General features: G+C 41.2%; 1 protein-coding gene and 1 long non-coding RNA gene across 3 annotated transcripts; one reads left to right on the top strand and one right to left on the bottom strand.

Moving 5' to 3' along the window:
- The first annotated feature begins 11975 nt into the window (after window positions 1-11975).
- Window positions 11976-25142, top strand: LOC145861826 (uncharacterized). Its single transcript, XR_014381531.1, has 2 exons — window positions 11976-13000; window positions 24381-25142. It is a non-coding gene; the product is annotated as an uncharacterized LOC145861826 (long non-coding RNA).
- Window positions 25143-52591: 27449 nt separating this feature from the next.
- On the bottom strand, window positions 52592-68133 carry LOC106583402 (low affinity immunoglobulin gamma Fc region receptor III-A). 2 transcript variants are annotated; one of them, XM_082965430.1, is made up of 7 exons: window positions 68000-68133; window positions 62051-62095; window positions 60062-60337; window positions 59158-59400; window positions 54138-54272; window positions 53648-53680; window positions 52592-53228 (listed from the first exon to the last, which is right to left on the bottom strand). In XM_082965430.1, exons 1-7 carry the CDS (start codon window positions 68022-68024, stop codon window positions 53206-53208), a joined length of 780 nt encoding a protein of 259 aa, XP_082821556.1. In that variant the 5' UTR covers window positions 68025-68133; the 3' UTR covers window positions 52592-53205. The 2 variants fall into 2 exon arrangements, with proteins under 2 accessions (XP_082821556.1, XP_082821557.1); XM_082965431.1 differs by having other exon boundaries at window positions 54138-54251.
- Between the last annotated feature and the right edge of the window lie 3956 nt (window positions 68134-72089).

Genomic DNA, 72089 nt, shown 5'->3' with positions numbered 1-72089 from the left:
ATAACATGATGCTCTGGTCTGGTGGCTGACATTTAAACAGTATAACATGATGCTCTGGTCTGGTGGCTGACATTTAAACAGTATAACATGATGCTCAAAACACCCAATGCCATCAAGCCAAATGTCCTTCCAACTGAAAGCATTAGTAAAAATAGAGGCTGTCTCCACCCCACCACATATAGATACTTATCAGAGCAGGAGGTCTGTGTCTGTTTGAGGTTATAGCTGTATGTGAACAACATCACCCATTGTTTAACACCTCTGTCCCTCTGTCACACATTTCACATGTATGTTTAGGTCATTTAGCTCTTGTCCAGAGAGACTTACAGTAGTGAGTTGATACATTATTGTACTTTTTCCTGTACTGGTCCTCCGTGGGAATCAAACCCACAACCCTGGCATTGCAAATGCCATTCTCTACCAACTGAGCCACACCGGAAAGAGACGCACACAGACACACACAGAGACAGATTGGGGTGTGTAACTGTATCTAACTACACATTAAACACTGAGACCTGTTGGGGTGTATAAATGTTCTAGTGGTGTTGATGGTCTTCGCTGTAGTAGACTGGATCAGCTCCTCTGTCCCTCACTCATCTCTCTCTCCTCTCTCTTTACCTAGTGACCCTGTTCATCAGAACGTCATGGTGGATGGAAAAAGATGCTCTCTTCAGCAGCGGTGAATAACCACAACCCTGTCAGTCCATCTCTTACTTCCCCTTTCTCTTATATTCTCTCTCCCCCCTTCCGTTTTCGTAACCAACTGCGGCCTTGACCTCCAACAGTATCAGCAACAGAGAGGTGTGAAATTTCCACAACAGACTTAGAGTCAGTTTATCATACACTTCTCTTTAGACGCTGCAGCCTTGACCTCCATCAACAGACTTAGAGTCAGTTTATCATGAGAACATACAGACACCACTGACTGGAACCAGCTGACAGTATCAGTTGTAAAGGTTTCATTACTACTAACAGAAGGAAAGTTGTAGTGTTATGTCCATGATGAATGATGTAAAGGCTTCATTACTACTAACAGAAGGAAAGTTGTAGTGTTATGTCCATGATGAATGATGTAAAGGCTTCATTACTACTAACAGAAGGAAAGTTGTAGTGTCCATGATGAATGATGTAAAGGCTTCATTACTACTAACAGAAGGAACGTTGTAGTGTTATGTCCATGATGAATGATGTAAAGGCTTCATTACTACTAACAGAAGGAAAGTTGTAGTGTTATGCCCATGATGAATGATGTAAAGGCTTCATTACTACTAACAGAAGGAACGTTGTAGTGTTATGTCCATGATGAATGATGTAAAGGTTTCAATGTGTTTTATATTGAGCTGCTCTGTTAAATTCTGTTTGTTCATGTGAAATTGGAAATTGTATTTTTCTATAATGTCATTGTGTGTGTTTAGCTTGAGCAACACCATTGTATGGTTGCTAACTTGTCAAATAAAGCTTCCTAAAATGTGTTAGAAAATGTGTCAGTTTGTCACTTTCATGTTCCACTACTGAAGACATTGGCTCTAATCTAGTGGAGTAATAACATGTTCCACTACTGAAGACATTGTCTCTAATCTAGTGGAGTAATAACATGTTCCACTACTGAAGACATTGTCTCTAATCTAGGTTGTGCCTTTATATTTCTAGAAAATGAACAACTAAAGAAGAATGTTTCACTTCTCTTTTTGACTTCTCCAACCCCAAAACCCGGCCTGGTCTCATTGGTCTGTTTCACAACCATTACCCAAAGTCTGGCGATATTGTGCCTCTGGGTTTAGAAATTTCTGGTGGTGTTAGCACCAACAGAAAAGGTTTGAATCCTAAGCAACCTGCCTCCACATTGTTTGAAGTACAATAGACCAAACATAGCTACCATAGTAGGTGAAATCTGTGTGCTGGAAAACCTTGGTAGAGCATGGGTGTAGAAGGCATTTTGGTTGTCACGGCTGTCGGAAGGAGCGGACCAAAATGCAGCGTGTTTGTAGTTCCACATATTTATTTAGACTGTGAAACTTAATGCAATACATAAATAACTGAATAGACAAAACAACAAACCGTGATGCAGAGGAGAAACAAACACTACTCACAAAATATAATCACTCACAAAAACAGGTGGGACAAACATCAGCTTAAATATGACCTCCAATTAGAGACAACGACGACCAGCTGCCTCTAATTGGAGATCATACCAAACAAAACCAACATAGAAATACAAAACTAGAAACTGAACATAGAAATACAAAACATAGACAAACACCCCCTGTCACACTATGACCTACTATACCATAGAAAATAACAACTTACTATGGTCAGGACGTGACAGTGGTGCTCATGTGAATTTCCTTTCTTTTTCGGCTAAAGACCAATGCCTACTTCTCACCTAAAATATATATTTTTTTCAGTATAAGACAGACAGACAGACAGACAGGTCAGAAGGTCATTCCAGATGCTGTCTACTTAGACCTGCTTTAAAGTAGAATAACAGATCTATAACTTTCACTTCTATGTGATTTTGGTCGGGTCACCCAAAAAGTTACATGTTGACACTTTAACAAATTAAATCTGTATGTACTTTAGGTAGAGCTGTATCTGGACCCAGGGAAGTAATGTACAGACTGAGGTAGGCCCAGATCACTGTATCACTAACCCTAATGTACAGATTGAGGTAGGTCCAGATCACTGTATCACTAACCCTAATGTACAGACTGAGGTAGGTCCATATCACTGTATCACTAACCCTAATGTACAGACTGAGGTAGGTCCAGATCACTGTATCACTAACCCTGATGTACAGACTGAGGTAGGTCCAGATCACTGTATCACTAACCCTAATGTACAGACTGAGGTCAAACAAATCAAATTATGTATGTCACATTCGCTGAATACAACCTTACAGTGAAATGCTTACGACCCCCTAACCAAAAGTGCAGTTTCAAGAAAATACGGAAAGAATAAGATTTAAAAGTAACAAGTTATTAAAGAGCAGCAGTAAAAAATAACAATATATACAGGGGGTGCCGGTACAGAGTCAATGTGCGGGGACACCGGTTAGTTGAGGTAGTATGTACATGAAGGTAGAGTTAATTAAAGTGACTATGCATAGATGACAACAGAGAGTGGCAGTGGTGTGGAGAGGGGGGGGGGCAATGTGAATAGTCTGGGTGGCCGTTTGACTAGATGTTCAGGAGTCTTATGGCTTTGGGGTAGAAGCTGTTTTTTGAACTTGAAGCTCTCAACCTGCTTCACTGCAGCCCCTTCTATGAGAATGGGGGCATGCTCTGTCTTCTTTTTCCTGTAGTCCACAATCATCTCCTTTGTCTTGATCACATTGAGGGAGAGGTTGGTGTCCTGGCACCACACGGTCAGGTCTCTGACCTCCTCCCTATCGGCTGTCTCATTGTTGTCGGTGATCAGGCCTACCACTGTTGTGTCATCAGCAAATTTAATGATGGTGTTGGAGTCGTGCCTGGCAATGCAGTCATGAGTGAACAGGGAGTACAGGAGGGGACTGAGCACGCACCGCTGAGGGGCCCCCGTGTTGAGGAACAACGTGGCGGATGTGTTGTTACTACCCTTAACACCTGGGGGTGACACGTCAGGAAGTCCAGGATCCAGTTGCAGAGGGAGGTGTTTAGTCCCAGTGTCATTAGCTTATTGATGAGCTTTGAGGGCACTATGGTGTTGAATGCTGAGCTGTAGTCAATGAACAGCATTCTCACATAGGTGTTCCTTTTGTCCAGGTGGGAAAGGGCAGTGTGGAGTGCAATAGAGACTGCATCATCTGTGGATCTGTTGGTGCTGTATGCAAACTCGAGTGGGTCTAGGGTTTCTGGGATGATGGTGTTGATGTGAGCCATGACCAGCCTTTCAAAGCACTTCATGGCTACAGACGTGAGTGCTGGCAGGAATGGAGTCATTTAGGCAGGTTTGTTTAGTGTTCTTGGCCACAGTCACTATGGTGGTCTGCTTAAGTCTGGGCTAGGGGGCAGTATTTTCACGTCCGGATGAAAAACGTACCCAATTTAAACAGGTTACTACTCTGGCCCAGAAACTAGAATATGCATATTATTAGTAGATTTGGATAGAAAACACTTTGAAGTTTCTAAAACTGTTTGAATGGTGTCTGTGAGTATAACAGAACTCATATGGCAGGCAAAAACCTGAGAAAAATACAACCAGGAAATGAAAATCTGGTGCCTGTAGTTTTTTCAAGTCATTGCCAATCGAACACACAGTGAGTTAGGTTTCATTTTGCACTTCCTAAGGCTTCCACTAGATGTCAACAGTCTTTAGAAAGTTGTTTGAGGATTCTATGGTGAACAGAGAGCCAACAAGAAGGCTGGGAAGTTGGTGACCCAGGGAAGGACATCAGTTAATTGGCGCGCATTCATGCGAGAGTTAGCTGTGTTCCAAAACGTTTTTCAAGACGATGGAATCGTCCGGTTGGAACATTACTGAATTTTCACGTTCTAAAGGCCCTAAAGATTGATGCTTTACAACGTTTGACATGTTTGAACGAACGTAAACAGAACTTTTTTTGACTTTTCGTTGTGACATTTTCCTCACGCTTCCTACACTTGGAGTAGCTTACTGAACGCGCTAACAACAAGGAGTTATTTGGACATAAATTATGATCTTTATCGAACAAAACAACATTTATTGTGGACCTGGGATTCCTGGAAGTGCCTTCTGATGAAGATTATTAAAGGTAAGTGAATATTTCTAATGCTATTTATGCATTTAGATGACTCCAAAATGGCGGGTATCTGTAATTGCCTGATGTATTTTTCTGAGCCCCGTACACAGATTATTGCAAAGTGTGCTTTCCCAGTAAAGTTATTTTGAAATCTGTCAACGCGGTTGCATTCAGGAGATGTTAATCTATAATTCTTTGAATAACAGTTTAATATTTTATCAACGTTTATAATGAGTATTTTTGTAAATTGTTGTGCTAATTCACCGAAAGTTTTGGGGGAAATACATTTTCTGAACGTCACGCGTCAATGTAAAATTGGGTTTTTGGATATAAATATGAACTTGATAGAACAAAAAATGCATGTTTTGTCTAACATAATGTCCTAGGAGTGTCATCTGATGAAGATCGTCAAAGGTTAGTACATAATTTTAGCTGGTTTTCTGCTTTTGGTGACGCTTGTCCTTGCATTGAAAATGGCTGTGTGTAATTTTTTGTCTATGTACTGTCCTAACATAATGCGGTCACTCTCCATCACCACCCCCGCTCTGATTTTTCACTGGCTGCACGGTGAGTGGGACGATAGCGTCCCAAACATGATGGTATTACAGACTCAGAGGTTGAAAATGTCAGTAAAGACACTTGCTAGTTGGTCAGCGCATGCTCGCAGTACACATCCTGGTAATCCATCTGGCCCTGTGGCCTTGTGAATGTTGACCTGTTTGAAGGTCTTACTCACATCGGCTGTGGAAAGCGTGATCACACAGTCTTCCGGTACAGCTGGTGCTCTTATGCATGTTTTAGTGTTTTTTGCCTCGAAGCGAGCATAGAAGTAGTTTCGGTCGTCCAGTAGGCTGGTGTCACTGGGCAGCTTTCAGCTGTGCTTCCCTTTGTAGTCTGTAATGGTTTGCAGGCCCTGCCACATCCAACAAGCGTCAGAGCTGGTGTTTATACAACTCGATCTTAGTCCTGTATTGCCTCTTTGCCTTTTTGATGGTTCGTCGGAGGGCATAGCGGGATTTCTTGTAAGCTTCCAGGTTAGAGTCCCGCTTCTTGAAAGCGGCCACTCTAGCCTTTAGCTCAGTGTGGATGCTGCCTGTAATCCGTGGCTTCTGGTTGGGGTATGTACATACAGTCACTGTGGGAAGGACATCATCGATGCCATTGGAGGAATCCCGGAACATATTCTAGTCTGTGCTATCAAAACCGTCCTGTAGCTTCATCTGACCACTTTTTGATTGATCTAGTCGCTGGTGCTTCCTGCTTTAATTTTTGCTTGAAGGTCACACCTTCATTCAGCCTCTGTTACATCAGGCAATCTGACAGTCTATGAACAATGGAGCATGTTATGAATTTTTTATATATGTTTTAATTTACCTTTATTTACCTAGGCAAGTCAGTTAAGAACAAATTCTTATATTCAATGATGCCCCAATCATGAATGATGTTGTACGTTGTGTTTGTTATGAACGATGTAGCATGTTGTGTTATGAATGATGTAGCATGTTATATGATGAATGACATAGTATGTTGTGTTATGAATGATGTAGCATGTTGTGTTTGTTATGAATTATGTAGCATGTTGTGTTATGAAGGATGTAGCATGTTGTGTTATGAATGATGTAGCATATTACATGATGAATGACATAGCATGTTGTGTTATGAATGATGTAGCATGTTGTGTTTGTTATGAATGATGTAGCATGTTGTGTTATGAAGGATGTAGCATGTTGTGTTGTGAATTATGTAGCATGTTGTGTTTGTTAATAATGATGTATCATGTTGTGTTATGAATGATGTAGCATGTTGTGTTATGAATGACGTAGCTTGTTGAGTTTGTTATGAATTAAGTAGCATGTTGTGTAATGAATGATGTAGCATGTTGTGTTTGTTATGAATGATGTAGCATGTTGTGTTTGTTATGAATGATGTAGCATGTTGTGTTATGAATGATGTAGCATGTTGTGTTATGAATGATGTAGCATGTTGTGTTTGTTATGAATGATGTAGCATGTTGTGTTTGTTATGAATGATGTAGCATGTTGTGTTTGTTATGAATGATGTAGCATGTTGTGTTGTGAATGATGTAGCATGTTGTGTTTGTTATGAATGATGTAGCATGTTGTGTTTGTTATGAATGATGTAGCATGTTGTGTTATGAATGATGTAGGATGTTGTGTTATGAATGATGTAGCATGTTATATGATGAATGACATAGCATGTTGTGTTATGAATGATGTAGCATGTTGTGTTTGTTATGAATGATGTAGCATGTTGTGTTATGAAGGATGTAGCATGTTGTGTTGTGAATGATGTAGCATGTTGTGTTTGTTAATAATGATGTAGCGTGTTGTGTTATGAATGATGTAGCATGTTGTGTTATGAATGATGTATCATGTTGTGTTATGAATGATGTAGCATATTACATGATGAATGACATAGCATGTTGTGTTATGAATGATGTAGCATGTTGTGTTTGTTATGAATGATGTAGCATGTTGTGTTATGAAGGATGTAGCATGTTGTGTTGTGAATGATGTAGCATGTTGTGTTTGTTAATAATGATGTATCATGTTGTGTTATGAATGATGTAGCATGTTGTGTTATGAATGACGTAGCTTGTTGAGTTTGTTATGAATTAAGTAGCATGTTGTGTAATGAATGATGTAGCATGTTGTGTTTGTTATGAATGATGTAGCATGTTGTGTTTGTTATGAATGATGTAGCATGTTGTGTTTGTTATGAATGATGTAGTATGTTGTGTTATGAATGATGTAGCATGTTGTGTTTGTTATGAATGATGTAGCATGTTGTGTTTGTTATGAATGATGTAGCATGTTGTGTTTGTTATGAATGATGTAGCATGTTGTGTTATGAATGATGTAGCATGTTGTGTTATGAATGATGTAGCATGTTGTGTTTGTTATGAATGATGTAGCATGTTGTGTTTGTTATGAATGATGTAGCATGTTGTGTTTGTTATGAATGATGTAGCATGTTGTGTTGTGAATGATGTAGCATGTTGTTTTGTTATGAATGATGTAGCATGTTGTGTTTGTTATGAATGATGTAGCATGTTGTGTTATGAATGATGTAGGATGTTGTGTTATGAATGATGTAGCATGTTGTGTTTGTTATGAATGATGTAGCATGTTGTGTTTGTTATGAATGATGTAGCATGTTGTGTTTGTTATGAATGATGTGGCATGTTGTGTTATTAATGATGTAGCGTGTTGTGTTTGTTATGAATGATGTAGCATGTTGTGTTTGTTGTGAATGATGTAGCATGTTGTGTTTGTTATGAATGATGTAGCATGTTGTGTTATGAATGATGTAGCATGTTGTGTTTGTTGTGAATGATGTAGCATGTTGTGTTTGTTGTGAATGATGTAGCATGTTGTGTTTGTTATGAATGATGTAGCATGTTGTGTTTGATATGAATGATGTAGCATGTTGTGTTTGTTGTGAATGATGTAGCATGTTGTGTTTGTCTGTCTTCCTTGTACCCAACCCACTGCACCCAGAGGTCTTGTATCTGTCAGTATAACACCCAACCCGCTCTACCCAGAGGCCTTGTATCTGTCAGTATAACACCCAACCCGCTCTACCCAGAGGCCTTGTATCTGTCAGTATAACACCCAACCCACTCTACCCAGAGGCCTTGTATCTGACAGTATAACACCCAACCCACTATACCCAGAGGCCTTGTATCTGTCAGTATAACACCCAACCCGCTCTACCCAGAGGCCTTGTATCTGTCAGTATAACACCCAACCCACTCTACCCAGAGGTCTTGTATCTGTCAGTATAACACCCAACCCACTCTACCCAGAGGCCTTATATCTGTCAGTATAACACCCAACCCGCTCTACCCAGAGGCCTTGTATCTGTCAGTATAACACCCAACCCACTCTACCCAGAGGCCTTATATCTGTCAGTATAACACCCAACCCACTCTACCCAGAGGCCTTGTATCTGTCAGTAAGTAGCTTGCAGCATGTAGCATTGTGAGGTTGTGTTGTGTGTTACAGTGTGAGAGAGAGACATGGAATGCAACACAATGTGCTTCACAGGAAAAAATATAGAAAACTATGAAAATGTAAACTAAAATTGTCACGGCTGTCGTAGAGATTAGACCAAGGCGCAGCGGGTACGTGAATACTCATACTTTTTTTATTATTTAAAGTGAGTAACGGGAAAAACAAGAAACAGAACGACAGCTAACAGATTTGCTAAACAAACAGCAGTGCAAATACAACTACCCACAATCAACCAGGTGAAAAACAAGCTCCCTAAATATGACTCTCAATCAGGAACAACGATGTACAGCTGTTCCTGATCGAGAGCCACACAGACCAACACAGAAATACACAAACTAGAAAACCCCTAGAAAACCAAAAACCAGAACATACACCCAAACCCCGGAACACATAAATACAACACCCCTCTAACCTACACATAACCCCCAGACCACATACAACAAATACCCTCTGCCACGTCCTGACCAAACTACAATAACAAATAATCCGTAATACTGGTCAGGACGTGACAAAAATATTTACTACACAACAAACATAAGAGGATAAGAAACTAAATAAAAACAATTAAAACTGAATGACTAAAAAGAACCTGAGGAAAAGCAAAGCTACATATCGTTTTTAAATATGTCCACAGTTTCAGCCCCCCTCAGGTTCTCTGGCAGGTTATTCCAGAGGCTGGGACCATAGTAACTAAAGGCTGGGGGCATAGTAACTAAAGGCTGGGGACATAGTAACTAAAGGCTGGGGGCATAGCAACTAAAGGTTGGGGGCATAGCAACTAAAGGCTGGGGCCATAGTAACTAAAGGCTGGGGGCATAGCAACTAAAGGCTGGGGGCATAGCAACTAAAGGCTGGGGGCATAGCAACTAAAGGCTGGGGCCATAGTAACTAAAGGCTGGGGACATAGTAACTAAAGGCTGGGGGCCCATAGTAACTAAAGGCTGGGGGCATAGTAACTAAAGACTGGGGACATAGTAACTAAAGGCTGGGGACATAGTAACTAGAGGCTGGGGCCATAGTAACTAAAGGCTGGGGGCATAGTAACTAAAGGCTGGGGGCATAGTAACTAAAGGCTGGGGGCATAGTAACTAAAGGCTGGGGGCATAGTAACTAAAGGCTGGGGACATAGTAACTAAAGGCTGGGGCCATAGTAACTAGAGGCTGGGGACATAGTAACTAGAGGCTGGGGGCATAGTAACTAAAGGCTGGGGGCATAGTAACTGAAGGCTGGGGGCATAGTAACTAAAGGCTGGGGACATAGTAACTAAAGGCTGGGGGCATAGTAACTAAAGGCTGGGGGCATAGTAACTAAAGGCTGGGGGCATAGTAACTAAAGGCTGGGGGCCCATAGTAACTGAAGGCTGGGGGCATAGTAACTAAAGGCTGGGGACATAGTAACTAAAGTCTGGGGACATAGTAACTAGAGGCTGGGGACATAGTAACTAAAGGCTGGGGGCCCATAGTAACTAAAGGCTGGGGCCATAGTAACTAAAGGCTGGGGGCATAGTAACTAAAGTCTGGGGGCATAGTAACTAAAGGCTGGGGACATAGTAACTAAAGGCTGGGGCAATAGTAACTTAAGGCTGGGGACATAGTAACTAAAGGCTGGGGCCATAGTAACTAGAGGATGCCTCTCCATGGCTCTTGGTCCCCCTCAGGTTCTCTGGCAGGCTATTCTAGAGTCTGTTACACTTCTCAAAGATTTGGAAGGTTGGATAATTGAAATGCAATTGATAAACTGTTTTGAAGAGGGTTATGGCCAGCACTGCTGACTGACATTTAAACAGTATAACATGATGCTCTGGTCTGGTGGCTGACATTTAAACAGTATAACATGATGCTCTGGTCTGGTGGCTGACATTTAAACAGTATAACATGATGCTCTGGTCTGGTGGCTGACATTTAAACAGTATAACATGATGCTCAAAATACCCAAAGTCATCAAGCCAAATGTCCTTCCAACTGAAAGCATTAGTAAAAATAGAGGCTGTCTCCACCCCACCACATATAGATACTTATCAGAGCAGGAGATCTGTGTCTGTTTGAGGTTATAGCTGTATGTGAACAACATCACCCATTGTTAAACACCTCTGTCCCTCTGTCACACATTTCACATGTATGTTTAGGTCATTTAGCTCTTGTCCAGAGAGACTTACAGTAGTGAGTTGATACATTATTGTACTTTTTCCTGTACTGGTCCTCCGTGGGAATCAAACCCACAACCCTGGCATTGCAAATGCCATTCTCTACCAACTGAGCCACACCGGAAAGAGACGCACACAGACACACACAGAGACAGATTGGGGTGTGTAACTGTATCTAACTACACATTAAACACTGAGACCTTTTGGGGTGTATAAATGTTCTAGTGGTGTTGATGGTCTTCGCTGTAGTAGACTGGATCAGCTCCTCTGTCCCTCACTCATCTCTCTCTCCTCTCTCTTTACCTAGTGACCCTGTTCATCAGAACGTCATGCTGGGTGGAAAAATATCCTCTCTTCAGCAGCGGTGAATAACCTCAACCCTGTCAGTCCATCTCTTTACTTCTCATTTCTCTTATATTCTCTCTCCCCCCTTCCGTTTTCACACCAACACACTTATCTTTAGACGCTGCAGCCTTGACCTCCAACAGTATCAGCAACAGAGAGGTGTGAAGTTTCCACAACAGAGTTAGAGTCAGTTTATCATGTACTTCTCTTTAGACGCTGCAGCCTTGACCTCCATCAACAGAGTTAGAGTTAGTTTATCATGAGAACATACAGACACCACTGACTGGAACCAGCTGACAGTATCAGTTGTAAAGGCTTCATTACTACTAACAGAAGGAAAGTTGTAGTGTTATGTCCATGATGAATGATGTAAAGGTTTCAATGTGTTTTATATTGAGCTGCTCTGTTAAATTCTGTTTGTTCATGTGAAATTGGAAATTGTATTTTTCTATAATGTCATTGTGTGTGTTTAGCTTGAGCAACACCATTGTATGGTTGCTAACTTGTCAAATAAAGCTTCCTAAAATGTGTTAGAAAATGTGTCAGTTTGTCACTTTCATGTTCCACTACTGAAGACATTGGCTCTAATCTAGTGGAGTAATAACATGTTCCACTACTGAAGACATTGTCTCTAATCTAGTGGAGTAATAACATGTTCCACTACTGAAGACATTGTCTCTAATCTAGTGGAGTAATAACATGTTCCACTACTGAAGACATTGTCTCTAATCTAGTGGAGTAATAACATGTTCCACTACTGAAGACATTGTCTCTAATCTAGGTTGTGCCTTTATATTTCTAGAAAATGAACAACTAAAGAAGAATGTTTCACTTCTCTTTTTGACTTCTCTAACCCCAAAACCCGGCCTGGTCTCATTGGTCTGTTTCACAACCATTACCCAAAGTCTGGCGATATTGTGCCTCTGGGTTTAGAAATTTCTGGTGGTGTTAGCACCAACAGAAAAGGTTTGAATCCTAAGCAACCTGCCTCCACATTGTTTGAAGTACAATAGACCAAACATAGCTACCATAGTAGGTGAAATCTGTGTGCTGGAAAACCTTGGTAGAGCATGGGTGTAGAAGGCATTTTGGTTGTCACGGCTGTCGGAAGGAGCGGACCAAAATGCAGCGTGTTTGTAGTTCCACATATTTATTTAGACTGTGAAACTTAATGCAATACATAAATAACTGAATAGACAAAACAACAAACCGTGATGCAGAGGAGAAACAAACACTACTCACAAAATATAATCACTCACAAAAACAGGTGGGACAAACATCAGCTTAAATATGACCTCCAATTAGAGACAACGACGACCAGCTGCCTCTAATTGGAGATCATACCAAACAAAACCAACATAGAAATACAAAACTAGAAACTGAACATAGAAATACAAAACATAGACAAACACCCCCTGTCACACTATGACCTACTATACCATAGAAAATAACAACTTACTATGGTCAGGACGTGACAGTGGTGCTCATGTGAATTTCCTTTCTTTTTCGGCTAAAGACCAATGCCTACTTCTCACCTAAAATATATATTTTTTTCAGTATAAGACAGACAGACAGACAGACAGGTCAGAAGGTCATTCCAGATGCTGTCTACTTAGACCTGCTTTAAAGTAGAATAACAGATCTATAACTTTCACTTCTATGTGATTTTGGTCGGGTCACCCAAAAAGTTACATGTTGACACTTTAACAAATTAAATCTGTATGTACTTTAGGTAGAGCTGTATCTGGACCCAGGGAAGTAATGTACAGACTGAGGTAGGCCCAGATCACTGTATCACTAACCCTAATGTACAGATTGAGGTAGGTCCAGATCACTGTATCACTAACCCTAATGTACAGACTGAGGTAGGTCCATATCACTGTATCACTAACCCTAATGTACAGACTGAGGTAGGTCCAGATCACTGTATCACTAACCCTGATGTACAGACTGAGGTAGGTCCAGATCACTGTATCACTAACCCTAATGTACAGACTGAGGTCAAACAAATCAAATTATGTATGTCACATTCGCTGAATACAACCTTACAGTGAAATGCTTACGACCCCCTAACCAAAAGTGCAGTTTCAAGAAAATACGGAAAGAATAAGATTTAAAAGTAACAAGTTATTAAAGAGCAGCAGTAAAAAATAACAATATATACAGGGGGTGCCGGTACAGAGTCAATGTGCGGGGGCACCGGTTAGTTGAGGTAGTATGTACATGAAGGTAGAGTTAATTAAAGTGACTATGCATAGATGACAACAGAGAGTGGCAGTGGTGTGGAGAGGGGGGGGGGCAATGTGAATAGTCTGGGTGGCCGTTTGACTAGATGTTCAGGAGTCTTATGGCTTTGGGGTAGAAGCTGTTTTTTGAACTTGAAGCTCTCAACCTGCTTCACTGCAGCCCCTTCTATGAGAATGGGGGCATGCTCTGTCTTCTTTTTCCTGTAGTCCACAATCATCTCCTTTGTCTTGATCACATTGAGGGAGAGGTTGGTGTCCTGGCACCACACGGTCAGGTCTCTGACCTCCTCCCTATCGGCTGTCTCATTGTTGTCGGTGATCAGGCCTACCACTGTTGTGTCATCAGCAAATTTAATGATGGTGTTGGAGTCGTGCCTGGCAATGCAGTCATGAGTGAACAGGGAGTACAGGAGGGGACTGAGCACGCACCGCTGAGGGGCCCCCGTGTTGAGGAACAACGTGGCGGATGTGTTGTTACTACCCTTAACACCTGGGGGTGACACGTCAGGAAGTCCAGGATCCAGTTGCAGAGGGAGGTGTTTAGTCCCAGTGTCATTAGCTTATTGATGAGCTTTGAGGGCACTATGGTGTTGAATGCTGAGCTGTAGTCAATGAACAGCATTCTCACATAGGTGTTCCTTTTGTCCAGGTGGGAAAGGGCAGTGTGGAGTGCAATAGAGACTGCATCATCTGTGGATCTGTTGGTGCTGTATGCAAACTCGAGTGGGTCTAGGGTTTCTGGGATGATGGTGTTGATGTGAGCCATGACCAGCCTTTCAAAGCACTTCATGGCTACAGACGTGAGTGCTGGCAGGAATGGAGTCATTTAGGCAGGTTTGTTTAGTGTTCTTGGCCACAGTCACTATGGTGGTCTGCTTAAGTCTGGGCTAGGGGGCAGTATTTTCACGTCCGGATGAAAAACGTACCCAATTTAAACAGGTTACTACTCTGGCCCAGAAACTAGAATATGCATATTATTAGTAGATTTGGATAGAAAACACTTTGAAGTTTCTAAAACTGTTTGAATGGTGTCTGTGAGTATAACAGAACTCATATGGCAGGCAAAAACCTGAGAAAAATACAACCAGGAAATGAAAATCTGGTGCCTGTAGTTTTTTCAAGTCATTGCCAATCGAACACACAGTGAGTTAGGTTTCATTTTGCACTTCCTAAGGCTTCCACTAGATGTCAACAGTCTTTAGAAAGTTGTTTGAGGATTCTATGGTGAACAGAGAGCCAACAAGAAGGCTGGGAAGTTGGTGACCCAGGGAAGGACATCAGTTAATTGGCGCGCATTCATGCGAGAGTTAGCTGTGTTCCAAAACGTTTTTCAAGACGATGGAATCGTCCGGTTGGAACATTACTGAATTTTCACGTTCTAAAGGCCCTAAAGATTGATGCTTTACAACGTTTGACATGTTTGAACGAACGTAAACAGAACTTTTTTTGACTTTTCGTTGTGACATTTTCCTCACGCTTCCTACACTTGGAGTAGCTTACTGAACGCGCTAACAACAAGGAGTTATTTGGACATAAATTATGATCTTTATCGAACAAAACAACATTTATTGTGGACCTGGGATTCCTGGAAGTGCCTTCTGATGAAGATTATTAAAGGTAAGTGAATATTTCTAATGCTATTTATGCATTTAGATGACTCCAAAATGGCGGGTATCTGTAATTGCCTGATGTATTTTTCTGAGCCCCGTACACAGATTATTGCAAAGTGTGCTTTCCCAGTAAAGTTATTTTGAAATCTGTCAACGCGGTTGCATTCAAGAGATGTTAATCTATAATTCTTTGAATAACAGTTTAATATTTTATCAACGTTTATAATGAGTATTTTTGTAAATTGTTGTGCTAATTCACCGAAAGTTTTGGGGGAAATACATTTTCTGAACGTCACGCGTCAATGTAAAATTGGGTTTTTGGATATAAATATGAACTTGATAGAACAAAAAATGCATGTTTTGTCTAACATAATGTCCTAGGAGTGTCATCTGATGAAGATCGTCAAAGGTTAGTACATAATTTTAGCTGGTTTTCTGCTTTTGGTGACGCTTGTCCTTGCATTGAAAATGGCTGTGTGTAATTTTTTGTCTATGTACTGTCCTAACATAACGCGGTCACTCTCCATCACCACCCCCGCTCTGATTTTTCACTGGCTGCACGGTGAGTGGGACGATAGCGTCCCAAACATGATGGTATTACAGACTCAGAGGTTGAAAATGTCAGTAAAGACACTTGCTAGTTGGTCAGCGCATGCTCGCAGTACACATCCTGGTAATCCATCTGGCCCTGTGGCCTTGTGAATGTTGACCTGTTTGAAGGTCTTACTCACATCGGCTGTGGAAAGCGTGATCACACAGTCTTCCGGTACAGCTGGTGCTCTTATGCATGTTTTAGTGTTTTTTGCCTCGAAGCGAGCATAGAAGTAGTTTCGGTCGTCCAGTAGGCTGGTGTCACTGGGCAGCTTTCAGCTGTGCTTCCCTTTGTAGTCTGTAATGGTTTGCAGGCCCTGCCACATCCAACAAGCGTCAGAGCTGGTGTAGTACAACTCGATCTTAGTCCTGTATTGCCTCTTTGCCTTTTTGATGGTTCGTCGGAGGGCATAGCGGGATTTCTTGTAAGCTTCCAGGTTAGAGTCCCGCTTCTTGAAAGCGGCCACTCTAGCCTTTAGCTCAGTGTGGATGCTGCCTGTAATCCGTGGCTTCTGGTTGGGGTATGTACATACAGTCACTGTGGGAAGGACATCATCGATGCCATTGGAGGAATCCCGGAACATATTCTAGTCTGTGCTATCAAAACCGTCCTGTAGCATAGCTTCATCTGACCACTTTTTGATTGATCTAGTCGCTGGTGCTTCCTGCTTTAATTTTTGCTTGAAGGTCACACCTTCATTCAGCCTCTGTTACATCAGGCAATCTGACAGTCTATGAACAATGGAGCATGTTATGAATTTTTTATATATGTTTTAATTTACCTTTATTTACCTAGGCAAGTCAGTTAAGAACAAATTCTTATATTCAATGATGCCCCAATCATGAATGATGTTGTACGTTGTGTTTGTTATGAACGGTGTAGCATGTTGTGTTATGAATGATGTAGCATGTTATATGATGAATGACATAGTATGTTGTGTTATGAATGATGTAGCATGTTGTGTTTGTTATGAATGATGTAGCATGTTGTGTTATGAAGGATGTAGCATGTTGTGTTGTGAATGATGTAGCATGTTGTGTTTGTTAATAATGATGTAGCGTGTTGTGTTATGAATGATGTAGCATGTTGTGTTATGAATGATGTATCATGTTGTGTTATGAATGATGTAGTATATTACATGATGAATGACATAGCATGTTGTGTTATGAATGATGTAGCATGTTGTGTTTGTTATGAATGATGTAGCATGTTGTGTTATGAAGGATGTAGCATGTTGTGTTGTGAATTATGTAGCATGTTGTGTTTGTTAATAATGATGTATCATGTTGTGTTATGAATGATGTAGCATGTTGTGTTATGAATGACGTAGCTTGTTGAGTTTGTTATGAATTAAGTAGCATGTTGTGTAATGAATGATGTAGCATGTTGTGTTTGTTATGAATGATGTAGCATGTTGTGTTTGTTATGAATGATGTAGCATGTTGTGTTATGAATGATGTAGCATGTTGTGTTATGAATGATGTAGCATGTTGTGTTTGTTATGAATGATGTAGCATGTTGTGTTTGTTATGAATGATGTAGCATGTTGTGTTTGTTATGAATGATGTAGCATGTTGTGTTGTGAATGATGTAGCATGTTGTGTTTGTTATGAATGATGTAGCATGTTGTGTTTGTTATGAATGATGTAGCATGTTGTGTTATGAATGATGTAGGATGTTGTGTTATGAATGATGTAGCATGTTGTGTTTGTTATGAATGATGTAGCATGTTGTGTTTGTTATGAATGATGTAGCATGTTGTGTTTGTTATGAATGATGTGGCATGTTGTGTTATTAATGATGTAGCGTGTTGTGTTTGTTATGAATGATGTAGCATGTTGTGTTTGTTGTGAATGATGTAGCATGTTGTGTTTGTTATGAATGATGTAGCATGCTCTACCAGCTCTTCTGAACTACTCTGTCTGTCTTCCTTGTACCCAACCCACTGCACCCAGAGGTCTTGTATCTGTCAGTATAACACCCAACCCGCTCTACCCAGAGGCCTTGTATCTGTCAGTATAACACCCAACCCGCTCTACCCAGAGGCCTTGTATCTGTCAGTATAACACCCAACCCACTCTACCCAGAGGCCTTGTATCTGACAGTATAACACCCAACCCACTATACCCAGAGGCCTTGTATCTGTCAGTATAACACCCAACCCACTCTACCCAGAGGCCTTATATCTGTCAGTATAACACCCAACCCGCTCTACCCAGAGGCCTTGTATCTGTCAGTATAACACCCAACCCACTCTACCCAGAGGCCTTATATCTGTCAGTATAACACCCAACCCACTCTACCCAGAGGCCTTGTATCTGTCAGTAAGTAGCTTGCAGCATGTAGCATTGTGAGGTTGTGTTGTGTGTTACAGTGTGAGAGAGAGACATGGAATGCAACACAATGTGCTTCACAGGAAAAAATATAGAAAACTATGAAAATGTAAACTAAAATTGTCACGGCTGTCGTAGAGATTAGACCAAGGCGCAGCGGGTACGTGAATACTCATACTTTTTTTATTATTTAAAGTGAGTAACGGGAAAAACAAGAAACAGAACGACAGCTAACAGATTTTCTAAACAAACAGCAGTGCAAATACAATTACCCACAATCAACCAGGTGAAAACAAGCTCCCTAAGAATGACTCCCAATCAGGAACAACGATGTACAGCTGTTCCTGATCGAGAGCCACACAGACCAACACAGAAATACACAAACTAGAAAACCCCTAGAAAACCAAAAACCAGAACATACACCCAAACCCCGGAACACATAAATACAACACCCCTCTAACCTACACATAACCCCCAGACCACATACAACAAATACCCTCTGCAACGTCCTGACCAAACTACAATTACAAATAATCCCTAATACTGGTCAGGACGTGACAAAAATATTTACTACACAACAAACATAAGAGGATAAGAAACTAAATAAAAACAATTAAAACTGAATGACTAAAAAGAACCTGAGGAAAAGCAAAGCTACATATCGTTTTTAAATATGTCCACAGTTTCAGCCCCCCTCAGGTTCTCTGGCAGGTTATTCCAGAGGCTGGGGACATAGTAACTAAAGGCTGGGGGCATAGTAACTAAAGGCTGGGGGCATAGTAACTAAAGGCTGGGGGCATAGTAACTAAAGGCTGGGGACATAGTAACTAAAGGCTGGGGGCATAGTAACTAAAGGCTGGGGGCATAGTAACTAAAGGCTGGGGGCATAGTAACTAAAGGCTGGGGACATAGTAACTAAAGGCTGGGGGCATAGTAACTAAAGGCTGGGGACATAGTAACTAAAGGCTGGGGACATAGTAACTAAAGGCTGGGGGCATAGTAACTAAAGGCTGGGGACATAGTAACTAAAGGCTGGTGGCATAGTAACTAAAGGCTGGGGGCATAGTAACTAAAGGCTGGGGACATAGTAACTAAAGGCTGGGGGCATAGTAACTAAAGGCTGGGGGCCCATAGTAACTAAAGGCTGGGGGCATAGTAACTAAAGGCTGGGGGCCCATAGTAACTAAAGGCTGGGGGCATAGTAACTAAAGGCTGGGGGCATAGTAACTAAAGCCTGGGGACATAGTAACTAAAGGCTGGGGGCATAGTAACTAAAGGCTGGGGGCATAGTAACTGAAGGCTGGGGGCATAGTAACTAAAGGCTGGGGGCATAGTAACTAAAGGATGGGGGCATAGTAACTAAAGGCTGGGGCCATAGTAACTAGAGGCTGGGGACATAGTAACTAAAGGCTGAAGACATAGTAACTAAAGGCTGGGGACATAGTAACTAAAGGCTGGGGACATAGTAACTAAAGGCTGGGGGCATAGTAACTAAAGGCTGGGGGCATAGTAACTAAAGGCTGGGGCCATAGTAACTAAAGGCTGGGGCATAGTAACTAAAGGCTGGGGCATAGTAACTAAAGGCTGGGGGCATAGTAACTAAAGGCTGGGGCCATAGTAACTAAAGGCTGGGGCCATAGTAACTAAAGGCTGGGGGCCCATAGTAACTAAAGGCTGGGGCCATAGTAACTAAAGGCTGGGGGCCCATAGTAACTAAAGGCTGGGGACATAGTAACTAAAGGCTGGGGACATAGTAACTAGAGGCTGGGGGCATAGTAACTAAAGGCTGGGGGCATAGTAACTAGAGGCTGGGGGCATAGTAACTAAAGGCTGGGGGCATAGTAACTGAAGGCTGGGGGCATAGTAACTAAAGGCTGGGAGCATAGTAACTAGAGGCTGGGGGCATAGTAACTAAAGGCTGGGGGCATAGTAACTAAAGGCTGGGGGCATAGTAACTAAAGGCTGGGGGCCCATAGTAACTAAAGGCTGGGGCCATAGTAACTAAAGGCTGGGGACATAGTAACTAAAGGCTGGGGACATAGTAACTAAAGGCTGGGGACCCATAGTAACTAAAGGCTGGGTCCATAGTAACTAAAGGCTGGGGGCATAGTAACTAAAGGCTGGGGCCATAGTAACTAAAGGAAGGGGGCCCATAGTAACTAAAGGCTGGGGCCATAGTAACTAAAGGCTGGGGGCCCATAGTAACTAAAGGCTGGGGACATAGTAACTAAAGGCTGGGGGCATAGTAACTAAAGGCTGGGGGCATAGTAACTAAAGGCTGGGGGCCCATAGTAACTAAAGGCTGGGGGCATAGTAACTAAAGGCTGGGGCCATAGTAACTAAAGGCTGGGGGCCCATAGTAACTAAAGGCTGGGGCCATAGTAACTAAAGGCTGGGGGCCCATAGTAACTAAAGGCTGGGGACATAGTAACTAAAGGCTGGGGACATAGTAACTAGAGGCTGGGGGCATAGTAACTAAAGGCTGGGGGCATAGTAACTAGAGGCTGGGGGCATAGTAACTAAAGGCTGGGGGCATAGTAACTGAAGGCTGGGGGCATAGTAACTAAAGGCTGGGGGCATAATAACTAGAGGCTGGGGGCATAGTAACTAAAGGCTGGGGGCATAGTAACTAAAGGCTGGGGGCATAGTAACTAAAGGCTGGGGGCCCATAGTAACTAAAGGCTGGGGCCATAGTAACTAAAAGCCGGGGACATAGTAACTAAAGGCTGGGGACATAGTAACTAAAGGCTGGGGACCCATAGTAACTAAAGGCTGGGGCCATAGTAACTAAAGGCTGGGGGCATAGTAACTAAAGGCTGGGGCCATAGTAACTAAAGGCTGGGGGCCCATAGTAACTAAAGGCTGGGGACATAGTAACTAAAGGCTGGGGGCATAGTAACTAAAGGCTGGGGGCATAGTAACTAAAGGCCGGGGGCCCATAGTAACTAAAGGCTGGGGACATAGTAACTAAAGGCTGGGAACATAGTAACTAAAGGCTGGGGGCATAGTAACTAAAGGCTGGGGGCATAGTAACTAAAGGCTGGGGGCATAGTAACTAAAGGCTGGGGGCATAGTAACTAAAGGCTGGGGACATAGTAACTAAAGGCTGGGGCCATAGTAACTAGAGGCTGGGGACATAGTAACTAAAGGCTGGGGCATAGTAACTAAAGGCTGGGGGCATAGTAACTAAAGGCTGGGGGCATAGTAACTAAAGGCTGGGGGCATAGTAACTAAAGGCTGGGGGCATAGTAACTAAAGGCTGGGGGCATAGTAACTAAAGGCTGGGGGCATAGTAACTAAAGGCTGGGGGCCCATAGTAACTAAAGGCTGGGGCCATAGTAACTAAAGGCTGGGGGCATAGTAACTAAAGGCTGGGGACATAGTAACTAAAGGCTGGGGCCATAGTAACTAGAGGCTGGGGACATAGTAACTAGAGGCTGGGGGCATAGTAACTAAAGGCTGGGGACATAGTAACTAAAGGCTGGGGCCATAGTAACTAAAGGCTGGGGGCATAGTAACTAAAGGCTCGGGGCATAGTAACTAAAGGCTGGGGGCATAGTAACTAGAGGCTGGGGGCATAGTAACTAAAGGCTGGGGGCATAGTAACTAAAGGCTGGGGGCATAGTAACTAAAGGCTGGGGGCCCATAGTAACTAAAGGCTGGGGCCATAGTAACTAAAGGCTGGGGACATAGTAACTAAAGGCTTTGGACATAGTAACTAAAGGCTGGGGACCCATAGTAACTAAAGGCTGGGGCCATAGTAACTAAAGGCTGGGGGCATAGTAACTAAAGGCTGGGGCCATAGTAACTAAAGGCTGGGGGCCCATAGTAACTAAAGGCTGGGGCCATAGTAACTAAAGGCTGGGGGCCCATAGTAACTAAAGGCTGGGGACATAGTAACTAAAGGCTGGGGGCATAGTAACTAAAGGCTGTGGGCATAGTAACTAAAGGCTGGGGGCCCATAGTAACTAAAGGCTGGGGGCATAGTAACTAAAGGCTGGGGCCATAGTAACTAAAGGCTGGGGGCCCATAGTAACTAAAGGCTGGGGCCATAGTAACTAAAGGCTGGGGGCCCATAGTAACTAAAGGCTGGGGACATAGTAACTAAAGGCTGGGGCCATAGTAACTAAAGGCTGGGGGCATAGTAACTAAAGGCTCGGGGCATAGTAACTAAAGGCTGGGGGCATAGTAACTAGAGGCTGGGGGCATAGTAACTAAAGGCTGGGGGCATAGTAACTAAAGGCTGGGGGCATAGTAACTAAAGGCTGGGGGCCCATAGTAACTAAAGGCTGGGGCCATAGTAACTAAAGGCTGGGGACATAGTAACTAAAGGCTTTGGACATAGTAACTAAAGGCTGGGGACCCATAGTAACTAAAGGCTGGGGCCATAGTAACTAAAGGCTGGGGGCATAGTAACTAAAGGCTGGGGCCATAGTAACTAAAGGCTGGGGGCCCATAGTAACTAAAGGCTGGGGCCATAGTAACTAAAGGCTGGGGGCCCATAGTAACTAAAGGCTGGGGACATAGTAACTAAAGGCTGGGGGCATAGTAACTAAAGGCTGTGGGCATAGTAACTAAAGGCTGGGGGCCCATAGTAACTAAAGGCTGGGGGCATAGTAACTAAAGGCTGGGGCCATAGTAACTAAAGGCTGGGGGCCCATAGTAACTAAAGGCTGGGGCCATAGTAACTAAAGGCTGGGGGCCCATAGTAACTAAAGGCTGGGGACATAGTAACTAAAGGCTGGGGACATAGTAACTAGAGGCTGGGGGCATAGTAACTAAAGGCTGGGGGCATAGTAACTAGAGGCTGGGGGCATAGTAACTAAAGGCTGGGGGCATAGTAACTGAAGGCTGGGGGCATAATAACTAAAGGCTGGGGGCATAGTAACTAGAGGCTGGGGGCATAGTAACTAAAGGCTGGGGGCATAGTAACTAAAAGCTGGGGGCATAGTAACTAAAGGCTGGGGGCCCATAGTAACTAAAGGCTGGGGCCATAGTAACTAAAAGCTGGGGACATAGTAACTAAAGGCTGGGGACATAGTAACTAAAGGCTGGGGACCCATAGTAACTAAAGGCTGGGGCCATAGTAACTAAAGGCTGGGGGCATAGTAACTAAAGGCTGGGGCCATAGTAACTAAAGGCTGGGGGCCCATAGTAACTAAAGGCTGGGGCCATAGTAACTAAAGGCTGGGGGCCCATAGTAACTAAAGGCTGGGGACATAGTAACTAAAGGCTGGGGGCATAGTAACTAAAGGCTGGGGGCATAGTAACTAAAGGCTGGGGGCCCATAGTAACTAAAGGCTGGGGACATAGTAACTAAAGGCTGGGAACATAGTAACTAAAGGCTGGGGGCATAGTAACTAAAGGCTGGGGGCATAGTAACTAAAGGCTGGGGGCATAGTAACTAAAGGCTCGGGGCATAGTAACTAAAGGCTGGGGGCATAGTCACTAAAGGCTGGGGGCATAGTAACTAAAGGCTGGGGGCATAGTAACTAAAGGCTGGGGGGCATAGTAACTAAAGGCTGGGGGCATAGTAACTAAAGGCTGGGGGCATAGTAACTAAAGGCTGGGGGCATAGTAACTAAAGGCTGGGGACATAGTAACTAAAGGCTGGGGCCATAGTAACTAGAGGATGCCTCTCCATGGCTCTTGGTCCCCCTCAGGTTCTCTGGCAGGCTATTCTAGAGTCTGTTACACTTCTCAAAGAATTGGAAGGTTGGATAATTGAAATGCAATTGATAAACTGTTTTGAAGAGGGTTATGGCCAGCACTGCTGACTGACATTTAAACAGTATAACATGATTGTCTGGTCTGGTGGCTGACATTTAAACAGTATAACATGATGCTCAAAATACCCAAAGTCATCAAGCCAAATGTCCTTCCAACTGAAAGCATTAGTAAAAATAGAGGCTGTCTCCACCCCACCACATATAGATACTTATCAGAGCAGGAGATCTGTGTCTGTTTGAGGTTATAGCTGTATGTGAACAACATCACCCATTGTTTAACACCTCTGTCCCTCTGTCACACATTTCACATGTATGTTTAGGTCATTTAGCTCTTGTCCAGAGAGACTTACAGTAGTGAGTTGATACATTATTGTACTTTTTCCTGTACTGGTCCTCCGTGGGAATCAAACCCACAACCCTGGCATTGCAAATGCCATTCTCTACCAACTGAGCCACACCGGAAAGAGACGCACACAGACACACACAGAGACAGATTGGGGTGTGTAACTGTATCTAACTACACATTAAACACTGAGACCTGTTGGGGTGTATAAATGTTCTAGTGGTGTTGATGGTCTTCGCTGTAGTAGACTGGATCAGCTCCTCTGTCCCTCACTCATCTCTCTCTCCTCTCTCTTTACCTAGTGACCCTGTTCATCAGAACGTCATGGTGGGTGGAAAAAGATGCTCTCTTCAGCAGCGGTGAATAACCACAACCCTGTCGGTCCATCTCTTTACTTCTCATTTCTCTTATCTTCTCTCTCCCCCCTTCCGTTTTCACACCAACACACTTATCTTTAGACGCTGCAGCCTTGACCTCTGTCAACAGCATCGGCAACAGAGAGGTGTGAAGTTTCCACAACAGAGTTAGAGTCAGTTTATCATGTACTTCTCTTTAGACGCTGCAGCCTTGACCTCCATCAACAGAGTTAGAGTCAGTTTATCATGAGAACAAACAGACACCACTGACTGGAACCAGCTGACAGTATCAGTTGTAAAGGTTTCATTACTACTAACAGAAGGAAAGTTGTAGTGTTATGTCCATGATGAATGATGTAAAGGCTTCATTACTACTAACAGAAGGAAAGTTGTAGTGTTATGTCCATGATGAATGATGTAAAGGCTTCATTACTACTAACAGAAGGAAAGTTGTAGTGTTATGTCCATGATGAATGATGTAAAGGCTTCATTACTACTAACAGAAGGAACGTTGTAGTGTTATGTCCATGATGAATGATGTAAAGGTTTCAATGTGTTTTATATTGAGCTGCTCTGTTAAATTCTGTTTGTTCATGTGAAATTGGAAATTGTATTTTTCTATAATGTCATTGTGTGTGTTTAGCTTGAGCAACACCATTGTATGGTTGCTAACTTGTCAAATAAAGCTTCCTAAAATGTGTTAGAAAATGTGTCAGTTTGTCACTTTCATGTTCCACTACTGAAGACATTGGCTCTAATCTAGTGGAGTAATAACATGTTCCACTACTGAAGACATTGTCTCTAATCTAGGTTGGAGTAATAACATGTTCCACTACTGAAGACATTGTCTCTAATCTAGGTTGGAGTAGTAACATGTTCCACTACTGAAGACATTGTCTCTAATCTAGTGGAGTAATAACATGTTCCACTACTGAAGACATTGTCTCTAATCTAGTGGAGTAATAACATGTTCCACTACTGAAGACATTGTCTCTAATCTAGTGGAGTAATAACATGTTCCACTACTGAAGACATTGTCTCTAATCTAGGTTGGAGTAGTAACATGTTCCACTACTGAAGACATTGGCTCTAATCTAGTGGAGTAATAACATGTTCCACTACTGAAGACATTGTCTCTAATCTAGTGGAGTAATAACATGTTCCACTACTGAAGACATTGGCTCTAATCTAGGTTGGAGTAGTAACATGTTCCACTACTGAAGACATTGTCTCTAATCTAGTGGAGTAGTAACATGTTCCACTACTGAAGACATTGTCTCTAATCTAGTGGAGTAATAACATGTTCCACTACTGAAGACATTGTCTCTAATCTAGGTTGTGCCTTTATATTTCTAGAAAATGAACAACTAAAGAAGAATGTTTCACTTCTCTTTTTGACTTCTCCAACCCCAAAACCCGGCCTGGTCTCATTGGTCTGTTTCACAACCATTACCCAAAGTCTGGCGATATTGTGCCTCTGGGTTTAGAAATTTCTGGTGGTGTTAGCACCAACAGAAAAGGTTTGAACCCTAAGCAACCTGCCTCCACATTGTTTGAAGTACAATAGACCAAACATAGCTACCATAGTAGGTGAAATCTGTGTGCTGGAAAACCTTGGTAGAGCATGGGTGTAGAAGGCATTTTGGTTGTCACGGCTGTCGGAAGGAGCGGACCAAAATGCAGCGTGTTTGTAGTTCCACATATTTATTTAGACTGTGAAACTTAATGCAATACATAAATAACTGAATAGACAAAACAACAAACCGTGATGCAGAGGAGAAACAAACACTACTCACAAAATATAATCACTCACAAAAACAGGTGGGACAAACATCAGCTTAAATATGACCTCCAATTAGAGACAACGACGACCAGCTGCCTCTAATTGGAGATCATACCAAACAAAACCAACATAGAAATACAAAACTAGAAACTGAACATAGAAATACAAAACATAGACAAACACCCCCTGTCACACTATGACCTACTATACCATAGAAAATAACAACTTACTATGGTCAGGACGTGACAGTGGTGCTCATGTGAATTTCCTTTCTTTTTCGGCTAAAGACCAATGCCTACTTCTCACCTAAAATATATATTTTTTTCAGTATAAGACAGACAGACAGACAGACAGGTCAGAAGGTCATTCCAGATGCTGTCTACTTAGACCTGCTTTAAAGTAGAATAACAGATCTATAACTTTCACTTCTATGTGATTTTGGTCGGGTCACCCAAAAAGTTACATGTTGACACTTTAACAAATTAAATCTGTATGTACTTTAGGTAGAGCTGTATCTGGACCCAGGGAAGTAATGTACAGACTGAGGTAGGCCCAGATCACTGTATCACTAACCCTAATGTACAGATTGAGGTAGGTCCAGATCACTGTATCACTAACCCTAATGTACAGACTGAGGTAGGTCCATATCACTGTATCACTAACCCTAATGTACAGACTGAGGTAGGTCCAGATCACTGTATCACTAACCCTGATGTACAGACTGAGGTAGGTCCAGATCACTGTATCACTAACCCTAATGTACAGACTGAGGTCAAACAAATCAAATTATGTATGTCACATTCGCTGAATACAACCTTACAGTGAAATGCTTACGACCCCCTAACCAAAAGTGCAGTTTCAAGAAAATACGGAAAGAATAAGATTTAAAAGTAACAAGTTATTAAAGAGCAGCAGTAAAAAATAACAATATATACAGGGGGTGCCGGTACAGAGTCAATGTGCGGGGGCACCGGTTAGTTGAGGTAGTATGTACATGAAGGTAGAGTTAATTAAAGTGACTATGCATAGATGACAACAGAGAGTGGCAGTGGTGTGGAGAGGGGGGGGGGGCAATGTGAATAGTCTGGGTGGCCGTTTGACTAGATGTTCAGGAGTCTTATGGCTTTGGGGTAGAAGCTGTTTTTTGAACTTGAAGCTCTCAACCTGCTTCACTGCAGCCCCTTCTATGAGAATGGGGGCATGCTCTGTCTTCTTTTTCCTGTAGTCCACAATCATCTCCTTTGTCTTGATCACATTGAGGGAGAGGTTGGTGTCCTGGCACCACACGGTCAGGTCTCTGACCTCCTCCCTATCGGCTGTCTCATTGTTGTCGGTGATCAGGCCTACCACTGTTGTGTCATCAGCAAATTTAATGATGGTGTTGGAGTCGTGCCTGGCAATGCAGTCATGAGTGAACAGGGAGTACAGGAGGGGACTGAGCACGCACCGCTGAGGGGCCCCCGTGTTGAGGAACAACGTGGCGGATGTGTTGTTACTACCCTTAACACCTGGGGGTGACACGTCAGGAAGTCCAGGATCCAGTTGCAGAGGGAGGTGTTTAGTCCCAGTGTCATTAGCTTATTGATGAGCTTTGAGGGCACTATGGTGTTGAATGCTGAGCTGTAGTCAATGAACAGCATTCTCACATAGGTGTTCCTTTTGTCCAGGTGGGAAAGGGCAGTGTGGAGTGCAATAGAGACTGCATCATCTGTGGATCTGTTGGTGCTGTATGCAAACTCGAGTGGGTCTAGGGTTTCTGGGATGATGGTGTTGATGTGAGCCATGACCAGCCTTTCAAAGCACTTCATGGCTACAGACGTGAGTGCTGGCAGGAATGGAGTCATTTAGGCAGGTTTGTTTAGTGTTCTTGGCCACAGTCACTATGGTGGTCTGCTTAAGTCTGGGCTAGGGGGCAGTATTTTCACGTCCGGATGAAAAACGTACCCAATTTAAACAGGTTACTACTCTGGCCCAGAAACTAGAATATGCATATTATTAGTAGATTTGGATAGAAAACACTTTGAAGTTTCTAAAACTGTTTGAATGGTGTCTGTGAGTATAACAGAACTCATATGGCAGGCAAAAACCTGAGAAAAATACAACCAGGAAATGAAAATCTGGTGCCTGTAGTTTTTTCAAGTCATTGCCAATCGAACACACAGTGAGTTAGGTTTCATTTTGCACTTCCTAAGGCTTCCACTAGATGTCAACAGTCTTTAGAAAGTTGTTTGAGGATTCTATGGTGAACAGAGAGCCAACAAGAAGGCTGGGAAGTTGGTGACCCAGGGAAGGACATCAGTTAATTGGCGCGCATTCATGCGAGAGTTAGCTGTGTTCCAAAACGTTTTTCAAGACGATGGAATCGTCCGGTTGGAACATTACTGAATTTTCACGTTCTAAAGGCCCTAAAGATTGATGCTTTACAACGTTTGACATGTTTGAACGAACGTAAACAGAACTTTTTTTGACTTTTCGTTGTGACATTTTCCTCACGCTTCCTACACTTGGAGTAGCTTACTGAACGCGCTAACAACAAGGAGTTATTTGGACATAAATTATGATCTTTATCGAACAAAACAACATTTATTGTGGACCTGGGATTCCTGGAAGTGCCTTCTGATGAAGATTATTAAAGGTAAGTGAATATTTCTAATGCTATTTATGCATTTAGATGACTCCAAAATGGCGGGTATCTGTAATTGCCTGATGTATTTTTCTGAGCCCCGTACACAGATTATTGCAAAGTGTGCTTTCCCAGTAAAGTTATTTTGAAATCTGTCAACGCGGTTGCATTCAGGAGATGTTAATCTATAATTCTTTGAATAACAGTTTAATATTTTATCAACGTTTATAATGAGTATTTTTGTAAATTGTTGTGCTAATTCACCGAAAGTTTTGGGGGAAATACATTTTCTGAACGTCACGCGTCAATGTAAAATTGGGTTTTTGGATATAAATATGAACTTGATAGAACAAAAAATGCATGTTTTGTCTAACATAATGTCCTAGGAGTGTCATCTGATGAAGATCGTCAAAGGTTAGTACATAATTTTAGCTGGTTTTCTGCTTTTGGTGACGCTTGTCCTTGCATTGAAAATGGCTGTGTGTAATTTTTTGTCTATGTACTGTCCTAACATAATGCGGTCACTCTCCATCACCACCCCCGCTCTGATTTTTCACTGGCTGCACGGTGAGTGGGACGATAGCGTCCCAAACATGATGGTATTACAGACTCAGAGGTTGAAAATGTCAGTAAAGACACTTGCTAGTTGGTCAGCGCATGCTCGCAGTACACATCCTGGTAATCCATCTGGCCCTGTGGCCTTGTGAATGTTGACCTGTTTGAAGGTCTTACTCACATCGGCTGTGGAAAGCGTGATCACACAGTCTTCCGGTACAGCTGGTGCTCTTATGCATGTTTTAGTGTTTTTTGCCTCGAAGCGAGCATAGAAGTAGTTTCGGTCGTCCAGTAGGCTGGTGTCACTGGGCAGCTTTCAGCTGTGCTTCCCTTTGTAGTCTGTAATGGTTTGCAGGCCCTGCCACATCCAACAAGCGTCAGAGCTGGTGTTTATACAACTCGATCTTAGTCCTGTATTGCCTCTTTGCCTTTTTGATGGTTCGTCGGAGGGCATAGCGGGATTTCTTGTAAGCTTCCAGGTTAGAGTCCCGCTTCTTGAAAGCGGCCACTCTAGCCTTTAGCTCAGTGTGGATGCTGCCTGTAATCCGTGGCTTCTGGTTGGGGTATGTACATACAGTCACTGTGGGAAGGACATCATCGATGCCATTGGAGGAATCCCGGAACATATTCTAGTCTGTGCTATCAAAACCGTCCTGTAGCTTCATCTGACCACTTTTTGATTGATCTAGTCGCTGGTGCTTCCTGCTTTAATTTTTGCTTGAAGGTCACACCTTCATTCAGCCTCTGTTACATCAGGCAATCTGACAGTCTATGAACAATGGAGCATGTTAAGAATTTTTTATATATGTTTTAATTTACCTTTATTTACCTAGGCAAGTCAGTTAAGAACAAATTCTTATATTCAATGATGCCCCAATCATGAATGATGTTGTACGTTGTGTTTGTTATGAACGATGTAGCATGTTGTGTTATGAATGATGTAGCATGTTATATGATGAATGACATAGTATGTTGTGTTATGAATGATGTAGCATGTTGTGTTTGTTATGAATTATGTAGCATGTTGTGTTATGAAGGATGTAGCATGTTGTGTTATGAATGATGTAGCATATTACATGATGAATGACATAGCATGTTGTGTTATGAATGATGTAGCATGTTGTGTTTGTTATGAATGATGTAGCATGTTGTGTTATGAAGGATGTAGCATGTTGTGTTGTGAATTATGTAGCATGTTGTGTTTGTTAATAATGATGTATCATGTTGTGTTATGAATGATGTAGCATGTTGTGTTATGAATGACGTAGCTTGTTGAGTTTGTTATGAATTAAGTAGCATGTTGTGTAATGAATGATGTAGCATGTTGTGTTTGTTATGAATGATGTAGCATGTTGTGTTTGTTATGAATGATGTAGCATGTTGTGTTATGAATGATGTAGCATGTTGTGTTATGAATGATGTAGCATGTTGTGTTTGTTATGAATGATGTAGCATGTTGTGTTTGTTATGAATGATGTAGCATGTTGTGTTTGTTATGAATGATGTAGCATGTTGTGTTGTGAATGATGTAGCATGTTGTGTTTGTTATGAATGATGTAGCATGTTGTGTTTGTTATGAATGATGTAGCATGTTGTGTTATGAATGATGTAGGATGTTGTGTTATGAATGATGTAGCATGTTATATGATGAATGACATAGCATGTTGTGTTATGAATGATGTAGCATGTTGTGTTTGTTATGAATGATGTAGCATGTTGTGTTATGAAGGATGTAGCATGTTGTGTTGTGAATGATGTAGCATGTTGTGTTTGTTAATAATGATGTAGCGTGTTGTGTTATGAATGATGTAGCATGTTGTGTTATGAATGATGTATCATGTTGTGTTATGAATGATGTAGCATATTACATGATGAATGACATAGCATGTTGTGTTATGAATGATGTAGCATGTTGTGTTTGTTATGAATGATGTAGCATGTTGTGTTATGAAGGATGTAGCATGTTGTGTTGTGAATGATGTAGCATGTTGTGTTTGTTAATAATGATGTATCATGTTGTGTTATGAATGATGTAGCATGTTGTGTTATGAATGACGTAGCTTGTTGAGTTTGTTATGAATTAAGTAGCATGTTGTGTAATGAATGATGTAGCATGTTGTGTTTGTTATGAATGATGTAGCATGTTGTGTTTGTTATGAATGATGTAGCATGTTGTGTTATGAATGATGTAGTATGTTGTGTTATGAATGATGTAGCATGTTGTGTTTGTTATGAATGATGTAGCATGTTGTGTTTGTTATGAATGATGTAGCATGTTGTGTTTGTTATGAATGATGTAGCATGTTGTGTTATGAATGATGTAGCATGTTGTGTTATGAATGATGTAGCATGTTGTGTTTGTTATGAATGATGTAGCATGTTGTGTTTGTTATGAATGATGTAGCATGTTGTGTTTGTTATGAATGATGTAGCATGTTGTGTTGTGAATGATGTAGCATGTTGTTTTGTTATGAATGATGTAGCATGTTGTGTTTGTTATGAATGATGTAGCATGTTGTGTTATGAATGATGTAGGATGTTGTGTTATGAATGATGTAGCATGTTGTGTTTGTTATGAATGATGTAGCATGTTGTGTTTGTTATGAATGATGTAGCATGTTGTGTTTGTTATGAATGATGTGGCATGTTGTGTTATTAATGATGTAGCGTGTTGTGTTTGTTATGAATGATGTAGCATGTTGTGTTTGTTGTGAATGATGTAGCATGTTGTGTTTGTTATGAATGATGTAGCATGTTGTGTTATGAATGATGTAGCATGTTGTGTTTGTTGTGAATGATGTAGCATGTTGTGTTTGTTGTGAATGATGTAGCATGTTGTGTTTGTTATGAATGATGTAGCATGTTGTGTTTGATATGAATGATGTAGCATGTTGTGTTTGTTGTGAATGATGTAGCATGTTGTGTTTGTCTGTCTTCCTTGTACCCAACCCACTGCACCCAGAGGTCTTGTATCTGTCAGTATAACACCCAACCCGCTCTACCCAGAGGCCTTGTATCTGTCAGTATAACACCCAACCCGCTCTACCCAGAGGCCTTGTATCTGTCAGTATAACACCCAACCCACTCTACCCAGAGGCCTTGTATCTGACAGTATAACACCCAACCCACTATACCCAGAGGCCTTGTATCTGTCAGTATAACACCCAACCCGCTCTACCCAGAGGCCTTGTATCTGTCAGTATAACACCCAACCCACTCTACCCAGAGGTCTTGTATCTGTCAGTATAACACCCAACCCACTCTACCCAGAGGCCTTATATCTGTCAGTATAACACCCAACCCGCTCTACCCAGAGGCCTTGTATCTGTCAGTATAACACCCAACCCACTCTACCCAGAGGCCTTATATCTGTCAGTATAACACCCAACCCACTCTACCCAGAGGCCTTGTATCTGTCAGTAAGTAGCTTGCAGCATGTAGCATTGTGAGGTTGTGTTGTGTGTTACAGTGTGAGAGAGAGACATGGAATGCAACACAATGTGCTTCACAGGAAAAAATATAGAAAACTATGAAAATGTAAACTAAAATTGTCACGGCTGTCGTAGAGATTAGACCAAGGCGCAGCGGGTACGTGAATACTCATACTTTTTTTATTATTTAAAGTGAGTAACGGGAAAAACAAGAAACAGAACGACAGCTAACAGATTTGCTAAACAAACAGCAGTGCAAATACAACTACCCACAATCAACCAGGTGAAAAACAAGCTCCCTAAATATGACTCTCAATCAGGAACAACGATGTACAGCTGTTCCTGATCGAGAGCCACACAGACCAACACAGAAATACACAAACTAGAAAACCCCTAGAAAACCAAAAACCAGAACATACACCCAAACCCCGGAACACATAAATACAACACCCCTCTAACCTACACATAACCCCCAGACCACATACAACAAATACCCTCTGCCACGTCCTGACCAAACTACAATAACAAATAATCCGTAATACTGGTCAGGACGTGACAAAAATATTTACTACACAACAAACATAAGAGGATAAGAAACTAAATAAAAACAATTAAAACTGAATGACTAAAAAGAACCTGAGGAAAAGCAAAGCTACATATCGTTTTTAAATATGTCCACAGTTTCAGCCCCCCTCAGGTTCTCTGGCAGGTTATTCCAGAGGCTGGGACCATAGTAACTAAAGGCTGGGGGCATAGTAACTAAAGGCTGGGGACATAGTAACTAAAGGCTGGGGCATAGTAACTAAAGGCTGGGGGCATAGTAACTAAAGGCTGGGGCATAGTAACTAAAGGCTGGGGGCATAGTAACTAAAGGCTGGGGGCATAGTAACTAAAGGCTGGGGACATAGTAACTAAAGGCTGGGGCATAGTAACTAAAGGCTGGGGGCATAGTAACTAAAGGCTGGGGGCCTAGTAACTAAAGGCTGGGGGCATAGTAACTAAAGGCTGGGGGCATAGTAACTAAAGGCTGGGGGCATAGTAACTAAAGGCTGGGGGCATAGTAACTAAAGGCTGGGGGCATAGTAACTAAAGGCTGGGGACATAGTAACTAAAGGCTGGGGCATAGTAACTAAAGGCTGGGGGCATAGTAACTAAAGGCTGGGGACATAGTAACTAAAGGCTGGGGGCATAGTAACTAAAGTCTGGGGGCATAGTAACTAAAGGCTGGGGGCATAGTAACTAAAGGCTGGGGACATAGTAACTAAAGGCTGGGGGCATAGTAACTAAAGGCTGGGGACATAGTAACTAAAGGCTGGGGCATAGTAACTAAAGGCTGGGGGCATAGTAACTAAAGGCTGGGGGCCCATAGTAACTAAAGACTGGGGGCCCATAGTAACTAAAGGCTGGGGGCCCATAGTAACTAAAGGCTGGGGGCATAGTAACTAAAGGCTGGGGGCCCATAGTAACTAAAGGCTGGGGGCATAGTAACTAAAGGCTGGGGGCATAGCAACTAAAGGCTGGGGGCATAGTAACTAAAGGCTGGGGGCATAGTAACTAAAGGCTGGGGGCATAGTAACTAAAGGCTGAGGGCATAGTAACTAAAGGCTGGGGGCATAGTAACTAAAGGCTGGGGGCATAGTAACTAAAGGCTGAGGGCATAGTAACTAAAGGCTGGGGGCCCATAGTAACTAAAGGCTGGGGGCATAGTAACTAAAGGCTGGGGGCATAGTAACTAAAGGCTGGGGGCATAGTAACTAAAGGCTGGGGGCATAGTAACTAAAGGCTGGGGGCATAGTAACTAAAGGCTGGGGGCATAGTAACTAAAGGCTGGGGGCATAGTAACTAAAGGCTGGGGGCATAGTAACTAAAGGCTGGGGGCCCATAGTAACTAAAGGCTGGGGGCATAGTAACTAAAGGCTGGGGGCATAGTAACTAAAGGCTGGGGGCCTAGTAACTAAAGGCTGGGGGCATAGTAACTAAAGACTGGGGGCATAGTAACTAAAGGCTGGGGGCCCATAGTAACTAAAGGCTGGGGGCCCATAGTAACTAAAGGCTGGGGGCATAGTAACTAAAGGCTGGGGACATAGTAACTAAAGGCTGGGGGCATAGTAACTAAAGGCTGGGGGCATAGCAACTAAAGGCTGGGGGCCCATAGTAACTAAAGGCTGGGGGCATAGTAACTAAAGGCTGGGGGCATAGTAACTAAAGGCTGGGGGCCTAGTAACTAAAGGCTGGGGGCATAGTAACTAAAGGCTGGGGGCATAGTAACTAAAGGCTGGGGGCATAGTAACTAAAGGCTGGGGGCATAGTAACTAAAGGCTGGGGGCATAGTAACTAAAGGCTGGGGGCATAGTAACTAAAGGCTGGGGGCATAGTAACTAAAGGCTGGGGGCATAGTAACTAAAGGCTGGGGGCATAGTAACTAAAGGCTGGGGGCCCATAGTAACTAAAGGCTGGGGGCATAGTAACTAAAGGCTGGGGGCATAGTAACTAAAGGCTGGGGGCCTAGTAACTAAAGGCTGGGGGCATAGTAACTAAAGACTGGGGGCATAGTAACTAAAGGCTGGGGGCCCATAGTAACTAAAGGCTGGGGGCCCATAGTAACTAAAGGCTGGGGGCATAGTAACTAAAGGCTGGGGACATAGTAACTAAAGGCTGGGGGCATAGTAACTAAAGGCTGGGGGCATAGCAACTAAAGGCTGGGGGCCCATAGTAACTAAAGGCTGGGGGCATAGTAACTAAAGGCTGGGGGCATAGTAACTAAAGGCTGGGGGCCTAGTAACTAAAGGCTGGGGGCATAGTAACTAAAGGCTGGGGGCATAGTAACTAAAGGCTTGGGGCATAGTAACTAGAGGCTGGGGACATAGTAACTAAAGGCTGGGGGCATAGCAACTAAAGGCTGGGGGCTTAGCAACTAAAGGCTGGGGGCATAGCAACTAAAGGTTGGGGGCATAGCAACTAAAGGCTGGGGCCATAGTAACTAAAGACTGGGGGCATAGCAACTAAAGGCTGGGGGCATAGCAACTAAAGGCTGGGGGCATAGCAACTAAAGGCTGGGGCCATAGTAACTAAAGGCTGGGGACATAGTAACTAAAGGCTGGGGGCCCATAGTAACTAAAGGCTGGGGGCATAGTAACTAAAGACTGGGGACATAGTAACTAAAGGCTGGGGACATAGTAACTAGAGGCTGGGGCCATAGTAACTAAAGGCTGGGGGCATAGTAACTAAAGGCTGGGGGCATAGTAACTAAAGGCTGGGGGCATAGTAACTAAAGGCTGGGGGCATAGTAACTAAAGGCTGGGGACATAGTAACTAAAGGCTGGGGCCATAGTAACTAGAGGCTGGGGACATAGTAACTAGAGGCTGGGGGCATAGTAACTAAAGGCTGGGGGCATAGTAACTGAAGGCTGGGGGCATAGTAACTAAAGGCTGGGGACATAGTAACTAAAGGCTGGGGGCATAGTAACTAAAGGCTGGGGGCATAGTAACTAAAGGCTGGGGGCATAGTAACTAAAGTCTGGGGGCCCATAGTAACTGAAGGCTGGGGGCATAGTAACTAAAGGCTGGGGACATAGTAACTAAAGTCTGGGGACATAGTAACTAGAGGCTGGGGACATAGTAACTAAAGGCTGGGGGCCCATAGTAACTAAAGGCTGGGGCCATAGTAACTAAAGGCTGGGGGCATAGTAACTAAAGTCTGGGGGCATAGTAACTAAAGGCTGGGGACATAGTAACTAAAGGCTGGGGCAATAGTAACTTAAGGCTGGGGACATAGTAACTAAAGGCTGGGGCCATAGTAACTAGAGGATGCCTCTCCATGGCTCTTGGTCCCCCTCAGGTTCTCTGGCAGGCTATTCTAGAGTCTGTTACACTTCTCAAAGATTTGGAAGGTTGGATAATTGAAATGCAATTGATAAACTGTTTTGAAGAGGGTTATGGCCAGCACTGCTGACTGACATTTAAACAGTATAACATGATGCTCTGGTCTGGTGGCTGACATTTAAACAGTATAACATGATGCTCTGGTCTGGTGGCTGACATTTAAACAGTATAACATGATGCTCTGGTCTGGTGGCTGACATTTAAACAGTATAACATGATGCTCAAAATACCCAAAGTCATCAAGCCAAATGTCCTTCCAACTGAAAGCATTAGTAAAAATAGAGGCTGTCTCCACCCCACCACATATAGATACTTATCAGAGCAGGAGATCTGTGTCTGTTTGAGGTTATAGCTGTATGTGAACAACATCACCCATTGTTAAACACCTCTGTCCCTCTGTCACACATTTCACATGTATGTTTAGGTCATTTAGCTCTTGTCCAGAGAGACTTACAGTAGTGAGTTGATACATTATTGTACTTTTTCCTGTACTGGTCCTCCGTGGGAATCAAACCCACAACCCTGGCATTGCAAATGCCATTCTCTACCAACTGAGCCACACCGGAAAGAGACGCACACAGACACACACAGAGACAGATTGGGGTGTGTAACTGTATCTAACTACACATTAAACACTGAGACCTTTTGGGGTGTATAAATGTTCTAGTGGTGTTGATGGTCTTCGCTGTAGTAGACTGGATCAGCTCCTCTGTCCCTCACTCATCTCTCTCTCCTCTCTCTTTACCTAGTGACCCTGTTCATCAGAACGTCATGCTGGGTGGAAAAATATCCTCTCTTCAGCAGCGGTGAATAACCTCAACCCTGTCAGTCCATCTCTTTACTTCTCATTTCTCTTATATTCTCTCTCCCCCCTTCCGTTTTCACACCAACACACTTATCTTTAGACGCTGCAGCCTTGACCTCCAACAGTATCAGCAACAGAGAGGTGTGAAGTTTCCACAACAGAGTTAGAGTCAGTTTATCATGTACTTCTCTTTAGACGCTGCAGCCTTGACCTCCATCAACAGAGTTAGAGTTAGTTTATCATGAGAACATACAGACATCACTGACTGGAACCAGCTGACAGTATCAGTTGTAAAGGCTTCATTACTACTAACAGAAGGAAAGTTGTAGTGTTATGTCCATGATGAATGATGTAAAGGTTTCAATGTGTTTTATATTGAGCTGCTCTGTTAAATTCTGTTTGTTCATGTGAAATTGGAAATTGTATTTTTCTATAATGTCATTGTGTGTGTTTAGCTTGAGCAACACCATTGTATGGTTGCTAACTTGTCAAATAAAGCTTCCTAAAATGTGTTAGAAAATGTGTCAGTTTGTCACTTTCATGTTCCACTACTGAAGACATTGTCTCTAATCTAGTGGAGTAATAACATGTTCCACTACTGAAGACATTGGCTCTAATCTAGTGGAGTAATAACATGTTCCACTACTGAAGACATTGGCTCTAATCTAGTGGAGTAATAACATGTTCCACTACTGAAGACATTGTCTCTAATCTAGTGGAGTAATAACATGTTCCACTACTGAAGACATTGTCTCTAATCTAGGTTGGAGTAGTAACATGTTCCACTACTGAAGACATTGTCTCTAATCTAGTGGAGTAATAACATGTTCCACTACTGAAGACATTGTCTCTAATCTAGTGGAGTAATAACATGTTCCACTACTGAAGACATTGTCTCTAATCTAGGTTGGAGTAATAACATGTTCCACTACTGAAGACATTGTCTCTAATCTAGTGGAGTAATAACATGTTCCACTACTGAAGACATTGTCTCTAATCTAGTGGAGTAATAACATGTTCCACTACTGAAGACATTGTCTCTAATCTAGGTTGGAGTAATAACATGTTCCACTACTGAAGACATTGGCTCTAATCTAGGTTGGAGTAATAACATGTTCCACTACTGAAGACATTGTCTCTAATCTAGTGGAGTAATAACATGTTCCACTACTGAAGACATTGTCTCTAATCTAGTGGAGTAATAACATGTTCCACTACTGAAGACATTGTCTCTAATCTAGTGGAGTAATAACATGTTCCACTACTGAAGACATTGTCTCTAATCTAGTGGAGTAATAACATGTTCCACTACTGAAGACATTGTCTCTAATCTAGTGGAGTAATAACATGTTCCACTACTGAAGACATTGTCTCTAATCTAGTGGAGTAATAACATGTTCCACTACTGAAGACATTGTCTCTAATCTAGTGGAGTAATAACATGTTCCACTACTGAAGACATTGTCTCTAATCTAGTGGAGTAGTAACATGTTCCACTACTGAAGACATTGTCTCTAATCTAGGTTGTGCCTTTATATTTCTAGAAAATGAACAACTAAAGAAGAATGTTTCACTTCTCTTTTTGACTTCTCTAACCCCAAAACCCGGCCTGGTCTCATTGGTCTGTTTCACAACCATTACCCAAAGTCTGGCGATATTGTGCCTCTGGGTTTAGAAATGTCTGATGGGTATTAGCACCAACAGATAATGTTTGAATCCTAAGCAACCTGCCTCCACATTGTTTGAAGTACAATAGAGCAACATAGCTACTATAGTAGGTCAAAGCTGTGTGCTGGAAAAACTTGGTAGAGCATGGGTGTAGAAGGCATTGTGATGCTCATGTGAATTTCCTTTCTTTTTTGGCGAAAGACCAATGCCTACTCACTTAAAACATAATTGTTTATTTGCAATTAAATACAGTGCCTTCAGAAAGTATTCATACCCCTTGACTTATTCCACATTTTTTTGTGTTCCAGCCTGAATTCAGAATGCATTAAGTAGATGTTATTTCTCACCCACCTACACACAATACCCCACAATGACATCACAATACCCCACAATGACATCACAATACCCCACAATGACATCACAATACCTCACAATGACATCACAATACCCCACAATGACATCACAATACCCCACAATGACATCACAATACCCCACAATGACATCACAATACCCCACAATGACATCACAGTACCCCACAATGACATCACAATACCCCATAATGACATCACAGTACCCCACAATGACATCATAATACCTCACAATGACATCACAATACCCCACAATGACATCACAATACCCCACAATGACATCACAATACCCCATAATGACATCACAATACCCCACAATGACATCATAATACCTCACAATGACATCACAATACCTCACAATGACAAAGTGAAAACATGTTTTTAGAAATGTAATTTATTGAAAATGAAATGAAACATAAATATCTAATTCACACCCCTGATTCAATACATTAACTCTGTACCCCCTGTATATAGTCACTCTATTGTTATTTTACTGCTGCTCTTCAATGTTATTTTTATTTCTTATTCTTTTTTGTCTTTGTTAAACTGCATTGTTGGTTATGGGCTTGTAAGTAAGCATTCCATGGTAAGGTCTACCTACACCTGTTGAATTCGGCGCATGTGATTTGATGTTAGAATCACATTTGGCAGCGAATAGTTATTACAGCTGTAAGTATTTCTGGGTAAGGCTCTAAGAGCTGTAAGTATTTCTGTCCCTAAGAGTTGTAAGTATTTCTGTCTCTAAGAGCTGTAAGTATTTCTGTCTCTAAGAGCTGTAAGTATTTCTGTGTCTAAGAGCTGTAAGTATTTCTGTCCCTAAGAGTTGTAAGTATTTCTGTCTCTAAGAGCTGTAAGTATTTCTGGGTCAGTCTCTAAGAGCTGTAAGTATTTCTGGGTAAGTCTCTAAGAGCTTTGCAAACCTGGATGGTACAAAATTTGTACATTGTTCTTTTAAAAAATCTTCTATATCTGTCAAGTTGGTTGTTGATCATTGCTAGACAGCCATTTTCAAGTCTTGTCATAGATTTTCAAGCTGATTTCAGTCAAAACTGTAACTAGGCCACTCAGGAACATTCAATGTCATCTTTGTAATCAACTGACTGATTAAAGCAGGTATTTTCAACAGGTCCAGTTTGTGTGGGGGGGGATCAGCGGGGTGAAGATGTTGTTTCCGACCCTCACCACCTGGGCGCGGCCCGTCAGAAAGTCCAATTGCACAGGGCCGGGTCAAGACCCAGGGTCTCAAGCTTAATGACGAGTTTGGAGGTTACTACGGTGTTAAATGCTGAGTTGTAATTCGTAAACAGCATTCTAACATAGGTATTCCTCTTTTCCAGATGGGTTAGGACAGTGTGCAGTGTGATTGTGATTGCGTCATTTGTGGACCTATTGGTGTGGTAAGCAATAAGTGGAGGAGATATGATCCTTGAATAGTCTCTCAAAGCATAATGACAGAAGTGAATGCTACAGGGCGGTAGTCATTTAGCTCAGTTGGTGGCCCTCTTGAAGCATGTGGGAACAGCAGACTGGGATAGGGACTGATTGAATATGTCCGTAAACACCAGCAAACATAATACAAAATACAATACAAAACACAATACAAAATACTGCATAGTGTCCTAAGAACGCGAAGCGAGTCAACCATCTCAGTCGACACCATCTCATATCAGTGTTATGAAGGATGTAGCATGTTGTGTTTGTTATGTATGATGTAGCATGTTGTGTTATGAATGATGTAGCATGTTGTGTTATGAATGATGTAGCATGTTGTGTTATGAATGATGTAGCATGTTGTGTTATGAATGATGTAGCATGTTGTGTTATGAATGATGTAGCATGTTGTGTTGTGAAGGATGTAGCATGTTGTGTTTGTTATGAATGATGTAGCATGTTGTGTTATGAATGATGTATCATGTTGTGTTATGAATGATGTAGCATGTTGTGTTATGAATGATGTAGCATGTTGTGTTTGTTATGAAGGATGTAGCATGTTGTGTTATGAAGGATGTAGCATGTTGTGTTATGAATGATGTAGCATGTTGTGTTATGAATGATGTAGCATGGTGTGTTATGAATGATGTTTCATGTTGTGATGTGAATGATGTATAATGTTGTGTTTGTTATGAATTATGTAGCATGTTGTTTTATGAAGGATGAAGCATGTTGTGTTATGAATTATGTTGTGTTGTGTTATGAATGATGTAGCATGTTGTGATGTGAATGATGTATAATGTTGAATTTGTTATGAATTATGTAGCATGTTGTTTTATGAAGGATGAAGCATGTTGTGTTATGAATTATGTTGTGTTGTGTTATGAATGATGTAGCATGTTGTGTTTGTTATGATTGACATAGCATGTTGTGTTATGAATGATGTAGCATGTTGTGTTATGAATTATGTTGTGTTGTGTTATGAATGATGTAGTATGTTGTGTTTGTTATGATTGACGTAGCATGTTGTGTTGTGAATGATGTAGCATGTTGTGTTTGTTATGAATGATGTAGCATGTTGTGTTATGAATGATGTATCATGTTGTGTTATGAATGATGTAGTATGTTGTGTTATGAATGATGTGGCATGTTGTGTTATGAATGATGTAGCATGTTGTGTTATGAATGATGTAGCATGTTGTGTTATGAATGATGTAGCATGTTGTGTTATGAATGATGTATCGTGTTGTGTTTGTTATGAATGATGTAGCATGTTGTGTTTGTTATAAATGATGTAGCATGTTGTGTTTGTTATGAATGATGTAGCATGTTGTGTTTGTTATGAATGATGTAGCATGTTGTGTTTGTTATGAATGATGTAGCATGTTGTGTTATGAATGATGTAGCATGTTGTGTTATGAATGATGTAGCATGTTTTGTTATGAATGATGTAGCATGTTGTGTTACGAATGATGTAGCATGTTGTGTTATGAATGATGTAGCATGTTGTGTTATGAATGATGTAGCGTGTTGTGTTATGAATGATATAGCGGGTTGTGTTATGAATGATGTAGCATGTTGTGTTTGTTATGATGTAGCGTGTTGTGTTATGAATGATGTAGCATGTTGTGTTTGTTAATAATGATGTAGTATGTTGTGTTATGAATGATGTAGCATGTTGTGTTTGTTATGAATGATGTAGCATGTTGTGTTATGAATGATGTAGCATGTTGTGTTTGTTATGAATGATGTAGCATGTTGTGTTATGAATGATGTAGCATGTTGTGTTTGTTATGAATGATGTAGCATGTGTTTGTTATGAATGATGTAGCATGTTGTGTTTGTTATGAATGATGTAGCATGTTGTGTTTGTTATGAATGATGTAGCATGTTGTGTTGTGTTATGAATTATGTAGCATGTTGTGTTATGAATGATGTAGCGTGTTGTGTTATGAATGATATAGCGTGTTGTGTTATGAATGATGTAGCATGTTGTGTTTGTTATGAATGATGTAGCATGTTGTGTTTGTTATGAATGATGTAGCGTGTTGTGTTATGAATGATATAGCGTGTTGTGTTATGAATGATATAGCGTGTTGTGTTATGAATGATGTAGCATGTTGTGTTTGTTATGATGTAGCATGTTGTGTTATGAATGATGTAGCATGTTGTGTTTGTTAATAATGATGTAGTATGTTGTGTTATGAATGATGTAGCATGTTGTGTTTGTTATGAATGATGTAGCATGTTGTGTTATGAATGATGTAGCATGTTGTGTTTGTTATGAATGATGTAGCATGTTGTGTTTGTTATGAATGGTGTATCATGTTGTGTTTGTTATGATTGACGTAGCATGTTGTGTTATGAATGATGTATCATGTTGTGTTATGAATGATGTAGTATGTTGTGTTATGAATGATGTGGCATGTTGTGTTATGAATGATGTAGCATGTTGTGTTATGAATGATGTAGCATGTTGTGTTTGTTATGAATGATGTAGCATGTTGTGTTTGTTATGAATGATGTATCATGTTGTGTTTGTTATGAATGATGTAGCATGTTGTGTTTGTTATAAATTATGTAGCATGTTGTGTTTGTTATGAATGATGTAGCATGTTCTGTTTGTTATGAATGATGTAGCATGTTGTGTTTGTTATGAATGATGTAGCATGTTGTGTTATGAATGATGTAGCATGTTGTGTTATGAATGATGTAGCATGTTGTGTTATGAATGATTTAGCATGTTGTGTTACGAATGATGTAGCATGTTGTGTTATGAATGATGTAGCATGTTGTGTTATGAATGATGTAGCGTGTTGTGTTATGAATGATATAGCGTGTTGTGTTATGAATGATGTAGCATGTTGTGTTTGTTATGATGTAGCATGTTGTGTTATGAATGATGTAGCATGTTGTGTTTGTTATGAATGATGTAGCATGTTGTGTTATGAATGATGTAGCATGTTGTGTTTGTTATGAATGATGTAGCATGTTGTGTTTGTTATGAATGATGTAGCGTGTTGTGTTATGAATGATATAGCGTGTTGTGTTATGAATGATGTAGCATGTTGTGTTTGTTATGATGTAGCATGTTGTGTTATGAATGATGTAGCATGTTGTGTTTGTTATGAATGATGTAGCATGTTGTGTTATGAATGATGTAGCATGTTGTGTTTGTTATGAATGATGTAGCATGTTGTGTTTGTTATGAATGATGTAGCATGTTGTGTTTGTTATGAATGATGTAGCATGTTGTGTTGTGTTTTGAATTATGTAGCATGTTGTGTTTGTTATGAATGATGTAGCATGTTGTGTTTGCTATGAATGATGTAGCATGTTGTGTTTGTTATGAATGATGTAGCATGTTGTGTTTTGAATGATGTAGCATGTTGTGTTATGAATGATGTAGCATGTTGTGTGTGTTATGAATGATGTAGCATGTTGTGTTATGAATGATGTAGCATGTTGTGTTATGAATGATGTAGCATGTTGTGTTATGAATGATGTAGCATGTTGTGTTTGTTATGAATGATGTAGCATGTTGTGTTTGTTATGAATGATGTAGCATGTTGTGTTTGTTATGAAGGATGTAGCATGTTGTGTTTGTTATGAATGATGTAGCATGTTGTGTTATGAATGATGTAGCGTGTTGCGTTTGTTATGAATGATGTAGCATGTTGTGTTTGTTATGAATGATGTAGCATGTTGTGTTTGTTATGAAGGATGTAGCATGTTGTGTTTGTTATGAATGATGTAGCATGTTGTTTTATGAATGTTATAGCGTGTTGCGTTTGTTATGAATGATGTAGCATGTTGTGTTTGTATTGAATGGTGTAGCATGTTGTGTTTGTTATGAATGATGTAGCATGTTGTGTTTGTTATGAGTGATGTAGCATGTTGTGTTATGAGTGATGTAGCATGTTGTGTTATGAGTGATGTATCATGTTGTGTTATGAATGATGTAGCATGTTGTGTTATGAATGATGTAGCATGTTGTGTTATGAATGATGTAGCATGTTGTGTTTGTTATGAATGATGTAGCGTGTTGTGTTATGAATGATATAGCGTGTTGTGTTATGAATGATGTAGAATGTTGTGTTATGAATGTTATAGCGTGTTGCGTTTGTTATGAATGATGTAGCATGTTGTGTTTGTATTGAATGGTGTAGCATGTTGTGTTTGTTATGAATGATGTAGCATGTTGTGTTTGTTATGAGTGATGTAGCATGTTGTGTTATGAGTGATGTAGCATGTTGTGTTATGAGTGATGTATCATGTTGTGTTATGAATGATGTAGCATGTTGTGTTATGAATGATGTAGCATGTTGTGTTATGAATGATGTAGCATGTTGTGTTTGTTATGAATGATGTAGCGTGTTGTGTTATGAATGATATAGCGTGTTGTGTTATGAATGATGTAGCATGTTGTGTTTGTTATGAATGATGTAGCATGTTGTGTTATGAATGATGTAGCATGTTGTGTTTGTTATGAATGATGTAGCATGTTGTGTTTGTTATGAATGATGTAGCATGTTGTGTTTGTTATGAATGATGTAGCATGTTGTGTTGTGTTATTAATTATGTAGCATGTTGTGTTTGTTATGAATGATGTAGCATGTTGTGTTTGCTATGAATGATGTAGCATGTTGTGTTTGTTATGAATGATGTAGCATGTTGTGTTTGTTATGATGTAGCATGTTGTGTTATGAATGATGTAGCATGTTGTGTTTGTTATGAATGATGTAGCATGTTGTGTTATGAATGATGTAGCATGTTGTGTTTGTTATGAATGATGTAGCATGTTGTGTTTGTTATGAATGATGTAGCATGTTGTGTTTGTTATGAATGATGTAGCATGTTGTGTTGTGTTATGAATTATGTAGCATGTTGTGTTTGTTATGAATGATGTAGCATGTTGTGTTTGCTATGAATGATGTAGCATGTTGTGTTTGTTATGAATGATGTAGCATGTTGTGTTTTGAATGATGTAGCATGTTGTGTTATGAATGATGTAGCATGTTGTGTGTGTTATGAATGATGTAGCATGTTGTGTTATGAATGATGTAGCATGTTGTGTTATGAATGATGTAGCATGTTGTGTTATGAATGATGTAGCATGTTGTGTTTGTTATGAATGATGTAGCATGTTGTGTTTGTTATGAATGATGTAGCATGTTGTGTTTGTTATGAAGGATGTAGCATGTTGTGTTTGTTATGAATGATGTAGCATGTTGTGTTATGAATGATGTAGCGTGTTGCGTTTGTTATGAATGATGTAGCATGTTGTGTTTGTTATGAATGATGTAGCATGTTGTGTTTGTTATGAAGGATGTAGCATGTTGTGTTTGTTATGAATGATGTAGCATGTTGTGTTATGAATGTTATAGCGTGTTGCGTTTGTTATGAATGATGTAGCATGTTGTGTTTGTATTGAATGGTGTAGCATGTTGTGTTTGTTATGAATGATGTAGCATGTTGTGTTTGTTATGAGTGATGTAGCATGTTGTGTTATGAGTGATGTAGCATGTTGTGTTATGAGTGATGTATCATGTTGTGTTATGAATGATGTAGCATGTTGTGTTATGAATGATGTAGCATGTTGTGTTATGAATGATGTAGCATGTTGTGTTTGTTATGAGTGATGTAGCATTTTGTGTTTGTTATGAATTATGTAGCATGTTGTGTTCGTTATGAATGATGTAGCATGTTGTGTTTGCTAATATTGATGTAGCATGTTGTGTTATGAATGATTTAGCATGTTCTACCATCTCTTCTGAACTAGTCTGTCTGTCTCACTTTCACCCCCAGAGGCTTTTTATCTGAAAGTCAAACACACAAGCCACTACAGCCAGAGGCCTAGCTGGTAGCATTTAGCATTGTGAGGTTGTGTTGTGTGTTACATGTCTGTGTGAGAGAGAGAGAGAGACACAGTTGAAGTCGGAAGTTTCCACAAAATACATTTAAACTCAGTTTTTCACAATTCCTGACATTTAATCCCAGTATCAATTCTCTGTTTTAGGTCAGTTAGGATCGCCACTTCATTTTAAGAATGTGAAATGTAAGAATAATAGTAGAGATAATGATTTATTTCAGCTTTTATTTCTTTCATCACATTCCCAGTGGGTCTTAAGTTTACCTATACTCAATAGGTATTTGGTAGCATTGCCTTTAAATTGTTTAACTTGGGTCAAATGTTTCGGGTAGCCTTGCACAAGCTTCCCACAATACGTTGGGTGAATTTTGCCCATTCCTTCTGACAGAGCCGTTGTAACTGAGTCAGGTTTGTAGGCCTCCTTGCTCGCACAAGCTTTTTCAGTTCTGCCCACAAATTTTCTATAGGATTGAGGTCAGCTTTTTGTGATGGCCACTCCAATACCTTGACTTTGTTGTCTTTAAGCCATTTTGCCACAACTTTGGAAGTAGGCTTGGGGTCATTGTCCATTTGGAAGACCCATTTGCAACCAAGCTTTAACTTCCTGACTGATGTCTTGAGATGTTGCTTCAATATATCCACATCATTTTCATTTCTCATGATGCCATCTATTTTGTGAAGTGCACCAGTCCCTCCTACAGCAAAACACACCCACAACATGATGCTGCCACCCCCGTGCTTCACGGTTGGGATGGATGGTATTCTTTGGCTTGCAAGCCTCCCCCTTTTTCCTCCAAACATAACGATGGTCATTATGGCCAAACAGTTCTATTTTTGTTTCATCAGACCAGAGGACATTTCTCCAAAAAGTATGATCTTTGTCCCCATCTGCAGTTGCAAACCGTAGTCTGGCTTTTTATGGCGGTTTTGGAGCAGTGGCTTCTTCCTTGCTGAGCGGCCTTTCAGGTTATGTTGATATAAGACTCGTTTTACTGTGGATATAGATACTTTTGTACCTGTTTCCTCCAGCATCTTCACAAGGTCCTTTGTTGTTGTTCTGGGATTGATTTGCACTTTTTGCACCAAAGTACGTTCATCTTTAGGAAACAGAACGCGTCTCCTTCCTGAGCTGTATGACGGCTGTTTAGTCCCATGGTGTTTATACTTGCTTACTATTGTTTGTACAGATGAGCGTGGTACCTTCAGGTGTTTGGAAATTGCCCCCAAGGATGAACCAGACTTGTGGAGGTCTACAATTTGGTTTCTGAGGTCTTGGCTGATTCATTTATTTTTTCCCATGATGTCAAGCATAGAGGCACTGAGTTTGAAGGTAGGCCTTGAAATACATCCACAGGTACACCTGACATCATTTTCTGGAATTTTCCAAGCTGTTTAAAGGCACAGTCAACTTAGTGTATGTAAACTTCTGACCCACTGGAATTGTGATACAGTGAGTTATAAGTTAAATAATCTGTCTTTAAACAATTGTTGGAAAAATGGTGGGTGGAAAAATATGCTTTCTTCAGCAGCGGTGAACAACCACAACCCTGTCAGTCCATCTCTTTACTTCTCCTTTCTCTAATCTTCTTTCTCCCTCCTTCCCTTTTCGTGACCAACAGAATTATCTTTAGACGCTGCAGCCTTGACCGCCGTCAACAGTATCAGAAACAGAGAGGTGTGAAGTTTCCACAACAGAGTTAGAGTCAGTTTATCATGTACTTCTCTTTAGACGCTGCAGCCTTGACCTCCATCAACAGAGTTAGAGTTAGTTTATGAGAACATACAGACACCACTGACTGGAACCATTTTTCTATAATGTCGTTTTGTGTGTTTATCTTGAGCAACACCAGTTTATGGTTGCCAACTTGCCAAATAAAGCTTCCAATACCTAGAGGTTCTATGTGTTGTATCCTAATTTGTCCACTAAATGGCAGTGCTCCATGTGTTGTGTCCTGATTTGTCCACTAGATGGCAGTGCTCCATGTGTTGTAACGGTGTAATACTGTACACTGTGATACATCTATTACATTCCCTGGCTGCAGACATGGATGATACTTTCGGTAGAAGTTGTCCCACAGATCTAGGATCAGATTACTCTACCTCCATTTCTGACGCCATGCTATCAAATTAAATAACATTTTATTTGTCACATGCTGAATACAACAGGTGTAGACTTTTACCGTGAAATGCTTACTTACAAGCCCCTAACCAACAATGTAGTTCAAGAAATAGAGTTAAGAATATATTTACAAAATTAACTAAAGTCAAAAAGAAAATATAGAGTAACACAATAAAATGACATAACAATAATGAGGCTATATACAGGGGGTGCTGGTACCAAGTCAATATGTGGGGATACAGGTTAGACCAGGTAATTTGTATGGTAGGTAGGGGTAAAGTGACTATGCATAGATAATGAACAGTGAATAGTAGCAGTGCAAAAACAAATGTAAATGTCCGGGTGGCCATTTTATACATTTGTCAGAAGTCTTACAGCTTGGGGGTAAAAGCTGTTAAGGAGCCTTTTAGACCAGGACTTGGCGCTCTGGTACTGCTTGCCGTGTGGTAGCAGGGAGAACAGTCTATGACTTGATGACTGGAGTCTCTGACCATTTTTTGGGCCTTCCTCTTACAACGCCTGGTATAAAGGTCCTAGATGGCAGGAAGCTTGCCCCCAGTGATGTACTGTTCTCACTACCCTCTGTAGTGCCTTGCTGTCGGAGGCCGATCAGCTGCCATACCAGGCGGGGATGCAACCGGTCAGGATGCTCTCGATGGTTTAGCTGTAGAACTTTTTGAGGATCTGGGGACCCATGCCAAATCTTTTCAGTCTCCTGAGGGGGAAAAGCTATTGTCGTGCCCTCTTGATGACTGTCTTGGTGTGTTCGGACCAGACAGTTTGTTGGTGATGTGGACACCAAGGAACTTGAAGCTCTCGACCCGTCCCGCTACAGCCCTGTCAATGTTAATGGGGGCGTGTACAGCCCTCCTTTTCCTGTAGTCTACGATCATCTCCTTTGTCTTGCTCACATTGAGGGGAGCTTGTTGTCCTAGCACCACACTGCAGGTCTCTGACCTCCTCCCTATAGGCTGTCTCATCTTTGTCGGTGATCAGGCCTACCACCGTTGTGTCGTCAGCAAACTTAATGATAGTGTTGGAGTCCTGCTTGGTCAATCAGCTGTGGGTGAACAGGGAGTACAGGAGGGGACTAAGCACGCACCCCTGTGGGTTCCCGGGGTTGAGGATCAGTGTGGCAGATGTGTTGTTGCCTACCCTCACCACCTGCGGGCAGTCTGACAGGAAATTCAGGATCCAGTTGCAGAGGGAGGTGTTTAGTCCCAGGATCCTTAGCTTATTGAGGAGCTTTGAGGGATCTATGGTGTTGAACGCTGAGCTGTAGGCAATGAACAGGATTCTTACATAGGTGTTTCTTTTGTCCAGGTGGGGAACTGCAGTATGGTTTGTAATAGAGACTGCGTTATCTGTGGATCTGTTGGGGCGGTATGCAAATTGGGTGGGTATAGGGTTTCTGGGATGATGGTGTTGATGTGAGCCATGACCAGCCTTTCAAAGCACTTCATGGCTACCAATGTGAGTGCTACTGGGCGGTAGTCTTTTAGGCAGGTTACCTTCGCATTCTTGGGCACAGGGACTATGGTGGTCTGCTTGAAACATGGGTATTACAGACATGGTCAGGATGTACAAAAACACACACAATAGCACAATTGGTTAGGGGACTGTAAAACGGCAGCCATTCTCCTCTCCTGACACCGACAACAGTGTCTGCTCAGTGTTTATGGAAACAGTGTTGATTGTTGTGTTGTGACAAGGTAGGGGTGGTATACAGAAGATAGCCCTATTTGGTAAAATACCAAGTCCATATTATGGCAAGAACAGCTCAAATAAGCAAAAAGAAACAACAGTCCATCATTACTTTAAGACATGAAGGTCGATCAATAAAACCGCATACAAACATGGTCTCTTTTGTTCTTTCTTAAGGCAGCTCCAAAATGCAGGTGTTTCCGCATAGCTCAGTGCTTTCTGTGGTGGAGGGGCAGCCAGCGGAAAATACAGAGCGTAGGGGTTGGTAATGTTCTGTAGTTGCGCCGTGATTGGCTCAGTGTTCTGTCACTCATGGGGACACAACGTCGCCGCAAAATCTACAGGGAGAGCTAGAAAATTCAACTATGGCCTCTTTCTAGAGCTCCGACCTGAAGATAACTGACGTCATGATTCGACCTTGTTTTTTTTCCAGAGTTCCCAGTTGTCTTGAAAGCACCATAAATACAGAGAACGACAGACTTTGATGACAAAGTTTCATGAGAAAATTTGCCCACAAGAAGGACCGCCGTGCCACCCCCAAAAATGTTTATAATAAGCTTTTATTGTCTGCTTATATGCCCCCTTTTTATATCCCAAGGTTCTGACTTGGTGTACAGGTAGAATACTGTAAGAACGGCCCATGTTATGAATTCTGTCGCTGTACATTTCAAAAGTGCTGAACAAATAGTTATATTGCATTACGTCCGTCTCAGCTCACTCATTGTCTTAATCAAAATTACGACTGCCTCTTATCCACTCATCGTTCCCTTATGCCATAGTTGTACATCTCAATTGTCAGCAGAAACCACATTTGTTTAAACAAGTCAGCCATATCAGCTATGTTTTTTTAAAGGCAGTTAATGAGGCTGAATGAACTGTTTCGCTGCCAGACAAGGCTCCACTGAGGCTCATGGGTAGTGGTGGTAAGGAGTCACTCCGTGGTGCTGAAAAGAAGTCTCTGCTGTTGGGACAGCTTCATGTAGGCCCTAAATAGTTTATGTGAAACGTTTGTCACCGTTATAGTGCAATTAATGTATTGTTTAGTTTTGTGTTGTGTAGTGTAGTGGCTTTGTTGGCATGAATCGAAAAAAAATGTCCTTGACCCACCAAGATTTACAGCTAAAATCGCCACTGGACAACAAGTAGGCTGTAGTAAATATTTCAATTTACAACAACTAGGGATGTGCGAAGAACATTGATCATATAAAATAAATGTGACTTTCACTGTCAGTTGTTGATCAGTATGGCAGAAATGACTCAAGGCCCTGGGGGCTGTAGGGGGAACCTGGAATGGAGTATTTAGAAGATACTCAAGGCCCTGGGGGCTGTAGGGGAAACCTGGAATGGAGCATTTAGAAGATACTCAAGGCCCTGGGGGCTGTAGGGGAAACCTGGAATGGAGTATTTAGAAGATACTCAAGGCCCTGGGGGCTGTAGGGGAAACCTGGAATGGATCATTTAGAAGATACTCAAGGCCCTGGGGGCTGTAGGGAAAACCTGGAATGGAGCATTTAGAAGATACTCAAGGCCCTGGGGGCTGTAGGGGAAACCTGGAATGGAGCATTTAGAAGATACTCAAGGCCCTGGGGGCTGTAGGGAAAACCTGGAATGGAGTATTTAGAAGATACTCAAGGCCCTGGGGGCTGTAGGGGAAACCTGGAATGGAGCATTTAGAAGATACTCAAGGCCCTGGGGGCTGTAGGGAAAACCTGGAATGGAGTATTTAGAAGATACTCAAGGCCCTGGGGGCTGTAGGGGAAACCTGGAATGGATCATTTAGAAGATACTCAAGGCCCTGGGGGCTGTAGGGGAAACCTGGAATGGAGTATTTAGAAGATACATAAAGGGAAGTGAATGAAATTAAAAACTGAGTGGTTGTGATGTCATTCAGAACAGATTAAAAACAGGCTACATGATTGAGGAAAATCATTAATTTAATTCTATATGCTACAAAGACAAAAGCAATATCTTACCAAGATGATTAATTGAAAAATAATGGTTTTGCACAAAACAACCACAATATAACAAAGGGCCTACAAGAGTTTAATGTTTAAATCAAATCAAATAATGATGAATTTCTATAGAGACCTAAATTGGAAAATAAAGTAAATAATTGTAATAATTGAATTCTCCTCTCCTGTATGTTTTCTATCTCTGTAACATGTAACATTATACTGAACCTGTAACAATAATGCCTGAACCTCAACACCTATCAGTTGATCTGTATAGACATGAAAAGTGAAGGCATTTACAATATATCAACCATAATGCTATACAGTATATGACCAGTATATGACTGATGTTAAAGGACAGCTGCTGAATGAATAATACAACACACATTATATTAAAACACATTCCAATCAGAATAATACATGTATCAGTTAATAGATCACATTTGATCAAATGCCACTATTGTTCCAGCAGGTGGAGCTACAATGTAACAACATACAGCATTGTGACTCACAGTTCTATATTAGAATTCCATGAGTTCCATTCTGATGGTTGTTATGGTGATCAGGTGATCTCAGCCTCACTCTTCTTCAACATGATCACCTGTTCAACACAGAAGTAGTTCATCAGTGTGGCCATGTATTTACTTATCCAATACAGAACCACTTAGACATCTCCGACATCAATACCTGGCTATTTACTCATTATCAATACCAGGGCGATTTACTTCTTGTCAGTTTGTGGGCTATCTACTCCTTATCAATACCTGAGATATTTAATCCTTTTCAATTCCAGGGCTATTTACTTCTCATCAATACCTGGGATATGATATTTACTTCGCACCAATATGCAGGCTATTTACTCCTAAATGCATTAATTAATATCAGTGACATATTGTGGTAGTTGACTCTAATCCATCCTACTTTCTACTACTACTAAGAGGTACCATAATATAGTACACACTGTGTTCAGAATACCATATTGTGCCCTTGCAGCTGTTGTGTTGTAAGGTAGAAACTCACCTAATTGGTCTTGGTGGGTCTTCCTGGTTCCCCCTAAACAGACAGTTATCAACACTTTAAACATGGTTCAATCAGAGCTACAGTTATCAACACTTTACAACATGGTTCAATCAGAGATACAGTTATCAACACTTTACAACATGGTTCAATCAGAGATACAGTTATCAACACTTTACAACATGGTTCAATCAAAGATACAGTTATCAACACTTTAAACATGGTTCAATCAGAGATACAGTTATCAACACTTTAAACATGGTTCAATCAGAGCTAGTTATTAACACTTTACAACATGGTTCAATCAGAGATACAGTTATCAACACTTTACAACATGGTTCAATCAGAGATACAGTTATCAACACTTTACAACATGAATCAGTCAGAGCTACTGCAGTATTGTCAGTCCTTGTGATATATTTCAGATTTACAACAGGTATTCTGTTGGAATGAGGTTGGAATGAGGTGATCCTGTATAAACTCAGGTTCTCACCTTGAGCCCTGCTCCTGCAGTATTTCACCAGCAGTATGATGGTCACCAGCAGGTAGGGAGACCCCACCAGTAGACTACACAGCAGCCTGGGTAGAGACATGGACAACACTGGGACTGGTGGAGATGGAATGGGAGCTGGAACAGCAGTGGGAGAAAGAAAATATAAAACACTGGAGAGAAACATGGATGTATGTGGCAAGAAAATACACACTCATTTAGAATTCTGTTCATAATGTAAATATTCAGTATATTTTCATAGTTAGTTATTCTGTTCATAATGTAAATGTTCAGTATATTTTCATGTTATTCTGTTCATAATGTAAATGTTCAGTATATTTTCATGTTATTCTGTTCATAATGTAAATGTTCAGTATATTTTCATGTTATTCTGTTCATAATGTAAATGTTCAGTATATTTTCATGTTATTCTGTTCATAATGTAAATGTTCAGTATATTTTCATGTTATTCTGTTCATTATGTAAATGTTCTGTACATTTTCATGTTATTCTGTTCATTATGTAAATGTTCTGTACATTTTCATGGTATCAGCAAATACAGTGTAAGACATGTTACTACCACGTCAGTACATATTGAAGCATCAGGAGGTGTGTTATATGGCCAAATACCAATAATACAAAACAAGAAACAATGACATCTGGGAAAGGAACCAAAGGGAGGGACATAAAGGGAAGATAATCAAGGAGGTGATGGAGTCCAGGTGAGTGTCATAATGCGCGTAACCATGGTGACAGGTGTGCGTCATAACGCCTGGTGACCTAGACACCAGAAAGGGCTGTTTAATTAAGCACGTCACAACGTGGAGTATACAACCTGAAACAGCCCTTAGCCGTTGTATATTGGTCATATACCACAACACCCCCGAGGTGCCTTATTGCTATTATAAACTGGTTACCAACGTAATTAGAGCAGAAAAAATACATGTTTTGTCACGTCCTGACCAGTATTTAGGTATTATATGTATTATATTTGGTCAGGACGTGGCAGAGGTATATTTGTTTTGGTTGGTTCGGGGTGGTGGTATGAGTAGAAGGGTGTTTGTTTTATTATTTCCGGGTTTTGGGTTATGTTCTATGTTTTTCTGTATTTCTATGTTATCTCTAGTTTAGTAGTTCTATGTTAGGTAATTGGGTGTTGGACTCTCAATTGGAGGCAGGTGTTTGTAGTTGCCTTTGATTGAGAGTCCTATATATAGTTATAGGTTTTGTTTGTATTTTGTGGGAAGTTGTATTTCGCACTGCTGTTATTTTTGTAGTCTGTGAAACTGTCGGTCTGTCGTTCTTTGTTTTCCGTGTTCACGTTTATTTAATAAATTATAATGATGAGCATGCAACCCACTGCGCCTTGGTCCTCTCTCTCCTACGACAGCCGTGACATGTTTTGTCATACCCGTGGAATATGGTTTGATATACCACAGCTGTCAGACAATTAGCATTCAGGGCTGGAACCACCCAGTTTGTAATGCAGGTTTTAGCACCAATTAACAGAGTAAAGAAGGACCAAATAATCTGAATGTCAAGGTTTCTCATATCAAATCAAATCAAATTTTATTGGTCACATACTGAACACGTGGTTAGCAGATGTTATTGCGGGTGTAGTGAAATGTTTATGCTTCTAGACGAGACAGTGCAGCAGTATCTAACAGGTAATATCTCACAATCCCACAACAAAACCTAATACACACAATCTAGTAAAGGAATGGGATGAGAATATATAAATATGAAACAATATGGATGAGCTGTGACAGAGCGGCTAAGATGCAATAGATAGTAAAGAATAGATAGTGAAGGATACAGTAAGTACACATGAGATGAGTAATGTTGGATATGTAAACATTATTAAAGTGACAGGTGTTCCATTAATTAAAGTGGCCAATGATATCAAGTCTGTAGGTAGGCAGCCGTCTCTCTGGGCTAGTGATGGCTGTTAAACAATCTGATCGCCTTGAGATAGAAGCTGTTTTTTAATCTCTCTGTTCCAGCTTTGATGCACCTGTACTGACATTGCATTCTGGATGGACGCGGGGTGAACAGGCAGTGGCTCAGGTGGTCATTGTCCTTGATGATCTTTTTGCCTTCCTGTGACATCGGGTGTTGTAGGTGTCCTGGAGGGCAGGTAGTTTGCCCCTGGTGATGCGTTGTGCAGACCGCACCACCCTCTGGAGAGCCTTGCGGTTGTCTCCTGAGGTTGAAGAGGCGCTGTTGCGGAACTTAAATCTTTCCACCTTTTCCACTGCTGTCCCATCAATGTGGATAGGGGGGTGCTCCCTTTGCTGTTTCCTGAAGTCCACGATCATCTCCTTTGTTTTGTTGATGTTGAGTGTGAGGTTATTTTCCTGACACCACACTCCGAGGGCCCTCACCTCCTCCCTGTAGGCCGTCTCGTTGTTGTTGGTAATCAAGCCTACCACTGTAGTGTTGTCTGCAAACTTGATGATTGAGTTGGAGGCGTGCCACGCAGTCATGGGTGAACAGGGAGTACAGGAGGGGGCTGAGAATGCACCCTTGTGGGGCATCAGTGTTGAGGATCAGCATGAGTGGAGATTTCCTACCTTCACCAACTGTGGGCGCCCCGTCAGAAAGTCCAGGACCCAGTTGCACAGGGCAGGGTCAAGACCCAGGGTCTCAAGCTTAATGATGAGTTTGGAGGGTACTATGGTGTTGAATGCTGAGCTGTAGTCAATGAACAGCATTCTTACGAAGGTATTCCTCTTGTCCAGATGGGATAGGGAAGTGTGCAGTGTGATGGCGATTGCGTCGTCTGTTAAACTAAATTAAACTAAACTAAGTTAAACTATTGGGGCGGTAAGCAAATTGAAGGTCTCGGGTGACCAGTAAGGTGGAGGTGATATGATCCTTGACTAGTCTCTCAAAGCACTTCATAATCGATGATCCAAGATGGTGTAGCAACAAGACGTGTTTGTTTTTGTCCTGTTATTATCCCGTGTAAACACTTAGTATTTTCTGTATACATTTCAATCTCTTTTTCCATTTTCAAATGAAATATACCTCCCTGCAACCCGCCTCACCCAACGTGGCACGGTTCTGCAATTTTTTTTTAACCTTATAAACAGAACCTCCATCAGAAGCTAGCCAGCTATTTAGTCATTGTTAGCCACTGCTAGCGGTCTTTACCTTTAGCTCGGACACCAGCCGCTTTAGCTAGGCCCATTTCCCCGGCTAGCAAACGAAGTACACCAACTACAATACCTCTCTTGCCAATTGGCCTGAACCAACTGGTCTGCTGGTCTGCTGACGTATTTCGGCCGATGTGCTCTCAACCGGCCTCTGCGTCGTTGATGTCGGTGAGGACCCAGCTACTAGCCCCGGCCTGCTAGCTCTCTGAGCATTGTGTCTCCTGCTCGCCTAGCGTAGTGAGGACTGCCGAGCGGCTCCCTGTTTTGTCCATTGCTGCTTATTGGACCTTATGATCACTCGGCTACACAGCTGATGCCTACAGGACTGTTCATTAACACGGTACCTCATTTTGTTTATCTGTCGGCCCCAGCCTCGAACTCAGGCCCTGTGTGTAGCTAACTTACCCTCTCTGCACATTCATCTCCATTTACCCGTTGTTGTTGTTGTCTTAGCTGTTTACCCGTTGTTGTCTTATCCCTCCCAATCAACACCTGTGATTGCTATATGCCTACCTCTAATGTCAATATGCCTTGTATACTGTTGTTTAGGGTAGCTCTCATTGTTTTGTTTAACTGCGGAGCCCCTAGTCCCGCTCTACATGCCTCGGTAAGCTCCCTTGGCCCACCCCCCACATATGCGGAGACCACACCTAGCTTAACTGGCGCTTCCAGAGATGCAGCCTCTCTCATTGTCACTCTATGCCAAGGTTTACCTTCACTGTACTCAAATCCTACCATGCCCTTGTCTGTGCATTATGCTCTGAATCTTTCCTACCATGCTCAGAAGTCTGCTCCTTTTACTCTCTGCTCCGAACGCACTAGACGACCAGTTCTTATAGCCTTTAGCCCTACCCTTATCCTACTCCTCCTCTGTTCCTCTGGTGATGTAGAGGTTAACCCAGGCCCTGCATCTCTCCAGAAATAAGTCTCTCACTGTTGCCACCTGTTATCTTCTTTGTGATAGGGGGCAGTATTTTCACGTCTGGATGAAAAGTGTGCCCAGAGTAAACTGACTGCTACTCAGACCCAGAAGCTAGGATATGCATATTATTAGTAGATTTGGATAGAAAACAATGAAGTTTCTAAAACTGTTTGAATGATGTCTGAGTATAACAGAACTCATATGGCAGGTGAAAACCTGAGACAAATCCAACCAGGAAGTGGGAAATCTGAGGTTTGTAGTTTTTCAAGTGATTGCCTATCCAATATACAGTGTAAATGGGGTCAGATTGCACTTCCTAAGGCTTCCACTAGATGTCACCAGTCTTTAGAAAGTTGTTTCAGGCTTCTATATGAAAGGGGAGCGAATAAGACCAGTCACAGTAGATGGCTCACCTGTTCATTATGTAAATATTCAGTATATTTTCATGTTATTCTGTTCATAATGTAAATGTTCTGTATATTTTCATGGTTACAGCCAATACAGTGTTAGACATGTAACTACCACGTCAGTAGATATTGAAGCATTAAGGCCCCAGGAGGTGTGGTATAAGGGCCAATATCATATACCACGGGTATGACAAAAGTTTTATTTTTCTAATTACGTTGTAGTAGTACGCCCAGTAAGGAACCTCCGGGGGTTTATGGCTGTTTCTACGCACGACGCCTGGATAACTTTTCATGTTCAAAATTGTGATCTCTCCTCAAACAATAGCGTGGTATTATTGCACTGTAATAGCTAAATTGGACAATGCAGTTAGATTAACAAGAATTGATATGACACCTGGAGAGCCCTGCCCTTCCTGTGACTGAGGGCTTCCAGCCAATCAGCACTCAGGGCTGGAACCACCCTGTTTATAACGCACCACTTAACAGTGTAAAGAAGAACCAGATAATCTGAATGTCAAGGTTTCTCATATTCTCACCTGTCACAGTCATCCAGCTCTCTGGTGAATCTCCTTCAGAGTTGGTACACTTGTAGAGTCCTTCATCTGACTTGGATACTGCAGGGATGGTCATCTCTCCTGTAGTCTCAGCCCTGATGAGGGATCCATCTTTGTAGAAAACAGCTGTGAGGTCAGAGGGAGTTCCCTGATATCTGCAGCGCAGAGTCACAGAATCTCCCTCAGTCACAGGAAGGGCAGGGCTCTCCAGGATCACAGCTCCAGCTGTATATAATATATAAACATCATATATAAACAGGTCTCTCCAGGATCACAGCTCCAGCTGTATATAATATATAAACATCATATATAAACAGGTCTCTCCAGGATCACAGCTCCAGCTGTATATAATATATAAACATCATATTTAAACAGGTCTCTCCAGGATCATAGCACCAGCTGTATATAATATATAAACATCATATATAAACAGGTCTCTCCAGGATCACAGCTCCAGCTGTATATAATATATAAACACCGGTCTCTCCAGGATCACAGCTCCAGCTGTATATAATATATAAACATCATATATAAACAGGTCTCTCCAGGATCACAGGACCAGCTGTATATAATATATAAACATCATATATAAACAGGTCTCTCCAGGATCACAGCTCCAACTGTATATAATATATAAACAGGTCTCTCCAGGATCACAGCTCCAGCTGTATATAATATATAAACATCATATATAAACAGGTCTCTCCAGGATCACAGCTCCAGCTGTATATAATATATAAACATCATATATAAACAGGTCTCTCCAGGATCACAGCTCCAGCTGTATATAATATATAAACATCATATATAAACATAACATCAGCTATCTGAAACCAGATGAACCACTACACACTATAATGTTAGTAGATGGTGTTTGTGGACATACCAGGTACTGTGATGTTGACAGCATTGCTGTGTTCTCCAGACCCAGACTCACACCAGTACACTCCACTGTATGATGGTATTAGTGACACATTGCATGAAGACGCTAGTTGTTTTCCCCAGTCAGTATTACAATCTGAAAGGATTCCTCTTTCTGTGTTCCTCACCACTCTCCATCCATCAGCGTTCCCCTGAACCTCACAGCTCAGAGAGACAGACTCATATGTAAAGAACTGAGATCTGTCATTACTGATGCTCAGAGAGGCTGGAGGAGAGAGATCTAAGAGAGAGAAAGGGAGAGAGAGAGAGAGAGAGAGAAAAAGAAAGAATTTATGATTATGTCCTGGTCTGCCATAATATAATAGAGACAGTAGATCTAGCTGGTCTGTCATAATATAATAGAGACAGTAGATCTAGCTGGTCTGTCATAATATAATAGAGACAGTAGACCTAGCTGGTCTGTCATAATATAATAGAGACAGTAGACCTAGCTGGTCTGTCATAATATAAAAGAGACAGTAGATCTAGCTGGTCTGTCATAATATAATAGAGACAGTAGATCTTTCTCCAGATTATGTCCTGGTCTCCAGACAGAAGGGAGGGAGAGAGCCAGTTGGTGTCTGACTTTATTAAAAAATATATATATTTAACCTCTATTTAATTAGTTACTTATTAATTACTATTGACCTGATCACTGCCCTATTGTAGTACTGTAGACCTGATCACTGCCCTATTGTTGTACTGTAGACCTGATCACTGCCCTATTGTTGTACTGTAGACCTGATCACTGCCCTATTGTAGTACTGTAGACCTGATCACTGCCCTATTGTTGTACTGTAGACCTGATCACTGCCCTATTGTTGTACTGTAGACCTGATCACTGTCCTATTGTAGTACTGTAGACCTGATCACTGCCCTATTGTTGTACTGAAGACCTGATCACTGCCCTATTGTTGTACTGTAGACCTGATCACTGCCCTATTGTTGTACTGTAGACCTGATCACTGCCCTATTGTTGTACTGTAGACCTGATTAGTGACACCCCCCACAGGGTTGGAGTTATAGTCATTATGTAGCTATATGAGTGTATGGAGTTATAGTCATTATGTAGCTATATGAGTCTGTATGGAGTTACAGTCATTATGTAGCTATATGAGTCTATGGAGTTATAGTCATTATGTAGCTATATGAGTCTGTATGGAGTTATAGTCATTATGTAGCTATATGAGTCTGTATGGAGTTATAGTCATTATGTAGCTATATGAGTCTGAATGGAGTTATAGTCATTATGTAGCTATATGAGTCTGAATGGAGTTATAGTCATTATGTAGCTATATGAGTCTGAATGGAGTTATAGTTATAATCATTATGTAGCTATATGAGTCTGTATGGAGTTATAGTCATTATGTAGCTATATGAGTCTGAATGGAGTTATAGTCATTATGTAGCTATATGAGTCTGTATGGAGTTATAGTCATTATGTAGCTATATGAGTCTGTATGGAGTTATAGTCATTATGTAGCTATTATATTTGAGTCTATATCTCACATCACAGAGTATCACTTTCTACCCTGTGATGTGTTGCAGGTGAGAGCAGCTAGAACAGGTGGAGATCCATTATGGAACCTTCTATACTAAGAGAATAAGGACTGGAGACATGAAGAACCAATGAAGAGACCAGGAAGAAATGATACTATTATAGAACAGGTGATGAATATAGATAAATGTTACTATTATAGAACAAGTGAAGAATATAGATAAATTATACTATTATAGAACAGGTGATGAATATAGATAAATGTTACTATTATAGAACAAGTGAAGAATATAGAGAAATGTTACTATTATAGAACAGGTGATGAATATAGATAAATGTTACTATTATAGAACAGGTGATGAATATAGATAAATTATACTATTATAGAACAGGTGATGAATATAGATAAATGTTACTATTATAGAACAGGTGATGAATATTGATAAATGTACTCACCTCCACCTTGTCCGAGGCTACAGTATACCAGTGTACTCAACAGCACTGAAACACACAGAGAGAACTATCACTATGGTACATGATGTAAACACTGAAATACACAGAGAGAACTATCACTATGGTACATGATGTAAACACTGAAACACACAGAGAGAACTATCACTATGGTACATGATAGTGATAGTTATAGATATATAGATATATATTAAACCTTAATCTGAAGGTAACCCATGGTAACCCATACAAATGAATCGAAGTATGGAGGTATATATAGATATTAACCTTCATCTGAAGGTAACCCATACAAATGAATGGAAGTATGGATATATATATATATATATATATATATATAGATATTAAACCTTCATTTTATTTTTTATTTTCTTATTTCACCTTTATTTAACCAGGTAAGCTAGTTGAGAACAAGTTCTCATTTACAAGTGTGACCTGGCCAAGATAAAGCAAAGCAGTGCGACACAAACAACAACACAGAGTTACACATGGAATAAACAAACGTACAGTCAACGTACAGTCAATAACACAAAATAAAAAAGTGTATATATACAGTGTGTGCAAATTAGGTAAGATAACCTCTTACATCTAGACGTTCCGCTAGCGGAACACCTGCTCCAATATCTAATGATAGGCGTGGCGCGAATTACAAATTCCTCAAAAATCCAAAAACTTCAATTTTTCAAACATATGACTATTTCACACCATTTTAAAGACAAGACTCTCCTTTATCTAACCACACTGTCCGATTTCAAAAAGGCTTTACAGCGAAAGCAAAACATTAGATTATGTCAGCAGAGTACCAAGCCAGAAATAATCAGACACCCATTTTTCAAGCTAGCATATAATGTCACAAAAAACAAAACCACAGCTAAATGCAGCACTAACCTTTGATGATCTTCATCAGATGACACGCCTAGGACATTATGTTATACAATACATGCATGTTTTGTTCAATCAAGTTCATATTTATATCAAAAAACAGCTTTTTACATTAGCATGTGACGTTCAGAACTAGCATTCCCACCGAACACTTCCGGTGAATTTACTAAATTACTCACAATAAATGTTCACAAAAAACATAACAATTATTTTAAGAATTATAGATACAGACCTCCTTTATGCAATCGAGGTGTCCAATTTTAAAATAGCTTTTTGGTGAAAGCACATTTTGCAATATTCTGAGTAGATAGCTCGCCATCACAGGCTAGCTATTTTGACACCCACCAAGTTTGACCCTCACCAAACTCAGATTTACTATAAGAAAAATTGGATTACCTTTGCTGTTCTTCGTCAGAAGGCACTCCCAGGTCTCCTACTTCAATAACAAATGTTGGTTTGGTTCAAAATAATCCGTAGTTATATCCAAATAGCGGCGTTTTGTTCGTGCGTTCAAGACACTATCCAAAGGGTGACGAAGGGTTACGCGCCCGACGCGTTTCGTGACAAAAAAATTCTAAATATTCCATTAAAGTACTTCAAAGCATGTCAACCGCTGTTTAAAATCAATTTTTATGCTATTTTTCTCGTAAAAAAGCGATAATATTCCGACCGGGAGTCGTTGTTTTCATTCAAAGACGATAGAATAAAAACATGGTGTCGCCTCGTGCACGCGCCTCCAGTCTCTGTTCTCTGATCGACCACTATCTAAATGCTCTACTGTTTGTGTTTTTCAGCCAGGGCCTGCAAAGACATCATTCAGCTTTTTGCCGCCTTCTGAGAGCCTATGGGAGCCGTAGGACGTGTCACGTTACAGCAAAGAGCCTCAGTTTTAAATAAAGAGAGTGTAGAAGCCCAAGAAATGGTCAGAGACGGCACTTCCTGTAAGGAATCTACTCAGGTTTTGGCCTGCCAAATGAGTTCTGTTATACTCACAGACACCATTCAAACAGTTTTAGAAACTTTGGAGTGTTTTCTATCCAAAGCTAATAATTATATGCATATTCTAGTTTCTGGGCAGGAGTAATAATCAGATTAAATCAGGTAAGTTTTTTTATCCGGCCGTGAAAATACTGCCCCCTATCCATAACAGGATAAGGTAGGTTAGGCAATAAATAGGCCATAGTGGTGAGATAATTACAATTTAGCAATTAAACACTGGAGTGATAGAGACTGAAGTGATAGATGTGCAGAAGATGAATGTGCAAGTAGAGATACTGGGGTGCAAAAATAAAAAATAACAGTATGGGGTGCAGTGATCTGTGAGCTGCTCTGACAGCTGGTGCTTAAAGCTAGTGAGGGAGATATGAGTCTCCAGCTTCAGTGATTTTTGCAATTCGTTCCAGTCATTGGCAGCAGAGAACTGGAAGGAAAGGCGCCCAAAGGAGGAATTGGTTTTGGGGGTGACCAGTGAAATATACCTGATGGAGCACGTGCTACGGGTGGGTGCTGCTCTGGTGACCAGTGAGCTGAGATAAGGCAGGGCTTTACCTAGCAAAGACTTATAGATGGAGTCAGTGGGTTTGGCGACGAATATGAAGCGAGGGCCAGCCAATGAGAGCATATAGGTCACAGTGGTGGGTAGTATATGCGGCTTTGGTGACAAAACAGATGGCACTGTGATAGACTACATTCAATTTGTTGAGTAGAGTGTTGGAGGCTATTTTGTAAATGACATCGCTGAAGTCAAGGATCGGTAGGATAGTCAGTTTTACGAGGGTATGTTTGGCAGCATGAGTGAAGAATGCTTTGTTGCGAAATAGGAAGCCGATTCTAGATTTCAATTTTGCATTGGAGATGTTTAATGTGAGTTTGGAAGGAGAGTTTACAGTCTAACCTGACACCTAGGTATTTGTAGATGTCCACATATTCTAAGTCAGAACCGTCCAGAGTAGTGATGCTGGGCGGGCGGGCAGGTGCTGGTAGCGATTTGTTGAAGAGCATGCATTTAGTTTTACTTGCATTATGAGCAGTTGGAGGCCACGGAAGGAGAGTTGTATGGCATTGAAGCTCATCTGGAGGTTAGTTAACACAGTGTCCAAAGAAGGGCCAGAAGTATACAGAATGGTATCGTCTCCGTAGAGGTGGATCAGAGAATCACCAGCAGCAAGAGCAACATCATTGATGTACACAGAGAAAAGAGTCAGCCCGAGAATTTGACCCTGTGGCACCCCATAGAGACTGCCAGAGGTTCGGACAACAGGCCCTCCGATTTGACACACTGAACTCTGTCTGAGAAGTAGTTGGTGAACCAGGCGAGGCAGTCATTTGAGAAACCAAGGCTGTTGAGTCTGCTGATAAGAATGTGGTAATTGACAGAGTCGAAAGTCTTGGCCATGTCGATGAGTACAGCTGCACAGTATTGTCTCTTATCGATGGAGGTTATGATATCGTTTAGGACCTTGAGCGTGGCTGAGGTGCGCCCATGACCAGCTCGGAAACCAGATTACATAGCAGAGAAGGTACGGTGGGATTTGAAATGGTCGGTGATCTGTTTGTTAACTTAGCTTTCGAATACCTTAGAAAGGCAGGGTAGGATAGATATAGGTCTGTAGCAGTTTGTGTTTAGAGTGTCTCCCCCTTTGAAGAGGGGGATGACCGCGGCAGCTTTCCAATCTTTGGGAATCTCAGACGTTACGAAAGAGAGGTTGAACAGGCTAGTAATAGGGGTTGCAACAATTTCGGCTGATAATTTTAGAAAGAGAGGGTCCAGATTGTCTAGTCCTGCTGATTTGTAGGGGTCCAGATTTTGCAGCTCTTTCAGAACATCAGCTATCTGGATCTGGGTAAAGGAGAATAGGGAGGAGGCTTGGGCAAGTTGCTGTGGGGGGTGTACGGCTGTTGACCAGGGTAGGGGTGGCCAGGTGGAAAATATGGCAAGCCGTTAAAAAATGCTTATTGAAGTTCTCAATTATCATGGATTTATCAGTGGTGACAGTGTTTCCTAGCCTCAGTGCAGTGGACAGCTGGGAAGAGGTGCTCTTATTCTCCATGGACTTTACAGTGTCCCAGAACTTTTTGGACTTTGTGCTGCAGGATGCACATTTCTGTTTGAAAAAGCTAGCCTTTGCTTTCCTATCTGCCTGTGTAAATTGGTTCCTAACTTCCCTGAAAAGGAATATCACATATCACAGGGCCTATTCGATTCTAATGCAGTATGCCACAGGATGTTTTTGTGCTGTTCAAGTGCAGTCAAGTCTGGATTGAACCACGGGCTATATCTGTTCCTGGTTCTACACTTTTTCAGTGGGGCATGCTTATTTACGATTGTGAGGAAAGCACTTTTAAAGAATAACCAGGCATCTTCTACTGACGGAATGACGTCTGAAGGTAACCCATGGTAACCCATACAAATGAATGGAAGTATGGAGATATATATAGATATTAAACCTTCATCTGAAGGTAACCCATACAAATGAAGTGAATATACAAATATATTTCCTTATCTTTCTTATATCTCGTAGATACGAGACACTATCCTAAACCTTATTCCTTAAACCTTAAATGAAAAAAACATTTACTGTATTTTTTGCCATTTCTGAATGTGTTATTAAATGCACAGGTGTAGTAGTAGTAGTACAGGCCAAATTAAATATTTCATCAAATCATATTTATTTAAAAGAATATACAGACTGTTTGGCCATAATGACCATCGTTATGTTTGGAGGAAAAAGGGGGAGGCTTGCAAGCCGAATAACACCATCCCAACCGTGAAGCACGAGGTTGGCAGCATCATGTTGTGGGGGTGCTTTGCTGCACCAGTGTGCACTTCACAAAATAGATGGCATCATGAGGAATGAAAAATGATGTGGATATATTGAAGCAACATCTCAAGACACCAGTAAGGAAGTTAAAGCTTGGTAGCAAATGGGTCTTCCAAATGGACAATGACCCCAAGCATTCTTCCAAAGTTGTGGCAAAATGGCTTAAGGACAACAAAGTTAAGGTATTGGGGTGGCCATCACAAAGCCCTGACCTCAATCCTATAGAAAATGTCTGGGTAGAATTAAAAAATGTGTGCGAGCAAGAAGGCCTACAAACCTGACTCAGTTACACCAGCTCTGTCAGGAGGAATGGGCCAAAGTTCACCCAACTTATTGTGGGAAGCTTGTGGAAGGCTACCCGAAACATTTGACCCAAGTTAAACAAATTAAAGGCAACGCTACCAAATACTAATTGAGTGTATGTAAACTTCTAACCCACTGGAAATGTGATGAAAGAAATAAAACCTGAAAAAATCATTCTCTCTACGATTATTCTGACATTTCACATTCCTAAAATGAAGTTGTGATCCTAACTGACCTAAGACAGGGAATTTTTACTAGGATTGAATGTCAGGAGTAGTGAAAAACTGAGTTTATATGTACTTGGCTAAAGTGTATGTAAACTTCTGACTTATTGATAATAGACAAAATAGATATTCAACTATACATATGATAAACTATTTAGATATTAAACTATTTAGATATTAAACCATATTGATATTAATCCATATAGATATTAAACCATATAGATATTAATCTATATAGATATTAATCTATATATATATTAACATATACAGATATTAAACTATACATATATTAAACTACATAGATATTAAACTATACAGATATTATACTATATATATATATATATATATATTAAATTATGTTGATATTAAACCATACAGATATTAAACTATACAGATATTAAACTATTTAGAAATTAAACTATATAGATATTAAACTATATAGATATTAAACTATATATATTAAATATTATAGATATTAAACCATACACATTTTAAAATATATAGATATTAAACTATATAGATATTAAACCATATATATATTAAATATTATAGATTTTAAACCATACACATTTTAAACTATATAGATATTAAACCATACAGATATTAAAGTTTACAGATATTAAACCATATAGATTTACAGATATTAAACCATACAGATATTACAATTATATCTAGACATTAAACCATTTAGATAATATTCAACTCACAGAGTAGAAGACAGGTGCGTTCCATCTCAACGTGTCGATCACTAACTGTATCTAAACTCTAGTGACTTGTAGCCTGTCCATCCCCCCACCCACCCACCTCTCCTCTCTAACCATCTATACTTCCTCTTGAGAAGGACTGAGAGGTATGAAAGATGTGTGTGACAGAATGAGGGGCCCTAGAGAGGAGAGATACACAGAAAGAGAGAGAGATAGAGAGGGAGAGAAAGAGAGAGAAAGAGAGAGAGAAACACAGAGAGAGAGGTAGAGAGAGATAAATAGATATATATAGAAGAGAGGGACAGAGAGAGAGAGAGAGAGAGAGAGAGAGAGATGGAGAGAGGGAGAGAGAGAGACAGACAGACTCTCTCTCTCTCTCTCTCTCTCTCTCTCTCTCTGTCTCCCTCTCGCACACACACTTGCTGTCTTGATCTCTGATTGCTCGGCTATGAAAAGCCAACTGACATTTACTCCTAAGTTGCTGACCGGTTGCTCCCTCTACAACCACTGTTTAAATTATTTGAATGTCTATGAATGTTTGAACAGCTTGAAAAATGACCTAGCCTTTATGGCCATGTACTCTTATAATCTCCAACCAGTTCGGATTTAAGTATAACTTTTGTATGACTGAAGCCTTTAATGAGAGGTCTTGGTAATAACCAGGTCCAGAGCATGGCTGTGGTTATGGGTGGGCCCAGTAGAAAGCCCCTTGGTAATAACCAGGTCCAGAGCATGGCTGTGGTTATGGGTGGGCCCAGTAGAAAGCCCCTTGGTAATAACCAGGTCCAGAGTATGGCTGTGGTTATGGGTGGGCCCAGTAGAAACACCCTTGGTAATAACCAGGTCCAGAGTATGGCTGTGGTTATGGGTGGGCCCAGTAGAAAACCCCTTGGTAATAACCAGGTCCAGAGTATGGCTGTGGTTATGGGTGGGCCCAGTAGAAAGCCCCTTGGTAATAACCAGGTCCAGAGTATGGCTGTGGTTATGGGTGGTCCATTAATTAACATGTTGGATAAAGTCCATAGAGCTCAAAAGATTCATCAATTCAATGGCCTTTGGAGTCAGTCTCTTTGTCAACATGAATATTAGAGAAATAAGTAAGGAAAGTGGGGCAGTGGTTTGGTGGTCTATACAGGGTTATGGACAGCACAGTTGGCTGACATTTAAACAGTATAACATGATGCTCTGGTCTGGTGGCTGACATTTAAACAGTATAACATGATGCTTACAGCTGAGAGCATTATAGTAGTAGCTTTATGTGAACAACATCACCCATAGTTAAACACCAATGTCCCTTTGTCACACACAGATGTGACCCGTTTCAGGAAACTAGGCGAACAACTGAAAGCATTAGTAAAAATAGAGGCTGCCCCCCACAAACACATAGATACTTATCAGAGCAGTAGATCTGTGTCTGTTTGAGGTTATAGCTGTGTATATATATAGACTCATCAGAGCAGTAGATCTGTGTCTGTTTGAGGTTATAGCTGTATGTGAACAACATCACCCATTGTTAAACACCTCTGTCCCTCTGTCACACATTTCACATGTATTTTTAGGTCATTTATCTCTTGTCCAGAGCAACTTGCAGTAGTGAGTGAATACATTTTCATACTTTTTCCTGGAATGGTCCACCGTGAGAATCAAACCCACAAACCTGGCGTTGCAAGGGCCATGCTCTACCAACAGAGCAACACGGGAAACAGACACACACACTGAGCCATATACACAGACAGACACACACACAGACAGATAAACAAACACGCACGCACAAACACACACAGACACAGCAACACAAACACACACAAACATACACAGACACACACAGACAGACACTGTACCATGACAGGTTGGGCCTTCCAGGTCAGGTCACACAGGGGTCCTGAAATGATGGCATATTCCTGGATGAAATGTCTGTAATAACCGGTTATTCCCAGAAAAGCACATACCTTTTTCTTATTCACTGGTCGAGGCCAATTCTGGATCTCAGCGACCTTCTTCTCTTGTGGTTTGATCAACCCTCGCCCTATGGAATAGCCCAGATAGTCTGCTTCACTTACCCCCAGCGTGCATTTCCTTGGGTTGGCCGTGAGTCCTGCTTGTCCAAAGACCCTCAATGACCGCTGTTAATCGGATTAGGTGCTCCTCCCAAGTGTAGCTGTGGATTATCAAATCATCCAGATATGCTGCAGCATAGGATTGATGTGGGCGCAGAATGCTGTCCATCAGCCTTTGAAACATGGCAGTGGCTCCATGAAGTCCAAAGGGCAGTCGCACATACTGATGTATATAAAGGACTTTGCTCTTTGCTCTCAATTAATTGGACAAAGCACACACATTGGAACAGGTCATCTGGAGTAAAGAATGCAGTCTTCTCACAAACTGGGTCAGAGGAACCTTTGGTGATTCTTCAATGACTTTTAGCTCCAACTTCTTCCTCACTTCTTAATTTACTATTTTATTGCCGCTCTCCTTGCCTATGGCGACCAATAAGGTTTTTGATGAATCACTGGAGGTGTCATGATGTCATGTTGGAGGTGATTGGTGTTTTCAGGTAAGGAAGAAAAGATCTTTATTTTATCATAACCAACTCACTTTACTCCTGGGTTTAGGATGGCGAGACATCTCAAAGTTTGTGAGGGTTTTAGGTGCCAAGCCAAATTTCTCCAGCGTCCTGAGGTTGAAGAAGCACTGATGCCCCTTCTTCACCACACAATCTGTGTTGATGGACCATTTTCAGTGGTGTGTACAAATTGAAGCTTTCCACCTTCTCTAATGTGGTCCCGTCGATATGGATAGGGGGGTGCTCCCTCTGCTGTTTCCTGAAGTACACGATCAGCTCCTTTGTTTTGTTTACGTTGAGTGAGAGGTTATTTTCATGGCACCACACTCCCAGGGCCCTCACCTCCTCCCTAAATCGTTGCACAGAAAAACGTGGACGGTCCGGTGCATCGCAAATTCAGAACAGCTGGACAGCAACATAATAAAGTAAATCACTGATCATTGGGAACGAGATCAGAATGACTGCTGGGGCTTGATCCATAAATTAACCTGTCGAGGATAGGGGGCAGTATTTTCACGGCCGGATAAAAAACGTACCCGATTTAATCTGGTTATTACTCCTGCCCAGAAACTAGAATATGCATATAATTATTAGCTTTGGATAGAAAACACTCCAAAGTTTCTAAAACTGTTTGAATGGTGTCTGTGAGTATAACAGAACTCAAATGGCAGGCCAAAACCTGAGAAGATTCTGTACAGGAAGTACCCTGTCTGACCATTTCTTGGCATTCTTTGCCATCACTATCCAAAACTGAGGATCTCTGCTGTAACGTGACATTTTCTAATGCTCCCATAGGCTCTCAGAAGGCGCCAGAACGTTGAATGATGACTTTGCAGGCCATGGCTGAAAAACAGTAGCGCATTTGGTAAGTGGTCGATCTGAGAACAATGAGACTGGCCGCGCATGCACGAGACGACTCCATGTTTACATTTCAGTCTTTGAACGAAAACAACGACTCCCGGTCGGAATATTATCGCTATTTTAAACAGCGTTTGACATGCTTCGAAGTACGGTAATGGAATATTTTGAATTTCTTTGTCACGAAACGCGCCGGGCGCGTCACCCTTCATTACCCTTCGCATAGTGTCTTGAACGCACGAACAAAACGCCGCTATTTGGATATAACTATGGATTATTTGGAACCAAACCAACATTTGTTGTTTAAGTAGAAGTCCTGGGAGTGCATTCTGACGAAGAACAGCAAAGGTAATCCAATTTTTCTTATAGTAAATCTGAGTTTTGTGAGTACCAAACTTGGTGGATGTCAAAATAGCTAGCCTGTGATGGCCGGGCTATCTACTCAGAATATTGCAAAATGTGCTTTCACCGAAAAGCTATTTTAAAATCGGACACCGCGAGTGCATAAAGGAGTTCAGTATCTATAATTCTTAAAATAATTGTTATGTTTTCTGTGAACGTTTATCGTGAGTAATTTAGTAAATTCACCGGAAGTGTTCGGTGGGAGTGCTAGTCATATGCTAGTCACATGCTAATGTAAAAAGCTGTTTTTTTATATAAATATGAACTTGA

Source organism: Salmo salar, chromosome 18 (assembly GCF_965601325.2).
Source record: "Salmo salar chromosome 18, fSalSal1, whole genome shotgun sequence".
Classification (NCBI taxonomy): domain Eukaryota; kingdom Metazoa; phylum Chordata; class Actinopteri; order Salmoniformes; family Salmonidae; genus Salmo; species Salmo salar.
The sequence above is the reverse complement of the archived record's forward strand: the minus strand, read 5'-3'. Positions and strand labels throughout refer to the sequence as shown.

What these genes read in the sequence shown, in the direction of transcription:
- LOC106583402 (XM_082965430.1), bottom strand. Translation starts at nt 68,024, where the DNA reads ATGGAACGCACCTGTCTTCTACTCT. An exon ending in GAGCTGGATGACTGTGACAG is followed by an intron (nt 54,273 to 59,157) that starts GTGAGAATATGA and finishes CTGCTGTTCCAG; the next exon opens with CTCCCATTCCATCTCCACCA. An exon ending in GACCCACCAAGACCAATTAG is followed by an intron (nt 53,229 to 53,647) that starts GTGAGTTTCTAC and finishes TGTGTTGAACAG; the next exon opens with GTGATCATGTTGAAGAAGAG.